Source organism: Peromyscus eremicus, chromosome 2 (genome assembly GCF_949786415.1).
Source record: "Peromyscus eremicus chromosome 2, PerEre_H2_v1, whole genome shotgun sequence".
NCBI classification, from domain to species: Eukaryota; Metazoa; Chordata; class Mammalia; order Rodentia; family Cricetidae; genus Peromyscus; species Peromyscus eremicus.
In genome coordinates, this window is record NC_081417.1 from 154,834,485 (window position 1) to 154,905,225 (window position 70,741).

Here is a 70,741-nt window from a genome sequence, read left to right on the forward strand (position 1 = left end):
TGCTGGGATTAAAGGCATGAGCCACCACTGCCCAGCCTGAAAAAAAAATTTCTTAATACATAAAAAAAGAGTCCCCTGATATATTTGTTCCCCACCACTGCTGTGTCCGGTTTCCCCAACTTCAAACCCAATATCACCTATTTCCCAGCTACTCAACCCCTTTTTGGACCCCAAACAACCTTTTACACATGAACAATTACAGGTGTGCTGGTGCCTGTTACAAATGTCTGAGCATAGAGCTCATCTGCCGGGTTAACCTATGTGTCCACCACTGCTAGGTTCACAGTGGTCAGACCATCAAGGACCCACTAATCTGTAAAGAAAAGAATGTGGTTGCTATGTTCTGGAGGACACTCTCCATCCTTCCTTACCTGAGCCACTTTTTAAGGCAGCCTGTTAAAAAGTAGATATTATATACAGAGAGATTCTGGAGACAAGGGAATCTGGAGATCTGAGAAAGTAACATGCTTATCCATTCCCGCTCTGCAGAAGCAGCAGATCTGAAGGGCTTCCAAATTACCGCTAGCATAAGGGTGTGAAGATTTCTCATCTGCTCCAGGTAAGGACAAAGATCTATGATGATTTCCAGTGACCATCGACTCAGCTGCAGCTCCAGGATACAGTCTAGATTTATCCTTTTGAAGACCTCTACAGCAGCGAAGACAGGTGATTCCAAAATCTTCAGCTTTCTACAGCATACATGAATGGAATCTTTTCGCTGCTGGGCCCACTGTAACAAGTGCCAGTCACATTGATTGTACCTGGCCTTCATGAGTTCAAGATCAGTTACTACCTTAAAACATTTCTTCACCCCAGAGTTAGGACAGATCTCCACTGGTTGCTCCTGCCTCTTGGCTTGTGGTAAGCAGTCACCTTCATGGGTTTCTGCTTTAATTCTCCAGAAGTCATGGTCCTCATCCGTCAAATCAAGCACTCTGAGTTTTGACCTCCTGTTGGTAAAACAGGTAGAATTCCCAGAAGATAAGACAAGATACATCTTACAGTCTTCTTGTCCACATCTCATATCAGCTTCCCTTCTAAATCTTTGCTTTCTCAAGATCAAGCCTCAAACTCGGTGAAAATGGTCTTTGCCAGCAAGGCATCTATCTCATTTCTCTCCATTCTGTTCCCATTAACCCCAGCCTCATTCCACTTTTAACTGTGGAGCTGGCAGGGAGAGGCCTATTCCTCAGTGGCTATGTCTACTCTTGTGCCCTCCACATTTGCCATTAATTGCCCCGATGCCTGAGACCTGGCCCAAACCTCTGCAGTTCTCTATGCTGATGCTCTAAGAAGCCTCTGATCTACCTTTGGCCAAGTTCTCCGTGTCCCCAGTTGTTCCTTCTCTGCACCCCCACAGCCTTCCTCCATCCTACCTGGGTCCTGATTACCTGGGATGAACCTTGTCTGTAATCAGCACATCTAGTCCTTCAAGCAGAGCTTTCAAAGTCTCCAGGTCAGAGTCCTTTATCAGGGCTCTTACAGAAAGGTCTGGGAATGGCCAGGCAGACACCATGGCCCTCAGGATGTTTATACGTTTGTCGTTGAAGGCGTCCTCAAACATCTCCTGGAACAGCCCCACAGGCAGGCCCTCCAGAATAGAAATGGTCAAGTCCTCCTCCCTCAGCAGCCTCTGTCTTGCCAGCTGCTTGAGTGTGGGTGGGGCCTGGTCTCCCATCAAGACTGGTTTTCAGGGATAATAATACTGAGGAAACATGAAAGCAAAGACATCATTCAGAAAACTTAGGAATCCTTTCCTCTTCCCACACAAGGACCTCTCTGTGGTGATGGTGGACATCTCAATTCTCACATTTTGATCACCTTGTGAGGGTTTTAAAGCCAGACCTATCCTGTCTGCAGTGGGAAGCCTCTCAAAAGCATGCTCTTTCCCAAACACCCCATCCTATTCCAACCACAGTTCAGGTGAATACATTTCCACTAAGGGCTCTCCAGGAAGCCTGAAGGCTCAGCCCATGTGGTCAGTTCTCCAGGACCTCAAAGAAAGCAAAGGAAACATCCCATTTCCAACCTTGATATCTCCGTTCACCTGGCTGACCCAGCCTGGAACAATTGAGGGAATCTGTGAGATGGACATCATTAGTTATTGACTTCACTTGTTGGTTATCACTGGTCCTGATGTTTCAGGAGGGTTGCAAGATTGTATTCTCTGTGCTACAGAGCTGAACAGAGTAAGAAAAAACAGCCCGGCAGTGGTGGCCCACGTCTTTAATCCCAGCACTTGGGAGACAGAGCCAGGTAGATCTCTATGAGATGGAGCCCAGCCTACTCTCCATTGCAAGTTTTAGGACAGGCTCCAGAGCTACAGAGAAACCCTGTCTTGAAAAACCAAAAAAACAAAAAAACAAAACAAAACAAAAAAACAAAAAAAAAAAGAAAGAAAGAAAAAACACTAAAAAGTAAAAAGTCGGTCAATAAACCTTCAGTAGCTACTGCCTAGGTCTGTAATGTTTGTAAAGCCTCTGGAAAGGACTCTGGGATGCAAATGAAAATTTACATGTCACAGTCAAGAAACTCACTAGTCCAGTGTCATGGTTACTTACTCCTAGAGTTCTAGAACATCCTACTTGAGGTCTCCCAAAACTAATAGAACATTAAAAAAAAAAAAAGATATTTCCAATTAAGTATAAAATTACGGTTCACATTTTTAATTTGAACACTGAGACCAGGGAAGCAGGCTGCTTCCTGAAAAGTTCAGAACATCCTAGTCTCCATGATGGGACCATGTATCAACCAGCAGAGAAAAAGGACTTCTTGCTATTGTGCCTGTTGTTACAGGACCTCAGCCTGGGCAGTCCTAGAACACACTCTGTATCCCAGGCTGGCCTCAGACTCAGAGTTCTGCCTGTCTCTGCCTCCCAAGTGCTGGGATTAAAGGTATACACAACCATTTCTGGTTTAAATTGACCTAAACATCAGCACAAGCTGGGCCTTAGCGGCACGTGCTTTTAATCTCATCACTTGGAGACAACTTCTATGAGTTCAAGTCAGCCTGTTCTACAGACAGATTCTGTGTCATGTCAAAACACTAAAAAAAAAAAAAAAAAAAAAAAGAAAAAGAAAAAAGAAAAAAAAGAGAAGAAAAAAAAAGAAAAGAAAGAAAGAAAGAAAGACAAAGAAAAAGACCATCACAGTGAAATCATCTGAATGATTCATATGTAACTACCCCCAGAATTTCCTGGAGTTCAGGTTCACCCTGATATTCACAGTGGAACTGTCTCTAAACAGGGACACTACAAACAGACTCAAATAATGACTTTGACATAAACAAAACTTGCTGGCTCTGATGATTATCAAGCAGAATCTCCGAGAACTTGAGGCCATGCAGAGTTATATAGGAAGTTCTTGTCATAAAACAAAAAAAATGAGCAACTAAAAGAGATAGAAATGATACATTGAGGTGAACCTAAGGCTAGACTCTGGGTGAGACGGGGTGACTTGATTGAGGTAAGGGACTTACTTACCTGGTCTGAACACTGGTAACCGACGTCCAGATCCCAGCCCCGGGAGACGGTGACTCCAAGAGGCTCCAGGCTCCAAGACTGAGTGTATCTGATGGTTCTGACCCTTATATGCTTTGGACACACCTCCCAGATGAAATCTGAAGCCTGATGAGTGACTGAGGCTCCACCCACTTCTTTTGGAATTCTGACATTGTCTGTGTGGAGGAGATCAGTTCTTCACCCATGAAAAAACTTAGACTAACTAAGGCAAAAGTTACTCACCAATTCATTGACCCAACTAAGGCACAGTGACTTGTTATGGATTGATGGACTTAGTTTCTGAATCTTTTGAAATGGGGTTTCACAGTGTACTACCTAGATTTAGCTGGAACTCAGTATGGTGCCTAGACTGGACTCCAACACTCAGCAACCATTCTGTATCATATTGCCCTGTGATATGTGTGGGAGCCCATTTTCAGGTTCCTCGTGGCTTTACCCAGCAGGTCCTCATAGAGAGGATGATTAGGACCACGGACCTGAGTGCAGGTGTCTGAGATGGTCTGCACTTGGCTGTGCTGGGGGGAGGTCTTTTGCTCCACCCCTTGGTGTCTCTATAAATACCCTGGGGCAGAGCCAGTCGGGCTATTGGAAAAGGTTCCAGGCCCTCTCCAGGCTATCCTTTATTTTCTATCTGTTTATCTCCACAATCTAAATCTTTCTATCTAATATTTCCTGCTGCTCACATTCAAGAAAACACTGGGGAACTGTGGGATTGGTGGGTAAACGCCCCACATAATGGCACCATGAACAGGGACTAAAGAAAAAAGAAAAAAAAGGGGGGACTAAAGACTAATGAACAGGACTAAAGACAAAGTAATAGGGACTAAAGAAAAAGGAAAATAACAGTTTTATTACAGAGTTTTTGGCGAAAGTGTGAGTCACCCCTGCCAGTGGAAAGTGGCACGCCAGTGATAATTACTGAAGGGGCAGGGGTTTTATCCTCGAGAGAAAAGGAAAACGGACTGGAAGGATGTCCGATGCTGCAGCGCAAAATTCTCTTCTGTCAAAATTTTCTATCTTCTATCCCTTTCTCTATTTCTATCTGAAAACTAAGTATAAGATATAGTGTAGTAATATAGTGTAGGAAAAACTTAGAAGTGTAAGATCATGTAGAAAAAAATAAATAAGGCAACTAGATAGAAAAACTCTTCAATTTTCTAACTTTGGGGGCTGTGAACGCAAACTAGGGAAAAAAATCTTTTGAGCTTTACAGGTAGTAAAACTCTTCTTTGAGCTTATGGGGAAGAAAAAGTTTCCTATGGAAGCTTTTGACATGGGGACAGCTGAAATGCTAAGTCCAAGCAGCAGGAGAAAGTGATTTCTCCCTGAGGCAAAAATGGGGCTGTAAAAAGCCAAAGTTTAAAGTTTAGAAGTTTTGGGAAAAGTTGGTCTTTCTCTCTTGGGGAAAAAAAATCTTTCTCTTAAACTACAAAGCTTTCTAGCAAGCGCAAGGCCCTGGGTTCGGTCCTCAGCTCTTGAGAAACAAAAAACAAACAAAACCCTAAAGCTTTTCTTGGAAAATTTGGGAAAAAAACTCTCTAAAAAGCCTTAATCTTTCTTTCTCAAACCAAAAGCTCTTAAACTTAAAAACTAAAGCCTTTCAGAACTCTCTCAGGAAGACAAAAATTAGAATCACCTGAAGATATTAGTATGGGAATCACCTGTGATTAGTTCAAAGGGACAACAACAAACCTCTTAAGAGGGCAAAACCTCTCTCAGTTCTGTTTCAAGCTTTAAAAATCCTCCCTGCAATGCAGGAGGCAGGGACAAGTTCCTAAAAACCTCTTCTAAGCTCTATTTCTTCAAGCTAGTAAAAGGCAGTGGGTCAAAGTCCCCTGAGGGAAAAGCTTGGGAGAGTGAGGGTAAAGAGCTACAGAGAGCCCAAAGGGGCAGGAAACTTTACTGGGAAAAGCAAAAAAAGCTAAGCTTTTCAGTTACAGCTGAGCTGAGGCATCAAGGGTTTTGTTTCTGAGTGAGCCCTTTCAGAATGAAAAGGTGCTTAATCATCCTAAAGCAAAGGTCCCCTGAAGCAATGTAAACTCTGTTAGCACTGTATCCTCACTTCTGACCAACAACCCAGAGGCAATTGGCCAGCCTCTGAGTTGGAGTGCATTTCAGGGATACTAGGGTTCCTGCAGTTGTAAACTTCCTGGAGCATAGAGCTGAGGCAGGAAGGTGCAGGACCCAGGGGAAGATTGCTAATGAACAAAGCAAGCTAAAGCCGGTGGGAACGGCACAGTTGTCTGCTTTCCTACAAGTCCCGGGTTGGTAGGTCCACAGCTGCAAAAAAGAAATCTGAGAAAAGCTTTCCTATCAGAGTAAGGACCTAACCTTTCTGGGAAAACAGTAAAGCTGAACTGTGTCTGAAGCAGTTGTGCTGCTGAGTCAGAAGGCTGTCTGGGGAAAGAGCCCATCAGGGCAGAACAGAACTATCCAGGAGCAAAGCTTTGTTTTCTATCAGAGAAAGCATCTCTTTGAGAAAAGCTTTGTTTCAACTGACTCCTTGTGAGATGAGGGAGTGTAGCCCTGAGGGGTGATTGCCTCTGGCATAAGCTCTGTCCTTGAGCACCCAGACAAACACAACCCACTGGGGGACTGGGCCAGGTGAAGGCCTGATGAGACAAAACACCTGTCCTAATGGGAGTTTAGAGATGGCAAAAACCTCCCCTGTTAGAAAAGCAGAAGTTTGATTTATGAACACAAACTCCACAGACCCTGAAAACAGAAACGGACAAAAACCCCTACCTTCGGTAACAGGAAAAGCCGCCACTTTAGTGTCAAAAACTGTTTCTGGGGCAGAGGGGATAAACTGAGACCAAACTGGGAAATGTCAGAAAAAGACTCTCTGAAGAAATGGAGATGGGACAGATTCCTCCCCAGAAAATGCATGACCTGACAGCTGCTAGAGTATGAGGCAGATTGGGGTGGGGAGCCCCTACCTCCAAAGGCAGCTAGCAGAGGTACAGAGCTGCAGACAGATACCTGAAGCTCTGCATCTGGGGGGAAGGAACAAACAAAATGAGAATAAAATCAGTGGGAGAAAATCTCTCTGAAGGAGCTATGGAAAAGCGATTGTAAATGTCTTTGTTTTTCACTGACTGGCTGAGGCAAACACAAGCCCGGAGGAAAGTTGCTATGAGGAATGCCAGCCTCAATGCCAGCTAAGGAGGCAGGTTCGGTTCTGATCCGGGGCCAGTGTCTAATGAAGGAGAGACACCTGTTAAAGCCAGATGAGGAGAGAATAGAAATCTCTCAATGTCCCATAATTGAAAACTTAAAACTCATGGTTCAAATCTCTTGTTGCAAAAGGAAAAACTTCTAAAGCAAGTCCAGTAAAAGAGAACTGGAGGTTGACTCCCAGACCCAAAAAGAACTGTAGGAAATGGAGTCCATAAACTAGCTCCTTAGAGTGAGCTGATAAAGAGAAATGAATTCTGGGAAATGTAGTATTTCAGCTAAAGATGGCAATACTGTCCAAAAACTTTATAGCTCAGAATGAAGTTTCTTAAAGCAATGCTAGAAAGTTTAATCTTACCTCTTGAGAACTCAGATCAGACAAAAAGCTACCTATAAGAGCAAACAAGCCACTTTAAAATCCTTAAGAAAGCAAGAGAAAGCAGTTTATACACTGAATGTTGTCTTAGATATGAAGAAACTTAAAAGTTCTTTACCTCTTGAATAAACAGTCTGCAATGAGTGATTCCTTTGCAAATCTAATTAAGGGGATAAGAAACAGGCGTTAAAAAAATGACTGCTTTATAGACTGGAAACAAGCTTCAGAAAAGCTGTCTTAAAAAAAATAGTTGCTTCAGCCGGGCGGTGGTGGCGCACGCCTTTAATCCCAGCACTCGGGAGGCAGAGGCAGGCGGATCTCTGTGAGTTTGAGGCCAGCCTGGACTACCAAGTGAGTTCCAGGAAAGGTGCAAAGCTACACAGAGAAACCCTGTCTCGAAAAAAAAAACAACCAAAACAAAAAACAAAAAAAAAAAAGTTGCTTCACCTGAAAGTTCCTTATAAGAAATCAATACTAAAATATCACAGCTGCTAATATCAGGAGTTAAAGCTAATGAAGTGAAAATACTAAATCCTGAAAATGCTTTTTCTCAGAGTAAGCTAATGAAGGATATGTTTCATGAAAGAACATCTATGTTCTTTGAATAGTAACAGTTGTGGTGGAAATATTGGAACTAACAACAATCAAGTCAAAATGTTTCAACCAGTTCAAGACACTATTCCACAAAAGAAAGCTGCCTCTGTTGGGGGATCTAGTTTGTCCTGGGCAGGCTCTCGGGTGTGGGCTGGTCTTTGAAGCCCATTTCTGAGGTCCAGGTGTGTGTGTGTGTGTGTGTGTGTGTGTGTGTGTGTGTGTGTGTGTGTGTTTGTGTCGGGGTTACTCCGGTTCAGCGTCCGCAGACATGGCGTCCTCTACAGCGCCCGGGAAACAGAGGATTCCCAAAGTGGCCAAGGTGAAAAACAAAGCGCCAGCTGAGGTACAGCTAACTGCAGAGCAGCTCTTAAGAGAGGCTAAAGAGAGAGAACTCGAGCTCCTTCCACCCCCGCCTCAGCAGAGGATCACAGATGAAGAGGAGCTCAATGATTACAAACTTGGGAAGAGGAAGACTTTTGAAGACAACATAAGAAAAAATAGGACTGTGATCAGTAATTGGATCAAATACGCTCAGTGGGAAGAAAGTGTAAAGGAAATCCAAAGGGCTCGGTCCATATACGAGCGTGCCTTGGATGTAGACTATCGGAATGTTACACTCTGGCTGAAATATGCCGAGATGGAAATGAAGAACCGCCAGGTCAACCACGCCCGAAATATCTGGGACGGAGCCCTGACAGCTCTGCCCCGAGTCAGTCAGTTCTGGTACAAGTCCGCGTACATGGAGGAGATGTTGGGCAATGTTGCCGGTGCCCGTCAAGTGTTTGAGCGCTGGATGGAATGGCGGCCTGAGGAGCAGGCCTGGCACTCCTACATCAACTTCGAGCTGAGACACAAAGAGGTGGAGCGGGCCCGAACCCTTTACGAACGCTTTGTGCTCGTGCACCCTGCTGTGAAGAACTGGGTCAAGTATGCCCGATTCGAAGAGAAGCATGCTCATTTTGCCCATGCGCGGAAAGTCTACAAGAGAGCAGTGGAGTTCTTTGGAGAGGAGCATATGGACGCACACCTGTACGCGGCCTTTGCTAAATTTGAGGAAAATCAGAAAGAATTGGAAAGGGTACGAGTTATCTACAAATATTCCCTGGATAGAATTTCAAAACAAGGGGCGCAAGAACTCTTGAAAAACTATACCATCTTTGAGAAGAAGTTTGGTGACCGTCGGGCTGTGGAAGATATCATCGTGAGCAAACGGAGATGCCAATATGAAGAAGAAGTGAAGGCTAATCCGTACAATTACGATGCCTGGTTTGATTACTTGCACCTGGAGGAAAGTGAGGCGGAGGCCGACACAGTGCGGGAAGTCTATGAGAGGGCCATTGCCAACGTGCCGCCCATCCAGGAGAAGAGGCATTGGAAGCGCTACATCTATCTCTGGATCAACTATGCGTTCTACGAAGAGCTGGAAGCCAAGGATCCTGAGAGGACAAGGCAGGTCTATCAAGCGTCTTTGGCACTAATTCCTCACAAAAAGTTCACATTTGCCAAAATGTGGTTATATTATGCCCAGTTTGAAATACGACACAAAAATCTGACACTGGCCAGAAGAGCTTTGGGGACTTCCATAGGTAAATGTCCAAAGAACAAGTTATTCAAAGGGTATATAGAACTGGAACTACAGCTTCGAGAATTTGACAGATGCCCCAAGCCTTATGAGAAGTTCTTGGAATTTGGACCTGAAAAATGTACCTCATGGATTAAGTTTGCAGAATTAGAGACAATCTCTCTATAAAACTTACTGAGGTGAGCTCCTTTGTCTCTCTCTAGGGCTTGGAGAGTCCCTTAGAAACACTCAATGCTATCAGACTCAGATATGAGTTATCTGTCTCATGCCTGTCCATCAGCTTAAAAACATACTGTTCAGCTATGATTTCTCATTTTCATGTCTGGGGAGACCCTAATGCTGGATATATTCCTTTCCGCACCTTCTATGGCATTACAATTTCCCACAGGTTTCAATAAAATAGTTTTGCCTGAAAGCATGGTTGTATCCTTTATATATACTGTGTGAGTTCACTGACAATCTATTCCTTTTAGAGACAGATACTATCACTTAGCCCTGACCATTCTAAAATTCATTATGTAGACAAGGACAACCTTGAACACATGGAGATCTGCTACTGTGCCTGCTGAGTGCTGGGACTGACAGTGTCCAGTGGACATGGCTGGCAGAAGAGCTCCTACCTAGCACATCTGGATCCCTGGATGTTGTCCTCAGCACAGTGAAACAGGAATCCCTGCAAAGAATGGAAAGAAAGGTCCCAAATCAAAAGCCAATCTGGTTTCTGGGGGTTTCAATAAGAACAGAGACTGCAAGAACTGATTGGTGAAACTGCAAGAACTGATCGGTGGAAAGTGCATCAGATTGTCCTGTTGTCTGTGGGTTCCAGTAATTCTCCAGCCTCAGACTTCTGAACAGCGGCTACAGTCTTCTGGGAAATACCTGGCTAAACTATTATGTCCAGAACAACTAAGATCTACACCATGTGACCCCATCTGAAAAGACAAACAAAACAAAACAGTCGACAATTATTGAGTGCTGGAGAATTGTCAATGGTTAGGAGCACTGACTATTCTTCCTGAGGATCTCCTTCCAATTAATAGTCACGTGGCAGATGACTACTGTTTGTAACTCCAGCTCTGCTGGCTTTGAGAGGTATTTATGCAGGCAAAACACATATAAAACAAATCAAAAATAAAAATAACAGTTTTTAAAGTAAACCAGTATCAACAGAAAAAGGTTCTGTTTTCTTTTCTTTTTTTTTTTTTTATTTGAATAATCATCAATAAGTTTCTTTTCCTTTTTTCCTTTTTTTTTCCCCCCAGCTTTTTGAGACAGGCTTTCTCTGTGCAACAGTCCTGGCTGTCCTGGAACTCACTCAGTAGACCACGCTGGCCTTGAACTCACTGAGATTCTCCTGCCTCTTCCTCCCAATGCTAGGATTAAAGGTGTGCACCACCACCATCAGGCAAAGATTTTTATTTATTGTGCATACAGTATTCTGCCTGCATGTATGCCTGCATGCCAGAAGAGGGCACCAGATCTTATTACAGGTGATTGTGAGCCACCATGTGGGTGCTGGGAATTGAACTTGTCCTCTGGAAGAGCAGCTACTGTTCTTAACCTCTGAGCCATCTCTCCAGCCCAAGTTATTTTTTCAGTTTAGTCAAGAACATAATTATCTAAAATTTTCAATATGGCAATTATCAAAACCACTTGAAGACCATTCATGAACCCTGATTGCACTCAACTCTTAGTCCTCCCATGGATACCCCTCCCACATGTCCTGCTCCCCCAAATGTACATTTTGCATTGTCCATATATTCACTGTGGTTTGGTCAAATTCCTACTGGCCAGTCCCCTCAGGGAGGGTGAGTCTTTCTCTACCTGCATCAACACTAGAAACCATGAACCGAGGAGACACTGCCCTAGCCAGTTCTCACCCACCATTGCCACCATCTGCACTGCAGTGCTGTGGGCAGGCAAGCCATTGGGCCAGCTTGGTGGCACCCATGCTGTCACCTGTTTCACACTGTCACTGTGCTGTGCGCTGGCAAGCTGTGGAGACAGTTCTCCCATGATGTGCAGGGCCAGCTCATTGCATTCACAGCGTTTTCAGCATCACTGTGGATTGGTGACTGGGGGAGGGGCAGCCTCCAGTCACCACCGGGGTATGCAAAAAAAAAAAAAAATCCACAAAGGTGGCGAGGGCTAGACTTTTTCTATCTGATGGAAAAATAAAAAGCACACTCTTTCTGATGGTAACTTTCTCCTTTTACTTCCTCTAAAAAACCCTGTCTGAAAATCTTTCTTGCTCCGCACAGCTACATCTCTTTACATACAGCTCTATATCTCTCTTTACATACATACATCTCTCTCCAGTACACCCATATATACAGTTACATCTCTTTTTTATATAGCTCTGTATCTCTCTTCTATACATATTTCTTCTCTCAACTCTGTTACATTCCTTCATACATTACTGCATCATTCATTCATTCTCTCACCTTATTCTCATGCTTCTTATTCTGTTATCCCTCATACTTTTCTCACATTTCTTCTTCTTCATCTCTTACACTTCTCTCACATTTCTGCTTCTTCATCCTCACATTTTTCTCTCTACCCATCCAGCTACATCCCTTACTCAGCACACACTCCTACACACACTCACACACTCATGCCAGCTCTTTTTCACATCTGCTCTGCATGGCTCTGCCCAGCTTCCCCCCAAAGACATACTCTTCACAAATATGACTTACATTTTCAGGGTCACAAGCCATTTCTTGAATAAACAATCAGAGACAGAGCCAAAGTGATACACGTAAGGAATCCCACGGCTTCTCTTAGGCTAGGGAGGTCACATTGACTGGCCAGTGAGTAACGCTTGGCCAAGCATGTAGCCTGAGTGGTTAGTGTTCTCAGATAGGAAATGCCATTGAAATTCAGAACTAGCAGTAAAAAATTAGTTGGCTGAACCTTGAGCCTAGGAGTATGTGCAGTCAATTACTGTAGGGGGTTGTGTCTCAATGTAAACAGCCTGACCTTGATGTAGCAATAAACACCTGGGAACATGTCTTGTGTATTTTCTGCAGGGGCAGCTTAGCCCTTTTGAATTTGTTCTGAAGTCTAAAATTAGCTGACTTTGAGACTGGGAATACTGTTACTTTCCTGTGTCAGTTAAGAAAAATATTCTGATATTATTTCTATTCATCAGAATTATACAGCTTAAACAGAAATCATCTTCTTGACTGTCCACAGCTATAACTGTACCCAAAGATGGAATATTTTCTTGAGATAAATTCACAAGCAGCGGGAAAACATCCATAGCAGTTTTAGGAAAGAAATGTAGTGGCACCTGGAAAAAATTACAGACAGACACATCCAGTCATTAACAGTCAGTAACTCCACTGCCTTGCCAGGTAGGGCTCCCCATCAGATGGGTCTGGTGGGTTGACGTGTTAAATATTAGTTGTCACCTGCCGTATACTCCCATGGCTCTCAGCAATTGTGGGGCTGGCACCAAGGGGGGCAGTTCTCCTGTGGCCAAGCCATTGCTAGTGCCTCCATATGCTGATAGGCAAGGGGAAAGGGCCAGATCTCCTGAAGATGTCTAGGCCAGTTCTCCCTCAAATATGGGGCAGCTCTCCTGTACCTAAGACTTTGTTGACACTGCTGTTTTGCTGCCACCAAGAGGTGGAGACAGCTCTCCTGTGAGGGACTGGCTTGTGCTCTCTCCCCAACACCACCATCAGTGTCCCACATGCATTGGCAGCATGGTGCAGGTCAGCTCTCCCAGAAATGTGGATATTAACATGACTTGAGGTGGCCGCCCAGATCACATGGGGTTTGATAATAACACAGGGCCGTAGACATCAACTCAGCCCCTGGCAGTATCAATACTATTGACCCACTTATGGCCCTCAGTGGCTGCATGGGCCACAAGCCTTTACATGGGCTCACTTCAACTTGGTGCCCTGTGGCATCTAAGCCTGAGCACATCACCTAGGAATCATTCAATGGCACAGACTGTATCCATTCATGTGAGTTTAAGGCTTTATCATCATCTAGGGCAGAAGCATGGAACACCAATATTAACAGGGCCTCTCAGGCCATGGTGGTCCTTCAAGGGAGTACAATCCAGAAACTGAAACTTTCCTCATCGCCAGCCTCTGTTATTGCCAGAGCAGGGACTTTCTGTGAAGGCAGCAGGTTTGGAGGTGTTCTCTGTATCTACATAAGCTCTAGGCCATTGTATTCCATCCCACTGACCCTACCGGCAATGACAGCATGTTGATCTTAACCCTCTCTCTTACTGGTCCCTGCCATCAAGGCTCCAGTTCTACCTCTTTCCATAGCATGTGTACTGCTCCATTTTGCTATCTTACCCACCTCTCCATCACATATTTGTTCTATTTTAATTAAAAATTGCATTTATTTACATCCTGACCACAATTACCCTTCCCTCCTCTCCTCCCATTCCCTCCCCCCTTCCCTCCACCCCTCAAATCCACTCCTCCTCTGACCAGGCCTCCAATGGCTATCAACAAAGCATGGAATATCAAGTTGAGGTAGGACTGTAGCATCAATCTTAAAAGGTCTTACTAATAAAATCAAACCCAGAGTCAGGTATTGGGGTGAATACTGGAAGATCAGAGAGAGAGAATACAAACAACAGCTGACCTCACCTCACCAACTTCTCAGCTGATCCTGTATCCTTGAAGTGGGAGCCTCTAAATTCTCACCCGAATGAATCTCAGCTGAACTTCTGCTGAAAGCCTAAAAGCTTAACCAGGCTCTAGTTCCTGGTCCTCATGCCTTACATACCTTTCTGCTTTCTGCCATCACTACCTGGGATTAAAGGCGTATGTCACCATGCCTGTCTGTTTCCAGTGTGGCTTTGAACTCAGAGATCTGGATGGATCTTTGCCTTTGGAATGCTAGGTTAAAGGTGTGTGTGTGCCACCATTTTCTGGCATCTATATCTAGTGGCTGTTCTGTTCTTTTACCCTAGATTAGTTTATTAGAGTTCACGATATATTGGGTAACACAATACCACCAGTAGGACTGAGCTGCTCCCCTTATATTAAACCTGGGCAAGGCAACCTAGTATGAAGAACAGGTTCCTAAAGGCCAGACAGAGCATTAGGGCCATCCCCTGCTTCCACTTGTAGGAGTCCCCCAAGGTGACCAAGCTACACAACTGTGACACATATGTAGAGGGGCTAGGGTGGTCCCATATTGGGGGCGGTGTGGATGGATGGGGAGAGGGCTGAAAGAAATGACTGGAAAGAGGGAGCATTTCAGATTCGGGTAGAAACCTGGTGCAGGGGACACTCCCAGGAATCTACAAAGATGGCCCCAGACAAGACTCTTAGCAAAGGTAGATAGATGCACGGCGTGAAATGGCCATCTCCTTTATTTAGTAATTTAGCACAGGGCTTTTGTTGTTTTTTTTCTTTTTAATTAGTATATTTTATTTACTAGTGTGTGTGTGTGTGTGTGTGTGTGTGTGTGTGTGTGTGTGTGAGAGAGAGAGAGAGAGAGAGAGAGACAGACAGACAGACAGACAGACAGACAGATAGAAAGAGACAGAGGCACAGAGAGAGTGGGGTATCTCACCTACCAGGGCAGAGATGCTCTACATTAACAACATCATGGAATTCCAGACTGGATGTGAAGATACTCTCTGTATTGAGTCCCAGCTCTCACTCTTGTGAATTGATTAGGGGAGATAAAGTTTCATTGTTTAGATTAGGCTAGACTCAAAATTATGGCAATCTTCTCCACCCTCCTCAATTCTGAGACACATGCTTGTGTCATCACCCTTTCATGTATTTTTACATTTATTTACTTATTGTTTAAGTATTTCTATTTTAGGGGATGGTTTTGTTGAGGGTGGCCAGAAGACATGGTAATTGTAGGAACAGTGTCTATGGGAATGCAGTTGCTTCAGCCTCATCAATTTGACATCTCACTCCTCTAATATTAAAAGAAGCTAGGTTAGGTGGGCTGCTTGCACAGCCCTGGAATCCTAGCACTAGGGATGTGAGGAAAACCAATTTCTTGTTCAAGGATAAACTGGGATACATGAAGCAACCCTGTCTCTATGAAAAAAAAAAAATGAAAGTAGTTGATTGAGTTGAGTGCTGCTAAAGTGGTAGAGCACTTGTCTAGCACAACCAAGGACAAGAAACAAATCTATTGGTGAAATTATTAAGGCCACTCCAAGGAGTTAAAAGGGAGATTTACTTAGTGGCGTGACTTACCAATGAAGGAATAGGTAGGTTGCAGGTTCTGGGAAAGACACAGCTCAGTCTGGAGGTGTTCTGTGGAGCACTCTCCTCGGTTCACCTCTAGCATCCAGGGTCCAGTAAACAAGAGAGAGCAGCGCAACCAGATCTTGGGTCTTCAGGGCCCTCTCTTGGCCCTGCCTTGTAGGTGTGATAGTTACTGAAGCCTCAATGGGGCTTGGAACTTCCAGACCAAAGATGGAATGGCTACCCACTACACAAATCCTAGTACCAAACAATCTCAGTCAAAAACAAAGATATTCATCAATCCATATCATTTTTGTTTGTTTTTGTTGTCTTAACATGCTCTCAAAGCAATCTAGCCTGAAATACAGTGTATAGGATAATCTGATGGGATCCTCCCGCATCTATTTCTAAAGGGCTGAAAGCACACGGTCTTCTAACAAGCCTGACATCCATGCAGCATTTGAAAGGCAAGTGTGTTATGGGAATTCTGGTACCGGTCCTCTAGTCAATTGAAAGGAGCATTTGGGTCCAAGAGGTTGAGTTTTCTTTGGGATTGGACATGACCCAAATGTAAGGTAGGGCCGAGGGATGCATGGTCTTTTTGGAATGAGGAAGGAGAGTGGAGCAGCAGGTGACTTGATTAGCATTTCCCATTCTGTCTTGTGATAACTGTACATGGATTTTGCTTGTTAATAAACGTAAAGTAATCTGACTCCCAGCGTTAGGGGCTTGCTAGAACACATGAGAGTATGCCAAGCTGGGCAGGGCTGTTCAGTGAAGGAATGCTCTTGCCTTCCCAGTGCAAACACCCCTGCTTTGCATTTCTGCCTTCCTAGGCACAGACTCTCAGAAGGCTGCTGCCCTCCCAGATTGATTCTGCTTGATGCACATGTGCTGCTGTCCCAGGTGGCCCACAGGTGTTGAGGCAGGTTTTGCTCCCACTGCCTTGTACATTTGCGCTGTGTGCCACTACCCTCCCACGTTCAGCTCAGGCGAGCTCTAGAGTTAAATCTAGTGCAGTTTACAGCTTCCCTCTCAAACAAACTTTGTTCAGAGGGAGCAAGTTCTGGAGCAGAGTTTGCTCTGGATCAGGCATGAGGAGCCTGAGCTGCCTTGGTGCTGCACCTGCTCCTCCTGCTGGTCAAACCCGTCACTACATCTGAATACCTTCACACAACCCAGCCATCCAAGCACCAGATTCCCCTGATGGTCAAACATCATCATGATTTTCTGAGGATCAGAACTCTGGTAACTCACCTGGGAACTTTTAAAGGATAACTAGCCTACTGATGTGTGTGTGTGTGTGTGTGTGTGTGTGTGTGTGTGTGTGTGTGTGTGTGTGACAGAGAGAGAGAGAGAGAGAGAGAGAAAGAGACAGAGAGAGACAGAGACAGAGAGAGAGAAAGAGACAGAGAGAGAGACAGAGAGAGAGAAAGAGACAGAGAGAGTGACAGAGAGAGAGACAGAGAGAGAGAGAGAGAGAGAGAGAGAGAGAGAGAGAGAGAGAGAGAGGATAATAAGGGGAAAGGACAATCTTAAACTTAAAACCTTTTCCTGGTCAATGATTGGGAATATCACAATGCAGGGAATGAGGACCCTGCTCACTGCTACTATGGAAGAGATGCTAGAAAAACTGAGGAAATAAACAACTTAGCTGGGATCCTTCAGTTTCTGTCATTATTGTTATCAGTCTCACAACTCAAATTTTATCCTGAAAAATGGTTTGATAATGGTGCCAAATATGAGAGATTGACAGAAAAGATACGGGCCTCCAGTAGGATGGTCTTCCTGTACATTGTGAATATGTGTTGCTACTACTGGCTAATAAAGAAGCTGTTTTGGCCTATGGCAACACAGGTTATAGCCAGCAGAAAATCCAAGAGAGACACAGGGAGAAGAAACACAGAGTGGGTGAGATGCTGTGAGTTTCCAGGGGAGCTAGATGTAATAAAACACAAGAAAGGCAATGAGACACTCGTCCATAAATAGATTAATAAAATTGGGTAAATTTAAGATGTAATAGCTAGCTAGCAGTAAGCCTGAGCCATAGACCAAATAGTTTGTAATTAATATTAAGTCTATGAGTGATTATTTTATAAAAACAACTGCTACCTGGGCAGGACCAGGCAGGACTGAGAAACTTCAGTCTACACGGGCCTTAGAAAAGGCAATTACTGATGTTATGCAAGCCTTACAAATAGTTACAAAGGAGAATAATACAGTTTTGACTAACAAGATAAAGGCTTTAGAAACATTTACTGATGAAGAGAACAAGAAGGTGATTGATAATATGCAAACCTTAGAAAAACTTAACATTCAAGTCTTAGAAAGGGCTACTACTGATAATATGCAAGCCTTAAAAATGGTTACTAAGGAGAACAATACAATCTTGACTGACAAGAAAAAATCTTTAGAAATATTTACTGTTGAAGAGAGTAAAAGGGTGATTGATAATATGTAAACATTAGGAAAGCTTACTATTGAAAATATCCGCGCTTAGAAAAAGCCACTACTGATAAATTACAAGCCTTAGAAGTAATTATTAAAACCGATAATAAAAGCATTCAGACACAGACAGAAGAATTCAGAAGAGACCCAACCTCACCATTAACTGATGGAATTAGAGAGGAGTTGCCCAAGGTTATTAAAAAAACAACCTTGATTTATCCAATTACCATTCAAGAAAGACTACCAGATGATAGCTATCTCCAAGGTTATACATAAGTTAAATGGGATCCTATAGAAATGATAGATTTAAGGAGATTTAAGGAAGCAATGGTTTCCTATGGTACACATTCCTCTTATGTGAGGCAGATGTTGAATACATGGTCCACTCAGAACAACATTACTCCAAAAGACTGGAAAAATATAGTTATAGCCATATTACAGTTGAACAGTTGGTTGTGAGAAGAAGCTAAGGCCCTCAGACAGCAAGGTAGGGTTAAAGATCATAAGATTTCCCAAGATAAAATCTTTGGTGAGGGCTCTTATGATGATGTGGATAGTCAAGCTACATTTGGTGACAACACCTTGTCCTTATGCCATACAGCAGCCTTAAATGCTTGTTACAAAATTCAAGAATCAGGAAAGAGGACTGAGCCATTTACTAAAGTTATACAAAACTCAAGAAAAGCCTTCACTGAATTTTTGCAAAGATTGATTTCAGTTGTAAATCAAATGGTATCAGATCCAGAAGTTAGACAAATATTAATTGAATCTCTGGCTTTTGAGAATGAAGGGTAATTGGGTCTTTAAAGATAAGATCAGCATCCATAAAGGAATAGATTCCCCCACATAGTCAATATTGAATCGCATAATCATGATGATGCTTGGATAGTAGAGGTGATTTCTCAAGGGTTAAGGAAAGATCAAAATATCAAATGTTTTTATTTGTGATAAACAAGGCCATCTAAAAAGGAATTGCACAGAGGCATTCCTAGAAATAATGTTTCTTATAGAGATAACCTGAACAGAAGGCCCCGACCTTCTGGAGTATGCAGAAGATGTGGAAAAGGCCAAAATTGGACCAATGAATGTAGATCAACAAGAGACAGGCAAGGAAACACTTTACCATTGGGAAATGCCTTGGGGGCCTTTCCCAGACCCCAATGTCAAATTTGGTTCACTCATTCCCTGTCTCCATGGGGGAAAATCCTTGCCAGAGCAAATAAAGGACCTAATGCCTATTGTAAAATACCATACTGCTCTGGATGATAGAACAGCTTTAGAAGATAGAACAAGGCCAGGCAGTGGTGGTACATGCCTTTAATCCCAGCACTCAGGAGGCAGAGGCAGGCGGATCTCTGTGAGTTCAAGGCCAGCCTGGTTTCCAAAGCGAGTTCCAGGAAAGACGCAAAGCTACACAGAGAAACTCTGTCTCGAAAAACCAAATAAATAAATAAATAAATAAATAAATAGATAGATAGATAGATAGATAGATAGATAGATAGATAGATAGATAAACCAAAATTTTTTGGAGTGAATATTTTGTGAATTTCATAAACTGAATATTTTGGGCAAACTTGTATAAATAATCAAAGACCAAAGCTAAAAGTATGAATAAATGACATTGTAATTGAAGATTTTGTAGACACAGGGGCAGATATAACAGTTACACCAGAATCTTGTCATCCAAATTGGCTTCTTTAGGAGGCAAATGTTTAGCTTTTAGGGATTTGAACTTTATCTCAAGTAAAACAAAGCACAATATGGCTAATATGTATAGGGCCAGAAGGACAGAGTGGAAAATTAAAGCCATATGTGGTCAATATAGCAATGAATTCATGGGGACATTATTTGTTACAGCAATGAAAAACCTAGATCGACACTCCTCCAATCTCAGAAACAAACCATAAACCAACATATATTTCTGGGACAAATACTGAAAGGTATTATAAAGAACAGTTAATGACCATTCAGGTTGTACAAAAACAGGGCACAACAGCTGTTGATCTTTCAAAGGTACCAACAGCCCTACCTTTAAATGGTTCACTGACAAACCTGTCTGGGTAGAACAACGGCCTTTGACATTGGAAAAATTACAGGCCTTAGAACAGCTGGTACAGGAGCAAATAAATGCACAACATATTGAAGCATCACTCAATCCTTGGAATTCTCTTGTATTTGATATTAAAAAAAATCTGGAAAATGGAGAATATTGACAGATTTGAGAGTCATAAATAAAGTAATGCAGCTGATGGGCTCTCTACATCCTGGAATCTCCCTGCCTTCTCTATTACCTAAAGGATGGTCTATTATAGTTACTGATTTATAAGATTGTTTCTTCATTATACCTTTACAGGAAAAGTATAGAGAAAAATTTGCCTTCACGGTGCCTACTTATAATAATTCCCAGCTTGTTAAGAGATATCAATAGTTCTCCCACAAAGAATCTTAAACTGCTCCACCCTGTGCCTCAATCTATACCAGTATATGGACAATATCTTTCTAGCTAATTCAAATGTAGATACTTTAGAGAAAATGTTTGAAGAAGCAAAGAAAATTTTGCCTTCTTAGGGATTACAAATTGCTTCTGAAAAAATACAAAGATGAGATTCTATTAATTACCTAGGATATAAAACAGGTTTACAAAAAAATTCAACTCCAAAAGGTATAAATCAGGAGAGTTCAATTGCACACTCTTACTGACTTTCAAACATTTCTGGGAGATATTAACTGGCTACAGCCCACAATTAGAATACCAACTCAAGAACTGAGTAATTTGTTTCAAATCCTTCCAGGTGACAAGCACTAAAATAGTGTAAGAAAATTACCAACTGAATCTGAGAGAGAATTGGCTTTGGTAGAAAAAAATTACAGGATGCACGTGTGGATCATTTCAATCCAGAGGGTGGTCTTGAACTCCTGATCTTCCTGCTTCCTCCTCCCCAGTGCTGAGATTAAAGATGTATGCTACAACTGCCTGGCCTCTATAGATAATCTAGTGGTAGGCTCTGCCCTCTGATTTTGAGGCAAACCTTGTTTGTTAGAGCATACACCCACACACCTTTAATCCTGGCATCTGGGAGACAGAGGCAGGCTCCTTGACTACATAAAAAGTTTCAGAACACCAAAAGCCACATGGTCAGACCCTGTTTCAAAAACAGATTGGGATTTAGGAGGGGAAGGTGGCTCACACTTATTCCAATAGGAGACAGAAATGGTATTGCCAATTCTTCTGGGAAAACAAACAAAAACATCAAAACAAACAATAAGCTAAGCATGGTGTCCACCCTTTTCATTTCAGTGCTCTAGAGAGTGAAGTAGGCTGATCTCTTTGTGTTCAAGGCCAGCCTTGTCTGCATAGTGACTTCCAGGCCAGTCATTTCTACACAGTGAGAGCCTGTCTTCATAAATTGTTTTTTAGCTGGATAGATGGCTCAGGTGTTCAGAGCACAGACTGCTCTTTCAGAGGACCTCAGTTTAATTCTCACCATCAATATCAGGTAGCACACAACCATCTCAACCTCCAGATCCAGAGTGATCCAACTCCTTGGGCCTTTGTGTCACCTTCTTCCCTGTGAACATTTCAAAACACAGACAACAACAAACACATAATTAAAAATTAAAAAAACACAATCATTTGAAAAGTGGGATAAGTCGGAGGTGTAGGTCAGTGGTAGAGTTCATGCTTAGCATTCATGAGGCCCCAGGTTCAATTCCCGGCACCTCCAGTGCTTTCAAGCTCCTGTAGGTTACCAGCTTTCTTTTCTCCCCACGACTTTACTATTGCTCGACAGTGGTGGCTCACGCCTTTAATCCCAGAACTCAGGAGGCAGAGGCAGGTGGATCTCTGTGAGTTTGAGGCCTGCCTGGGCTACAGAGTGAGTTCCAGGAAATGCACAAAGCTACACAGAGAAACCCTGTCTCAAAAAACCAAAAAAACAAAAACAAAAAAAGTGGGATAAATGAGCCTATTCCCACATAAATTTAATGAATAAATAAATGAATATATGTGTACTAAAATTAAATAAAGATGATTTCTAAGAGGTATTTTATTTATATACAGAAGACTGGGACAATCTTGTGATTAAAGGCCCAACCATACTTTAATGTTTCTAAGGTGGATTCCTTTTATGTACTGCTAGGGTTTGGTCAACCATTTGCATGCCTGGTGCTTGTGGAGGCCAAAAGAGGGTGCTGCACTCCCACACCTGGAAAGGCAGAGAAATTTGAGCCAGCATTTGAGTCCTAGAAATTGAACACCTGTCATCTGGAAGAGCATCCAGTGCTCTTAGCTGCAGAGCCATATCTCCATTCCCTCATTTACAAAAGTTTAAATCCCCTATTTTCTATGATGATGCATGCATGGTAAAGGTAAGTACTTTCACACTGAACTATACCCCAGGCCTTTTCAGAATTCCTTCAGCAATTCGTTTGTATATTCATCCACACATTCATGTTGTTTGAGACTACATTTCATTCTCTAGTGGAGGCTACACTGGGATTCTTGGAGTAGACAGGCAAATACATGGGAACCTGCCTGCCTGCATCAGCCGACTGAGATTTCAGTTACAGGCACAAGCCTAAAATAGTTTTGTTGTTGTTGTTGTTGTTGTTGTTGTTGTTTTGTCTTTATGAGCAGGGAATAGACATGTATCCAGAGCTAGCCTTTAACTCACACACTGAGCCATGCTGCCTTCCAACAAGAGATACTCCATCCTAAACATCTTAGTGTATCGCTAAACCAGGCTCACAACCAAGGTTTGAAACCTTTGCCTTGGCTGAGAAAAGCAGGGATGGATATGGATGTGTTTCCTTAGCTGTATGTCATCCCTGTGGATTGCCTGTGAGTAGACTCGGTGGTGTCTGCATGGGGTGACAGATCTCCAGGAGTTTAAGCAGTGGCCCTAGCCTCTAGGATTCTGAGATTCTCCATCGCCTTCTCTGAAATTTATTTTTGGTTCCTTGCCTGCTTGATTTTGTGTGTATACTTTTGTTATAAAAGAGGCTATTCAAGTTTCCCTGGCTAGCAGTCAATGCACAGTGTAGCTGAAGGTGACCTTGAACTTTAGGATCCTCCTGTCTTGCCCTCCCAAAGGCAGGAATTGCAGGAATGACTCATTTGTATCAAAATGTTTAAGAATCTTTGGACTCCACACACCCTTTCCTAAAAGTGGCTTTCAGTCCTGACCAGATTCCCGAATCCCCACCCAGATCCTCCTCCAGATGTCCTAGATAGGCTGGGACTGATGGCATCAAATGTGTCATCCAGAGATGGAAGGAATTAGAGATTGGGTGAAGCTCATCCATTTCCTACCCCACAAGCATTGACTGCAAGTTGCTCATACGTGGCCACAGTATCACAATTTGGAAGGGGAAAGACCTGACCAGCCTACACAAAACCATGTTTCACAGATAGTAATAACTTATTTTATCTTTTAGACTGGAGAGCACGATTCAGAAGCTACAGTCAGCTGAGGAAGAGGCTCAGTGTCTCAGATCCAGGGCCTTCAGCCCAAGCTGGACCTGGAAGACATGAAACGGGGTGGAGGAGGACATGATTCCCTCTGAAGGGGATGTCCTCATGGCCATGTTCCTACTTGAGTCACTCTATTATCCTGAAGAACCTTGGTAGCACATGAAGATGGGGCCAGGTTAGAGTTTGGCATGAAGACCCTGGTTGGTGTCATTGTCTCTCTGGCAGTGAATTACCACCCCCACCACCAACCCCGAAGGCCTAAGGTTATACTTGATGCACATGAGATCCACTGGTGATTTAGGAATTTAGCAGAGTCACTGTATCTGGGGTAGAGTGAACAGCTGTTTTCTAGAAGTACACTGACCTTGAAGAATCCTTGAAGAAAACAGTGATTGTTTTGCTGAAGGGGCATTGCAGCCATCCCATGACTTTGGTCACAAGGCATATGGGGCACACCTGAAGCTCTTATTTTATTATGCATTGCAAATGATACGTAATAAAGGACTAGAGTCATGGGGGCATGTGATGCTTTCCTTTAGTAAGACATGCAAATTAGATTAGGGTCCTTGGTATAAGGAAATACTTTGTGTAACAATCAATAAAAATGCCTTTGTATGGCTGTTCTGGGTTCAGTCCATCAGAGAAGCTGGACTTTTCTGCTGCCACAGAGGCCTTAAAATTTCTTCTTGGAGTGCCTTCTTTCTTAAGCTGAACTGTGCTACTTGGTGTACCCTGACACACTGGACTTCCTGAGAACATGCTGGGCTGGGGGAGCAGACTTTCATAGGTAGAATATAGAACTACTTGGGCAGTGTCAAAATATGTCAATAGCAGAGTGCATGCCTGTCTGTGATGTTAGGTCTCTGAGGGCTTTTGTGTTGTAAATAATGTGTAGCACTTTCTAGCAAGTATCCATTGTAAGGGGATCCTGTCTGAGACTGCTATGCTGGCAGTCTAGTATGTTCAGGTTTCCCTAGATTTAATTTTTCAATTAAAATTTAAATACTGGCATAGGTTTGTCTATGGCTGGGTATAGCACCTGAGTACAGGTGCCCAAGGAGGCCAGAATATGTAGAAACCCTGGAGCTGAAGATACAAATATTTGTGAACTCACCTAACTTGGCTTCTGGAAACTAAACTCAGTCCCCAACACTCTAGGCTTCTTCTTCTTCTTCTATCTACATATTTTAAATATGAGTTTTATTTTGTATGTGTTCACACCAAGCTCATGCAGTGCCTGTAAAGGTCATTCTTAACAGGTGTCTGGTCCCTTGGAACTGGAGTTACAGAGGGTTGTGAGTCACCACATGGTTACTTGGACCCTAATCTAGGTCCCAGAAAGGAACAAGTGCTTTTGACTTCTCAGCTGTCTATCCAGACCTCTTCTGTTGACATTTCTTCTTTTGTTCAGAATATAATAGGCAGTCCTGAAAACGTAACATACAAGTGACACTATACAGATATGGTAGGACACATTAAGGAATATTTATATAATATATGTACATATATGCATGTAATAACAATTCATGAAAAAGATCATGCTTTTGAACAGCAATGAGAAATATATGGCAAAGTTTTTAAGGAAGAAAGGTGTAATTATATTAGAATTTAAAAAGAATATAAATATATATAATTGGTGAAAGACCTTCACAGTTACATTTGATTGAATTCAGCATCCATTCACAATATTGAATCATGGGATCATTAAGTATGTTCATTTTGTGTGCTTATACATGACAGAACATACTTGCCATTACCTGCTTGTGAAGGTCCGAGGTCAATGTTGGGAATCAAAGTCAACCCAGGCATATACATACATATACACGTGTGTGTGTGTGTGTGTGTGTGTGTGTGTGTGTGTGTGTGTGTGTGTTTTGGGGAGGGGGATGTTCCAGACAGGGTTTCTCTGTGTAGTTTTGGTGCCTTTCCTGGAACTCACTCTGTAGTCCAGGCTGGCCTCGAACTCAGAGATCCACCTGCCTCTGCCTCCCAGTGCTGGGATTAAAGGGGTGAGCCACCACTGCCCTGCCACTATATATTGTTTACATTTATTTGTTTGTTTGTTTGTTTAGTATGCATTTATTTCTATTTTGGGGGAGGCATGGGGCATACATGTTGAGTGGAAGAAAAACCAGGGCAGTCTTCCTCTCTCTCAATCATGGGGGTTCCTGTAACTGAACTGAGGTAGTTAGGCTAATGCCAAGCACCATTGCCAAATGTGCCCTTTGGTAGCTGCCCAGCCCCCTTGTTAAATGAAAAAAAAAATTTTTTTTGTTTTGTTGTTTTTTTTTTAATTTTGAGCCTGAGTCTCACTGTGAAGCTCTGGATTGTCTGGAATTCCCTGGGTGGATTTGGCTGACCTCAAGACACAGGAATCCTTCTACTTCTGCCTCCTGAGTGTTGGGATTAAAGGTGTGGCCCAGCACACCCTGCTCCCCACCCAGTCTCCATTTCCTCTTCTCCAAGCAGGTTGCAGCCAGATCCTTTATCTACCACCCTTACCCCCGGGGAACTAAGGGCAGCTTCTCCCTCAAAGCCTTTCTTGTTCCTTTTGGTTTGTTTTTACTTAAGTTTAGAAAAAATCATTTCCATTAGCCCAGGCTGTGATAAAGCTTGCTGTGTAGCTGAAGATGACTTATAATCTTGTTTTGGACTCTCAACAATCCTCCTGCCTCACCTTTCCTGCAGCTGGCTGGATTTTGTTTCTACGTTCTCCATATTGCTCTGTGTATGAGTCATGCCATGGTTTATCTGTGCCTGATACTAGACAAAAAGTAAGAAAAGAAGCTGAAATTCTTATGGTCATGACTGCGAGTGTGTTCTGGAGTTCCTTCTCTAGCCTCACACTCCAGTCTTCTCAGAGCTGCCACAGTAGGTGACTGAAAGAGAAACCAGTTCTGCCTGGAACTCCAGAACACACTCACAGTCATGACCATAAGAATTTCAGCTTCTTTTCTTACTTTTTGTCTAGTATCAGGCACAGATAAACCATGGCATGACTCATACACAGAGCAATATGGAGAACGTAGAAACAAAATCCAGCCAGCTGCAGGAAAGGTGAGGCAGGAGGATTGTTGAGAGTCCAAAACAAGATTATCTAGAAACTAAGAGTCCATCACAGCAGTAAAGTGTAAGCTAAGTGCAATAATAAGCAAATAAAGGAATGACTTTTTTTTTTTTTTGGTTTTTCGAGACAGGGTTTCTCTGTATAGCTTTGCGCCTTTCCTGGAACTCACTTGGTAGCCCAGGCTGGCCTCGAACTCACAGAGATCCGCCTTGCTCTGCCTCCCGAGTGCTGGGATTAAAGGCGTGCGCCACCACTGCCCGGCTAGGAATGACTTTTAAAAAGTAAATGAACTCAGCGTTGTGAAGTGAATTCATGCACGGACTCCTGATATTCACCCTAGGCTCAGAATTCTCTTTGTTTCTTCCTTCCCCCATGGAGCCCAATGTGTATTGAGCAGGAAGTTCCTGTAAGATAATATAGGTGGAGCAAAATCATCCAATCAGATGGCAGCTTTGGTTGGTGGTGCCGCTGCTAAACGTTGAGAGGACAAAGTTTTGTGGAAGTGCCGTTGGAGTCAGTGAAGACACTCAGAGCTCTGGAGCTTGTCACCCATGTCCAGGCCAGGTAAGTCCTTTACCTCCATCAGGACACTCCAACTTGTTGAGAGACATTTTAGACACAAGACAGTGCAGGGCATACAGAAATCACTCTCTTCACATGGACAGAAGACATTGGGCTTCCAAACCCAGGGCTGCTCTCTTCTCCAATGGCCTCTGTGTTCCTTTGGTTTAATTTTGGGTGTTGAGACAGGGCCTCACTGTGCTGCACAGACTCTCCTAGACCTGGATAGGTAGTTGCACTGGGTTGGGAATCAATATCCTCCTGCCTCAGCCTCCTGAGCGCTGGAATGACCTGCATGCTCCACCATTTTCTGATTCTTATCAACTACTTACCTCGTGTTGGTTAATTTTGAGACAAGGCCTCATTCTGTAAACCATGAACCTTTGAATCCCTGGCAGGTCCTCTGCTTCAGCCCCCAACATCTGGGATTCCTGTTGGGAGGTTCTCAGTGCCTTGATATAAGCTTTGCTTGGTGCACATTGAAAATTTGTTTCTTTGCTTTTGGAAATAGTCTGGTTCTCTAGTCCTCTTTAGACTCAAACCTGCAGGAATTCACTGGCCTGATCCTCCTGAGTGTGGAGATCGAAACTAACTGTATTATAAAATTCCTCTAGTGTTTGGTGACAGGATAACAATATAGAATATGTTGACCTAGAGATTATATGTAACACAGGATGACCTTGAACTATCTTCCAGCCTCCACTTCCCAATTATGGTATAATATGTGCTTATAGCTGGTGGCTGTGGCACATGCCTTTAATCCTAGCACACGGAAGGCAGAGGCAGGTGAATTCTGAGAGTTCAAGGCTGGCCTGGTCTACAGAGCGAGTTCCTGGACAGCCAGGGCCATACAAAGAAAGCCTGTGTTGAAAACACTAAAACAAAGAACAAAATAGGTGTTCATTTTAGAACTTTTATTCTTTTTTCTTTTTTTTGGTTTTTCGAGACAGGGTTTCTCTGTGCAGCTTTGCGCCTTTCCTGGAACTCACTTGGTAGCCCAGGCTGGCCTCGGAACTCACAGAGATCCGCCTGGCTCTGCCTCCCAAGTGCTGGGATTAAAGGCATGCGCCACCACCGCCTGGCTTCATTTTAGAACTTTTTTTGTTTTTGTTTTTGTTTTTTTTTTGTTTTGTTTTTTTTCCGAGACAGGGTTTCTCTGTGTAGCTTTGCGCCTCTCCTGGAACTCACTTGGTAGCCCAGGCTGGTCTCGAACTCACAGAGATCCGCCTGGCTCTGCCTCCCGAGTGCTGGGATTAAAGGCGTGCGCCACCACCGCCCGGCCATTTTAGAACTTTTATTTGGGATGGAATCTCATTAGGTCATGAACTCAATGTAATTCAGTCTGACTTTGAAGGAGCACTCTTCCTCTTTGTACCTCACAAGAGGTGGAATGGAGGTCACAGACCTGTTACTTCATATCTAGCTCATAAAATCAACCAATATTTTCTAAAATTGAAATAAATTCCTTCAGGAGGCAGGCTGGGATTTTTTGTTTGTGTGTTAGTCTTGATTTAGTTAAGCCTTTTGTTTGATTTTCGAGACAGAGTTTCTCTGTGTTGCACTGGCTGTCCTTGAACTCATTCTGTAGAACTCAGAACATTCTGGCCTTGAACTCACAGGGATTTACCTAGGTTTGACTCCTGAGTGCTGGGATTAAAGGTGTGTACCACAACCACCCAGAGATTTAGTTGGTTTTAATGAGATAACTGATAGACTGTAATTTACATTTTAGGTTGTTCAGTTCTTTGAGGGTTTTCGAGACAAGGTTTCACCAGCCCAGGCTGGTCTTGTACTCCTGATAGCTCTGCCCGTGTTTCTCTGCTATGCTGGTTTCAGTTATGGTCTCACTGTTATTGAATGTGTTCGTAATCCCAGGAATTAGACTTCACAGGTGGCAGTTTTGTGATTTCATTGAAAAGAAATTGTTTTGTGTTTGGAGACAGGATTCTCTGTGTAACCCTGGCTGTCCTAGAACTCACTCTGTAACCCAGGCTGCTCTGCCTCTCAAGTCCTAGGATTAAAGGCATATGCCATCACCACCCAGCTAATTGAAATAATTTTTGTCAGTGTCTTTAAAAAAAGCCTGGGGATGGATTTTTCAGAGGGGCCACAGGACACAGTGATGTTTTTGGACAGTGCTTATTGGATGCAGTTGCTTCAGCCTGGTCAATTGGACAAGTTCATTCCTCAGACTGACGTAAACAGAAGCCAAGTAGACTGCTTGCACAATGCTGTGATCCTAGCACTGGAGATGTGAGAGGAAACCATTCCCTATTCTAGGATAGCCTGGAGTGACCTGGTCTCTATAAAATTTAAGGAAATGATTAAGTTGAATGCAGCTCAGTGGTAAAGCACTTCTCTACCACAGGCCACGGCCTGGATCAAACCTCAGTATCAAACAACCTCAGTCAAAAACAAAGGAACTCATCAATCCATATCATTCTTGCTTATTTGGGTTGTTTTTTAAACCTCTAATACTGGCCTAACCTCAAACTTAAAGTATGGACTGGACTGTATGGAATCCTCCTGCATCTGTCTCTACAGTAATGAAATTTTAGTTTCTTTTTTGGTTTTTCGAGACAGGGTTTCTCTGTGTAGCTTTGCGCCTTTCCTGGGACTCACTTGGTAGCCCAGGCTGGCCTCGAACTCAAAGAGATCCGCCTGGCTCTGCCTCCCAAGTGCTGGGATTAAAGGCGTGCGCCACCACCGCCCGGCCTGAAATTTTAGTTTCTTGCCAACCAGACTGACATCATGCAGTGTTTGAAAAGCAATGTTTGATTCAGAACATGCTGAGCAATTAGGTCACATCAGATTGGCTAGTGTACAATGTTAGGATCTTAGTGTGAGTTGAGTCCAGCCTGGATTACATAGCCAGCTGTGGGCTACACAGTGAGACCCTGTCTCAACAAAAACAAATAAGTTACTAGAAGGACATGATACCCCACTAGCCCCCTAGCACATACCCAGGGAACTCTATACTCCAAAGTTGTCTGACATAGCTAGATTCCCTAACCAGGCTCTGAATCTTTGAAAATTAAAAGCAATGATCCCATTTCACAGATTCTTCTCAGTTTTTGCCAGGCAGGATCAATTTGTTGAAAGCCTAATATGGGTAGGTTGTACATATAATCCTTCCATTGTCTCTGAAAAGGGGCTAGTATCCTTTCTGCCATAAGAAACGGAGCTTAGATTTTTTCTTCCCGGTTTCCCCCTTCCAAAGGGGTATGGGACTCAGAGTAGCAAAGGTTGGAACTGGATGGGACACTGGTGAATGTGAATGATCGTGAGAGGCTCCACATGCTACCAGGGTAGCAGCATTTGCCTCTGAGACTGCCAAAGAGTGCTGTAGTGAGTAAACCCAAGTCTCCATCAAGGCCAGAGTGGTGACAGATGCTCACTGTGAGGGGGAGAAATCTTCATAAGACAGACTGAAAATATATTTTCTCCTAAATTCTTCCCCAGGATCATCTCCCTTAACATCCATCAGAATGAGCCTCCAGGCCCGACCCACACTCCTGCAACTGGCAGGGCAAAGCTTAGTGATCAATGAGACCTTGGACATCTCTACTCTGCAGGACCAGCCAATGGAGTTCTTTCCCATACTGCTGAAGGAGGCCAACACTCAGAGAAAAACAGAGATGATTAAGGCCCTGGTGGCAGACTGGCCCTACCTTTGCCTTTCTGTTGGGTTGCTGATGAAGAACCCCGACTTGGAGATCTACCAGACTATGTTGGATGGAGTAGGCACATGGCTGAAAAGAGAGTCTCCCCCCGGGTAAGCAATAACCATATAATGCCAAATGCTACACACTGGCTTATATGGAAGGAACATCTGGGATCAGGGAGTATGGGGTCAAAGGTGGATCAGAGACTTTGGCTGGTATACTGGAGGGCTGCAGGGGCCTTGACAGCTCTAGAGTCCTTGTAGCAAATAGCAATTAAGTATGAGATAGCTCTTGGTGCAGATGTAGCCACAGGAGAATGACCCTGTACCCCTGTCTCCACCAGGTAATAAAAATAGGTTTACTCTGGGCAGCGGTGGCACATGCCTTTAATCCCAGCACTCAAGGAGTGCTGATTCCTGTGAGTTCGAGGATAGCCTGGTCTACAGAGCAAGATCCAGGACTGGTACCAAAACTACACAGAAAAACCCTGTGTCAGAAAAAAAAACCAAAAAACCAGGCAGTGGTGGTGCAAGCCTTTAATCCCAGCACTAAGGAGGCAGAGCCAGGTGGATGTCTGAGTTCGAGGCCAGCCTAGGCTACAGAGTGATTTCTAGGACAGGCTCCAAAGCTACAAAGAGAAACCCTGTCTCGAAAAACAAAACAAAAACAAACAAACGAAAGAAACAACAACAACAAAAAAACAATACTAGATGACGGAAGTCCAGAGCAACTGAATGCAGGGAAACAGGACAGGTCTCCAATATACATCTCAGGCAAAAAGCTCATGCTTGACAAGCTTGAGGTTCTGTATTGGAGACCCAGAACTGAAAAGCAGGAATATGAAGAAGACAGAGATAAGCAGGGGAAAACTCCATCAGAGATGGAGAAAAAGTTTTAGGTCTCAACTTACCTTCTGACACTTCTCTTTTATCTACAGAGGGCAGAAGCTTCTAGTGGTTGACTTGAGGAATGTGCACCATGATGTCCGGGGTGTGTGGTCTGGAAGAGATGGTGGAAACCACTCAACAGAATCTTTGCCTGAGAAGCTATTAATGAAGAGACTTCTTCCTCAACGAACACTGAGGAGGCAGTGTGTGAAGGTTGTCATTGATCTTCACCTAACTGCAGATGAATACCAAAAGCAGTTGTTGAAATGGGCAGAAAATATAGAGGGTTCCCTGAAATTGTGCTGTGTGAGGCTGAGGATTGGTACAGAAAAAGGCAGCACTGTCAGGAATGTCTTCAAAATTTTACAGCTGAAGTTCATCAACGAGTTGGAACTGAATACCGTGGGTAATCTCTCCACATTGGCCAGTTTTGTACCTTTCATCAGGAAGATGAGAAATCTTGAAAAAATCCTGCTAGTACGTGTCTTCCAAGACCACACCCACGCTCCTGCAACTGGCAGTACCACTGACAGAGATGAGAAGTATGTCCGCAAGATCATTTCTCAGTTCTCCAAACTCAACTGTCTCAAGCATGTCACCATAGATGATGTCTATTTCCTCAATGACCACATGAAACAGTTGCTTAGGTAAGAAAGGATGGAGAGCAGTTCCTGCTACCAGAGCAAACCTTTCTTTTATACATTAGAGAGTAGTGGGCACCTGGTATCTGCAGACCTCTGTGCATTTCACAAGGAACATGTAAGGATGAGCTTATTCCATGTTAACTGATTCAAGGGCCCACATGACCACTCATAAAGCTGAGCGATGAAGTGGGGTAGTTTGTATGGACAGAGCTGACAGGGTAGAAGGCCAGGATTGTGGGTTAGATTTGGGAGGGTGGGTTGCCATTTCCTCCATAGCAATCCTATCTGATCTAATGTGGAGGAACAGGAAAAGAAGAGGGCCCTGCGTAGGGAGGACTCAGACCTGCACAGTGAGCTCTGTGTTTTGATTGGGGAGAATACATCCCAGTCTAGTTCCCAAACAGTGTAAGGCTCTATTGAGAGCAGGAGTGGGCTAAGTGGACAGGACATGGAAAAGCTGAGACGAGAGTCAGAGTCAGGGCTGAAGAGTGAACAGGTGCAGACACTGTGACAGGGAGTCAATGATTCTTCAGGAGGCAACCTGACATGGCCATATGGGTCCTATCTTTCTCCTTCCTGTGGACCCTCTAGCCTAATAGTCTCCATAGCAACTCTGGGTCTCTACTTGTTACTGAAGAATAGGAAAGGTAGCTGTGGAATGAGCCAGTCTGCACCATGAAGATGACTCCCTAGGGTGAGAGTGGTGTGATTTGAAAAAGAAGACTAATGGGTTGTACTGGATGCTCATGGCCATCCTGTGGTCACACTGACCCTGGCTATGTGGTCCCCTCTACCTCTAGGACAACCCACCACTGTGTTTGAAAATAACCCCTTGGTCTCTCCCTAGGTGCCTGAAGACCCCGTTGGAGTCCCTGTCCATCTCTTTATGCAATTTCTCACAGTCGGACTTGGAGTCCTTTGCCCAGTGGGGTCACTGTCAGCTTAAACATCTGTACCTGAGAGGTGTCAATTTAAGTGATCTGAATTTCATGCCTCTCAAAGTTTTCTTACAGAGTGTTGCAGACACTCTGCTGACCCTGGAATTAGAAGACTGTAGGATGAAGGACCCTGACCTCAGGGTCCTTCTCCCTGCCCTGAGCCAATGCTCCCTGCTGACCAGCATCAATCTTTATGACAATGAAATTTCCATCAATGCGCTGAAAGACCTTCTGTACCACACTGCCGACCTAAGCCAGCTGAACAAGGAGCTGTACCCTGCTCCTAAAGAGGTCTATGATCACTCTGGTTATATCAAGGTAGTGGAATTTTCCCAATGTTGTGCTGAGCTGAAAAGCACATTTGCCAATGTAAGGCAGCTCAGGTCAGTCTGCTTCGGTAGCAATCCCTGTTTGGACTGTTGTGAGCGTTATTTCTATAAACTGGAGACAACACTTTGTGATTGCTCACTGTAAATTCCTTCTGGGTACTAAGAAATGAAGGCACAGGGACAGGCCTCTCATGCACGGAACCCTAGAACACATGGTTTTGGACACTGCTCAGTGTGGTGGAAATGAAATTGCATGCAGTAGGGACAGAGCACGGGGCCTGACATTGATGAGCACAGTGAGGTTAAGTGTCTTGTGGAATCAGAAAAAGTTGTTCTACATTTCAAACTGTAGCTCCTGTCAGGACTGGCTTTTTCTTTTTTTCTTTTTTCTTTTTCTTTCTTTCTTTTTTTTTTTTTCTTTCTTGAGGTAGGGTTTCTCTGTGAAACAGTCTCGGCTGTCCTGGAACTCACTCTGTAGACCAGGCTGGCCTCGAACTCACAAAGATTGGCCTGGTTCTGCCTCCCAAGTGCTGGGATTAGAGGCATGTGCCACCACCGCCTGGCAGAACTGGCTCTTCAGGGCCTTTCTCCTGCATACAAAGTAATGGTCAGATGCTGAGAACCTGATATTCTGTCTGTGATGTGCCTCTCTGCTTCTCCATTAATCTGGTCCTCGAGATCATGGTCAGGGCAGTCCTTTGACTGTACACAGGAATGGGAAGATACTGTCTTGTCTCAGCTCTTGTTGGCTAAGACTTCTCAACATCCAAGTGACCTGAAGCTAATCTGACATTGTCTTCCCACTTGTGCATCGCAGTGAGTTATATGTAAAGTTTTCAAAGCAGCAATGTATGCAAAGCCAAGGGGAGAGGAAGGGAGTTTGGGGAATGGGCAGCAGATGGCGATCCAGGGTACTGAGGCTGGGATGCACTGTGGGGACATCAAAGATGACTGAAGCAGAACAAAAGACAACAAACAACAACAGAATGGGGGATAACCATAGTTCTCCATTCTCTTTCTGTCTTTTCAGTGTAGCCCAGACTGGCCTTAAACTCCTCATCCTCTTCCCTCCTCTTACAGATTAATGGGGTTTCTATCAGAAAGCACCAAACCCAGCTTGTTGGGCACCTGACTGTGGGACACTATACTTCAGGGCTCCCCATTCTGGTTGGCCTCCTGCACATTAACACCTCCAGGAGACAGACAAAGGTCCTGTTATTATACAGCACTCGGAGTCCCTGGCGAGTGGAGCCAAGGAGACCCATGGCGGGTGAGAGACGGAGATGCCAGGCAGACAGTGCACAGTGAAGAGTTTTATTTGGTGGGGGAAGAGACGGGAGAGGGAAAGAGAGAAAGATAGGGAGGGAGAGAGCTCCAGCTGGAGAGGCGCCTACCTCTGACTAGGGAGAGAGGGGAGAAGCTGGAGTTTTCTCTTAAAAGTAGGCTTTAAGTCAGAACACGCACAGGGCAGGTCTCCCTGGGGCAGGCCAGATTGCCAACACAGGTCCCTGTCCTGTCCTAAAGGGTTGCTGGACCCTAGGAACCGCATAGTAAGTGTCCAGTGGCAAATTGTCTTTATTTTGTTAATGAGTCTCTGAGCCTAATTGTGTTTCCTTGTGTCTGTATAATCAGGTAGGAGTAAAGAAGTTTGTGTCTGGCTGTGGATCTCTGCATCGGTTCCCTCAGTCATTGGATGGGGTTTCTAGCACAACAATTAGGGTGTTTGCCCATCCTATCACCAGAGTAGGTCAGTTCGGGCTGTCTCTTGACCATTGCCAGTAGTCTATTGTGGAGGTATCTTTGTGGATTTCTGGGGACCTCTCTAGCACTTTGCTTCTTCCTAGTCTCATGTGGTCTTCATTTATCATGGTCTCTTATTCCTTGTTCTCCCTCTCTGTTCTTGATCCAGCTGGGATCTCCCGCTCCCCTAAGCTCTCTTTCCCTTGACCCTCGCCCTTCATTACCCTCACTCATGTCCAGGTTGTTCATGTAGATCTCATCCATTTCTCTGTCATTGGGCGATCCCTGTGTCTTTCTTGGGGTCCTATTTTTTAGGTAGCCTTCAGGCCCCAGGTGGAACTCCAGGAGTCCATTTGGCGAGAAAGAGGAGGGTTTATATGAGCGAGAATTGTTGAGACCAAGGTTGGATAAAGCACAGGAACAAATAGCCAAACGAATGGAAACACATGAACTATGAATAAGTGAGACAGTTGATTAGCTTGATCTGTTTGGGAGGGATCCAGGCAGTGGGACCGGGTCCTGTGCTCAGTGCATGAGTTGGCAGTTTGAAACCTGGGGCTTATACAGGGACACTTGGCTCAGCCTGGGAGGAGGGGACTGGACCTGCCTGGACCGAATCTACAAGGTTGAACTCAATCCTCAGGGGAGTCTTTGCCCTGGAGAAGATGGAAATGGGGGGTGGGCTGGGGGAAGGCTGGGGGGGGTGGAGAACAAGGGAATACGTGGCTGATAATGTAAAATTAAATTATAAAATAAAAAAAAAGTTTGTGTGACAACTTTTGTTTTTTCATCATTGGTCGGTTAATTAAAATGTGGGTAGTCAAGATTGCTCAATGGGTAAAGGGTACCTGGGGCCAACCTTGACAATCTGAGTTTGATCTAGGACACCCATTTAATAGAAGGGGAGGGCTGATTCTCAACATTGACCTCGGACCTTCACAAGCAGGTAATGGCAAGTATGTTCTGTCATGTATAAGCACACAAAATGAACATACTTAATGATCCCATGATTCAATATTGTGAATGGATGCTGAATTCAATCAAATGTAACTGTGAAGGTCCTTCACCAATTATATATATTTATATTCTTTTTAAATTCTAATATAATTACACCTTTCTTCCTTAAAAACTTTGCCATATATCCCTCATTGCTGTTCAAAAGCATGATCTTTTTCATGAATTGGTATTACATGCATATATGTTACATATATTATATAAATATTCCTTAATGTGTCCTACCATATCTGTATAGTGTCACTTGTATGTTACGTTTTCAGGACTGCCTATTATATTCTGAACAAAAGAAGAAATGTCAACAGAAGAGGTCTGGATAGACAGCTGAGAAGTCAACAGCACTTGTTCCTTTCTGGGACCTAGATTAGGGTCCAAGTAACCATGTGGTGACTCACAACCCTCTGTAACTCCAGTTCCAAGGGACCAGACACCTGTTAAGAATGACCTTTACAGGCACTGCATGAGCTTGGTGTGAACACATACAAAATAAAACTCATATTTAAAATATGTAGATAGAAGAAGAAGAAGAAGAAGAAGAAGAAGAAGAAGAAGAAGAAGAAGAAGAAGAAGAAGAAGCCTAGAGTGTTGGGGACTGAGTTTAGTTTCCAGAAGCCAAGTTAGGTGAGTTCACAAATATTTGTATCTCCAGCTCCAGGGTTTCTACATATTCTGGCCTCCTTGGGCACCTGTACTCAGGTGCTATACCCAGCCATAGACAAACCTATGCCAGTATTTAAATTTTAATTGAAAAATTAAATCTAGGGAAACCTGAACATACTAGACTGCCAGCATAGCAGTCTCAGACAGGATCCCCTTACAATGGATACTTGCTAGAAAGTGCTACACATTATTTACAACACAAAAGCCCTCAGAGACCTAACATCACAGACAGGCATGCACTCTGCTATTGACATATTTTGACACTGCCCAAGTAGTTCTATATTCTACCTATGAAAGTCTGCTCCCCCAGCCCAGCATGTTCTCAGGAAGTCCAGTGTGTCAGGGTACACCAAGTAGCACAGTTCAGCTTAAGAAAGAAGGCACTCCAAGAAGAAATTTTAAGGCCTCTGTGGCAGCAGAAAAGTCCAGCTTCTCTGATGGACTGAACCCAGAACAGCCATACAAAGGCATTTTTATTGATTGTTACACAAAGTATTTCCTTATACCAAGGACCCTAATCTAATTTGCACGCCTTACTAAGGGAAAGCATCACATGCCCCCATGACTCTAGTCCTTTATTATGTATCATTTGCAATGCATAATAAAATAAGAGCTTCAGGTGTGCCCCATATGCCTTGTGACCAAAGTCATGGGATGGCTGCAATGCCCCTTCAGCAAAACAATCACTGTTTTCTTCAAGGATTCTTCAAGGTCAGTGTACTTCTAGAAAACAGCTGTTCACTCTACCCCAGATACAGTGACTCTGCTAAATTCCTAAATCACCAGTGGATCTCATGTGCATCAAGTATAACCTTAGGCCTTCGGGGTTGGTGGTGGGGGTGGTAATTCACTGCCAGAGAGACAATGACACCAACCAGGGTCTTCATGCCAAACTCTAACCTGGCCCCATCTTCATGTGCTACCGAGGTTCTTCAGGATAATAGAGTGACTCAAGTAGGAACATGGCCATGAGGACATCCCCTTCAGAGGGAATCATGTCCTCCTCCACCCCGTTTCATGTCTTCCAGGTCCAGCTTGGGCTGAAGGCCCTGGATCTGAGACACTGAGCCTCTTCCTCAGCTGATTGTAGCTTCTGAATCGTGCTCTCCAGTCTAAAAGATAAAATAAATTATTACTATCTGTGAAACATGGTTTTATGTAAGCTGGTCAGGTCTTTCCCCTTCCAAATTGTGATACTGTGGCCACGTATGAGCAACTTGCAGTCAATGCTTGTGGGGTAGGAAATGGATGAGCTTCACCCGATCTCTAATTCCTTCCATCTCTGGATGACACATTTGATGCCATCAGTCCCAGCCTATCTAGGACATCTGGAGGAGGATCTGGGTGGGGATTCGGGAATCTGGTCAGGACTGAAAGCCACTTTTAGGAAAGGGTGTGTGGAGTCCAAAGATTCTTAAACATTTTGATACAAATGAGTCATTCCTGCAATTCCTGCCTTTGGGAGGGCAAGACAGGAGGATCCTAAAGTTCAAGGTCACCTTCAGCTACACTGTGCATTGACTGCTAGCCAGGGAAACTTGAATAGCCTCTTTTATAACAAAAGTATACACACAAAATCAAGCAGGCAAGGAACCAAAAATAAATTTCAGAGAAGGCGATGGAGAATCTCAGAATCCTAGAGGCTAGGGCCACTGCTTAAACTCCTGGAGATCTGTCACCCCATGCAGACACCACCGAGTCTACTCACAGGCAATCCACAGGGATGACATACAGCTAAGGAAACACATCCATATCCATCCCTGCTTTTCTCAGCCAAGGCAAAGGTTTCAAACCTTGGTTGTGAGCCTGGTTTAGTGATACACTAAGATGTTTAGGATGGAGTATCTCTTGTTGGAAGGCAGCATGGCTCAGTGTGTGAGTTAAAGGCTAGCTCTGGATACATGTCTATTCCCTGCTCATAAAGACAAAACAACAACAACAACAACAACAACAACAACAACAAAACTATTTTAGGCTTGTGCCTGTAACTGAAATCTCAGTCGGCTGATGCAGGCAGGCAGGTTCCCATGTATTTGCCTGTCTACTCCAAGAATCCCAGTGTAGCCTCCACTAGAGAATGAAATGTAGTCTCAAACAACATGAATGTGTGGATGAATATACAAACGAATTGCTGAAGGAATTCTGAAAAGGCCTGGGGTATAGTTCAGTGTGAAAGTACTTACCTTTACCATGCATGCATCATCATAGAAAATAGGGGATTTAAACTTTTGTAAATGAGGGAATGGAGATATGGCTCTGCAGCTAAGAGCACTGGATGCTCTTCCAGATGACAGGTGTTCAATTTCTAGGACTCAAATGCTGGCTCAAATTTCTCTGCCTTTCCAGGTGTGGGAGTGCAGCACCCTCTTTTGGCCTCCACAAGCACCAGGCATGCAAATGGTTGACCAAACCCTAGCAGTACATAAAAGGAATCCACCTTAGAAACATTAAAGTATGGTTGGGCCTTTAATCACAAGATTGTCCCAGTCTTCTGTATATAAATAAAATACCTCTTAGAAATCATCTTTATTTAATTTTAGTACACATATAATAATTTATTTATTCATTAAATTTATGTGGGAATAGGCTCATTTATCCCACTTTTTTTGTTTTTGTTTTTTTGGTTTTTTGAGACAGGGTTTCTCTGTGTAGCTTTGTGCATTTCCTGGAACTCACTCTGTAGCCCAGGCAGGCCTCAAACTCACAGAGATCCACCTGCCTCTGCCTCCTGAGTTCTGGGATTAAAGGCGTGAGCCACCACTGTCGAGCAATAGTAAAGTCGTGGGGAGAAAAGAAAGCTGGTAACCTACAGGAGCTTGAAAGCACTGGAGGTGCCGGGAATTGAACCTGGGTCCTCATGAATGCTAAGCATGAACTCTACCACTGACCTACACCCCCGACTTATCCCACTTTTCAAATGATTGTTTTTTTAATTTTTAATTATGTGTTTGTTGTTGTCTGTGTTTTGAAATGTTCACAGGGAAGAAGGTGACACAAAGGCCCAAGGAGTTGGATCACTCTGGATCTGGAGGTTGAGATGGTTGTGTGCTACCTGATATTGACGGTGAGAATTAAACTGAGGTCCTCTGAAAGAGCAGTCTGTGCTCTGAACACCTGAGCCATCTATCCGGCTAAAAAACAATTTATGAAGACAGGCTCTCACTGTGTAGAAATGACTGGCCTGGAAGTCACTATGCAGACAAGGCTGGCCTTGAACACAAAGAGATCAGCCTACTTCACTCTCTAGAGCACTGAAATGAAAAGGGTGGACACCATGCTTAGCTTATTGTTTGTTTTGATGTTTTTGTTTGTTTTCCCAGAAGAATTGGCAATACCATTTCTGTCTCCTATTGGAATAAGTGTGAGCCACCTTCCCCTCCTAAATCCCAATCTGTTTTTGAAACAGGGTCTGACCATGTGGCTTTTGGTGTTCTGAAACTTTTTATGTAGTCAAGGAGCCTGCCTCTGTCTCCCAGATGCCAGGATTAAAGGTGTGTGGGTATATGCTCTAACAAGCAAAGTTTGCCTCAAAATCAGAGGGCAGAGCCAACCACTAGATTAACTAGAGGCCAGGCAGTTGTAGCATACATCATTAATCTCAGCACTGGGGAGGAGGAAGCAGGAAGATCAGGAGTTCAAGACCACCCTCTGGATTGAAATGATCCACACGTGCATCCTGTAATTTTTTTCTACCAAAGCCAGTTCTCTCTCAGATTCAGTTGGTAATTTTCTTACACTATTTTAGTGCTTGTCACCTGGAAGGATTTGAAACAAATTACTCAGTTCTTGAGTTGGTATTCTAATTGTGGGCTGTAGCCAGTTAATATCTCCCAGAAATGTTTGAAAGTCAGTAAGAGTGTGCAATTGAACTCTCCTGATTTATACCTTTTGGAGTTGAATTTTTTTGTAAACCTGTTTTATATCCTAGGTAATTAATAGAATCTCATCTTTGTATTTTTTCAGAAGCAATTTGTAATCCCTAAGAAGGCAAAATTTTCTTTGCTTCTTCAAACATTTTCTCTAAAGTATCTACATTTGAATTAGCTAGAAAGATATTGTCCATATACTGGTATAGATTGAGGCACAGGGTGGAGCAGTTTAAGATTCTTTGTGGGAGAACTATTGATATCTCTTAACAAGCTGGGAATTATTATAAGTAGGCACCGTGAAGGCAAATTTTTCTCTATACTTTTCCTGTAAAGGTATAATGAAGAAACAATCTTATAAATCAGTAACTATAATAGACCATCCTTTAGGTAATAGAGAAGGCAGGGAGATTCCAGGATGTAGAGAGCCCATCAGCTGCATTACTTTATTTATGACTCTCAAATCTGTCAATATTCTCCATTTTCCAGATTTTTTTTAATATCAAATACAAGAGAATTCCAAGGATTGAGTGATGCTTCAATATGTTGTGCATTTATTTGCTCCTGTACCAGCTGTTCTAAGGCCTGTAATTTTTCCAATGTCAAAGGCCGTTGTTCTACCCAGACAGGTTTGTCAGTGAACCATTTAAAGGTAGGGCTGTTGGTACCTTTGAAAGATCAACAGCTGTTGTGCCCTGTTTTTGTACAACCTGAATGGTCATTAACTGTTCTTTATAATACCTTTCAGTATTTGTCCCAGAAATATATGTTGGTTTATGGTTTGTTTCTGAGATTGGAGGAGTGTCGATCTAGGTTTTTCATTGCTGTAACAAATAATGTCCCCATGAATTCATTGCTATATTGGCCACATATGGCTTTAATTTTCCACTCTGTCCTTCTGGCCCTATACATATTAGCCATATTGTGCTTTGTTTTACTTGAGATAAAGTTCAAATCCCTAAAAGCTAAACATTTGCCTCCTAAAGAAGCCAATTTGGATGACAAGATTCTGGTGTAACTGTTATATCTGCCCCTGTGTCTACAAAATCTTCAATTACAATGTCATTTATTCATACTTTTAGCTTTGGTCTTTGATTATTTATACAAGTTTGCCCAAAATATTCAGTTTATGAAATTCACAAAATATTCACTCCAAAAAATTTTGGTTTATCTATCTATCTATCTATCTATCTATCTATCTATCTATCTATCTATTTATTTATTTATTTATTTATTTATTTATTTGGTTTTTCGAGACAGAGTTTCTCTGTGTAGCTTTGCGTCTTTCCTGGAACTCGCTTTGGAAACCAGGCTGGCCTTGAACTCACAGAGATCCGCCTGCCTCTGCCTCCTGAGTGCTGGGATTAAAGGCATGTACCACCACTGCCTGGCCTTGTTCTATCTTCTAAAGCTGTTCTATCATCCAGAGCAGTATGGTATTTTACAATAGGCATTAGGTCCTTTATTTGCTCTGGCAAGGATTTTCCCCCATGGAGACAGGGAATGAGTGAACCAAATTTGACATTGGGGTCTGGGAAAGGCCCCCAAGGCATTTCCCAATGGTAAAGTGTTTCCTTGCCTGTCTCTTGTTGATCTACATTCATTGGTCCAATTTTGGCCTTTTCCACATCTTCTGCATACTCCAGAAGGTCGGGGCCTTCTGTTCAGGTTATCTCTATAAGAAACATTATTTCTAGGAATGCCTCTGTGCAATTCCTTTTTAGATGGCCTTGTTTATCACAAATAAAAACATTTGATATTTTGATCTTTCCTTAACCCTTGAGAAATCACCTCTACTATCCAAGCATCATCATGATTATGCGATTCAATATTGACTATGTGGGGGAATCTATTCCTTTATGGATGCTGATCTTATCTTTAAAGACCCAATTACCCTTCATTCTCAAAAGCCAGAGATTCAATTAATATTTGTCTAACTTCTGGATCTGATACCATTTGATTTACAACTGAAATCAATCTTTGCAAAAATTCAGTGAAGGCTTTTCTTGAGTTTTGTATAACTTTAGTAAATGGCTCAGTCCTCTTTCCTGATTCTTGAATTTTGTAACAAGCATTTAAGGCTGCTGTATGGCATAAGGACAAGGTGTTGTCACCAAATGTAGCTTGACTATCCACATCATCATAAGAGCCCTCACCAAAGATTTTATCTTGGGAAATCTTATGATCTTTAACCCTACCTTGCTGTCTGAGGGCCTTAGCTTCTTCTCACAACCAACTGTTCAACTGTAATATGGCTATAACTATACTTTTCCAGTCTTTTGGAGTAATGTTGTTCTGAGTGGACCATGTATTCAACATCTGCCTCACATAAGAGGAATGTGTACCATAGGAAACCATTGCTTCCTTAAATCTCCTTAAATCTATCATTTCTATAGGATCCCATTTAACTTATGTATAACCTTGGAGATAGCTATCATCTGGTAGTCTTTCTTGAATGGTAATTGGATAAATCAAGGTTGTTTTTTTAATAACCTTGGGCAACTCCTCTCTAATTCCATCAGTTAATGGTGAGGTTGGGTCTCTTCTGAATTCTTCTGTCTGTGTCTGAATGCTTTTATTATCGGTTTTAATAATTACTTCTAAGGCTTGTAATTTATCAGTAGTGGCTTTTTCTAAGGCTTGGATATTTTCAATAGTAAGCTTTCCTAATGTTTACATATTATCAATCACCCTTTTACTCTCTTCAACAGTAAATATTTCTAAAGATTTTTTCTTGTCAGTCAAGATTGTATTGTTCTCCTTAGTAACCATTTTTAAGGCTTGCATATTATCAGTAGTAGCCCTTTCTAAGACTTGAATGTTAAGTTTTTCTAAGGTTTGCATATTATCAATCACCTTCTTGTTCTCTTCATCAGTAAATGTTTCTAAAGCCTTTATCTTGTTAGTCAAAACTGTATTATTCTCCTTTGTAACTATTTGTAAGGCTTGCATAACATCAGTAATTGCCTTTTCTAAGGCCTGTGTAGACTGAAGTTTCTCAGTCCTGCCTGGTCCTACCCAGGTAGCAGTTGTTTTTATAAAATAATCACTCATAGACTTCATATTAATTACAAACTATTTGGTCTATGGCTCAGGCTTACTGCTAGCTAGCTATTACATCTTAAATTTACCCAATTTTATTAATCTATTTATAGATGAGTGTCTCATTGCCTTTCTTGTGTTTTATTACATCTTGCTCCCCTGGAAACTCACAGCATCTCACCCACTCTGTGTTTCTTCTCCCTGTATCTCTCTTGGATTTTCTGCTGGCTATAACCTGTGTTGCCATAGGCCAAAACAGCTTCTTTATTAGCCAGTAGTAGCAACACATATTCACAATGTACAGGAAGACCATCCTACAGGAGGCCGGTATCTTTTCCGTCAATCTCTCATATTTGGCACCATTATCAAACCATTTTTCAGGATAAAATTTGAATTGTGAGACTGATAACAATTATGACTGAAACTGAAGGATCCCAGCTAAGTTGTTTATTTCCTCAGTTTTTCTAGCATCTCTCCCATAGAAGCAGTGAGCAGGGTCCTCATTCCCTGCACTGCGATATTCCCAATCATTGACCAGGAAAAGGTTTTAAGTTTAAGATTGTCCTTTCCCCTTATTATTCTGTCTCTCTCTCTCTCTCTCTCTCTCTCTCTCTCTCTCTCTCTCTCTCGCTCTCTCGCTCTCTCGCTCTCTCGCTCTCTCGCTCTCTCGCTCTCTCGCTCTCTCGCTCTCTCGCTCTCTCGCTCTCTCGCTCTCTCTCGCTCTCTCGCTCTCTCGCTCTCTCGCTCTCTCTCATCAATAGCCTAGTTATCCTAAATGTTCCCAGGTGAGTTACCAGAGTTCTGATCCTCAGAAAATCATGTTTGAACATCAGGAGAATCTGGTGTTTGGATGGCTGGGTTGTGTGAAGGTATTCAGATGTAGTGACGGGTTTGACCAGCAGGAGGAGCAGGTGCAGCACCAAGGCAGCTCAGGCTCCTCATGCCTGATCCAGAGCAAACTCTGCTCCAGAACTTGCTCCCTCTGAACAAAGTTTGTTTGAGAGGGAAGCTGTAAGCTGCACTCGATTTAACTCTAGAGCTCGCCTGAGCTGAACTTGGGAGGGTAGTGGCACACAGCACAAATGTACAAGGCAGTGGGAGCAAAACCTGCCTCAACACCTGTGGGCCACCTGGGGCAGCAGCACATGTGCATCAAGCAGAATCAATCTGGGAGGGCAGCAGCCTTCTGAGAGTCTGTGCCTAGGAAGGCAGAAATGCAAAGCAGGGGTGTTTGCACTGGGAAGGCAAGAGCATTCCTTCACTGAACAGCCCTGCCCAGCTTGGCATACTCTCATGTGTTCTAGCAAGCCCCTAACGCTGGGAGTCAGATTACTTTACGTTTATTAACAAGCAAAATCCATGTACAGTTATCACAAGACAGAATGGGAAATGCTAATCAAGTCACCTGCTGCTCCACTCTCCTTCCTCATTCCAAAAAGACCATGCATCCCTCGGCCCTACCTTACATTTGGGTCATGTCCAATCCCAAAGAAAACTCAACCTCTTGGACCCAAATGCTCCTTTCAATTGACTAGAGGACCGGTACCAGAATTCCCATAACACACTTGCCTTTCAAATGCTGCATGGATGTCAGGCTTGTTAGAAGACCGTGTGCTTTCAGCCCTTTAGAAATAGATGCGGGAGGATCCCATCAGATTATCCTATACACTGTATTTCAGGCTAGATTGCTTTGAGAGCATGTTAAGACAACAAAAACAAGCAAAAATGATATGGATTGATGAATATCTTTGTTTTTGACTGAGATTGTTTGGTACTAGGATTTGTGTAGTGGGTAGCCATTCCATCTTTGGTCTGGAAGTTCCAAGCCCCATTGAGGCTTCAGTAACTATCACACCTACAAGGCAGGGCCAAGAGAGGGCCCTGAAGACCCAAGATCTGGTTGCGCTGCTCTCTCTTGTTTACTGGACCCTGGATGCTAGAGGTGAACCGAGGAGAGTGCTCCACAGAACACCTCCAGACTGAGCTGTGTCTTTCCCAGAACCTGCAACCTACCTATTCCTTCATTGGTAAGTCACGCCACTAAGTAAATCTCCCTTTTAACTCCTCGGAGTGGCCTTAATAATTTCACCAATAGATTTGTTTCTTGTCCTTGGTTGTGCTAGACAAGTGCTCTACCACTTTAGCAGCACTTAACTCAATCACCTACTTTCATTTTTTTTTCATAGAGACAGGGTTGCTTCATGTATCCCAGTTTATCCTTGAACAAGAAATTGGTTTTCCTCACATCCCTAGTGCTAGGATTCCAGGGCTGTGCAAGCAGCCCACCTAACCTAGCTTCTTTTAATATTAGAGGAGTGAGATGTCAAATTGATGAGGCTGAAGCAACTGCATTCCCATAGACACTGTTCCTACAATTACCATGTCTTCTGGCCACCCTCAACAAAACCATCCCCTAAAATAGAAATACTTAAACAATAAGTAAATAAATGTAAAAATACATGAAAGGGTGATGACACAAGCATGTGTCTCAGAATTGAGGAGAGTGGAGAAGATTGCCATAATTTTGAGTCTAGCCTAATCTAAACAATGAAACTTTATCTCCCCTAATCAATTCACAAGAGTGAGAGCTGGGACTCAATACAGAGAGTATCTTCATATCCAGTCTGGAATTCCATGATGTTGTTAATGTAGAGCATCTCTGCCCTGGTAGGTGAGATCCTCAACTACCCTACACCCACTCTCTCTGTGCCTCTGTCTCTTTCTATCTGTCTGTCTGTCTGTCTGTCTCTCTCTCTCTCTCTCTCTCTCTCTCACACACACACACACACACACACTAGTAAATAAAATATACTAATTAAAAAGAAAAAAAAACAACAAAAGCCCTGTGCTAAATTACTAAATAAAGGAGATGGCCATTTCACGCCGTGCATCTATCTACCTTTGCTAAGAGTCTTGTCTGGGGCCATCTTTGTAGATTCCTGGGAGTGTCCCCTGCACCAAGTTTCTACCCGAATCTGAAATGCTCCCTCTTTCCAGTCATTTCTTTCAGCCCTCTCCCCATCCATCCACACCGCCCCCAATATGGGACCACCCTAGCCCCTCTACATATGTGTTACAGTTGTGTAGCTTGGTCACCTTGGGGGACTCCTACAAGTGGAAGCAGGGGATGGCCCTAATGCTCTGTCTGGCCTTTAGGAACCTGTTCTTCATACTAGGTTGCCTTGCCCAGGTTTAATATAAGGGGAGCAGCTCAGTCCTACTGGTGGTATTGTGTTACCCAATATATCGTGAACTCTAATAAACTAATCTAGGGTAAAAGAACAGAACAGCCACTAGATATAGATGCCAGAAAATGGTGGCACACACACACCTTTAACCTAGCATTCCAAAGGCAAAGATCCATCCAGATCTCTGAGTTCAAAGCCACACTGGAAACAGACAGGCATGGTGACATACGCCTTTAATCCCAGGTAGTGATGGCAGAAAGCAGAAAGGTATGTAAGGCATGAGGACCAGGAACTAGAGCCTGGTTAAGCTTTTAGGCTTTCAGCAGAAGTTCAGCTGAGATTCATTCAGGTGAGAATTTAGAGGCTCCCACTTCAAGGATACAGGATCAGCTGAGAAGTTGGTGAGGTGAGGTCAGCTGTTGTTTGTATTCTGTCTCTCTGATCTTCCAGTATTTACCCCAATACCTGACTCTGGGTTTGATTTTATTAATAAGACCTTTTAAGATTGATGCTACAGTCCTACCTCAACTTGATATTCCATGCTTTGTTGATAGCCATTGGAGGCCTGGTCCTTTTGAACAGAAACAGAGGAGGAGTGGATTTGAGGGGTGGAGGGAAGGGGGGGAGGGAATGGGAGGAGAGGAGGGAAGGGTAATTGTGGTCAGGATGTAATTAAATGCAATTTTTAATTAAAATAGAACAAATATGTGATGGAGAGGTGGGTAAGATAGCAAAATGGAGCAGTACACATGCTATGGAGAGAGGTAGAACTGGAGCCTTGATGGCAGTGACCAGTAAGAGAGAGGGTTAAGATCAACATGCTAGCCGGGCGGTGGTGGCGCACGCCTTTAATCCCAGCACTTGGGAGGCAGAGCCAGGCGGATCTCTGTGAGTTCGAGGCCAGCCTGGCCTACCAAGTGAGTTCCAGGAAAAGGCGCAAAGCTACACAGAGAAACCCTGTCTCGAAAAAAAAAACAAAAAAAAAACAACAACAAAAAAAAAGATCAACATGCTGTCATTGCCCGGTAGGGTCAGTGGGATGGAATACAATGGTCTAGAGCTTATGTAGATACAGAGAACACCTCCAAACCTGCTGCCTTCACAGAAAGTCCCTGCTCTGGCAATAACAGAGGCTGGAGATGAGGAAAGTTTCAGTTTCTGGATTGTACTCCCTTGAAGGACCACCATGGCCTGAGAGGCCCTGTTAATATTGGTGTTCCACGCTTCTGCCCTAGATGATGATAAAGCCTTAAACTCACATGAATGGATACAGTCTGTGCCATTGAATGATTTCCTAGGTGATGTGCTCAGGCTTAGATGCCACAGGGCACCAAGTTGAAGTGAGCCCATGTCAAGGCTTGTGGCCCATGCAGCCACTGAGGGCCATAAGTGGGTCAATAGTATTGATACTGCCAGGGGCTGAGTTGATGTCTACGGCCCTGTGTTATTATCAAACCCCATGTGATCTGGGCGGCCACCTCAAGTCATGTTAATATCCACATTTCTGGGAGAGCTGACCTGCACCATGCTGCCAATGCATGTGGGACACTGATGGTGGTGTTGGGGAGAGAGCACAAGCCAGTCCCTCACAGGAGAGCTGTCTCCACCTCTTGGTGGCAGCAAAACAGCAGTGTCAACAAAGTCTTAGGTACAGGAGAGCTGCCCCATATTTGAGGGAGAACTGGCCTAGACATCTTCAGGAGATCTGGCCCTTTCCCCTTGCCTATCAGCATATGGAGGCACTAGCAATGGCTTGGCCACAGGAGAACTGCCCCCCTTGGTGCCAGCCCCACAATTGCTGAGAGCCATGGGAGTATACAGCAGGTGACAACTAATATTTAACACGTCAACCCACCAGACCCATCTGATGGGGAGCCCTACCTGGCAAGGCAGTGGAGTTACTGACTGTTAATGACTGGATGTGTCTGTCTGTAATTTTTTCCAGGTGCCACTACATTTCTTTCCTAAAACTGCTATGGATGTTTTCCCGCTGCTTGTGAATTTATCTCAAGAAAATATTCCATCTTTGGGCACAGTTATAACTGTGGACAGTCAAGAAGATGATTTCTGTTTAAGCTGTATAATTCTGATGAATAGAAATAATATCAGAATATTTTTCTTAACTGACACAGGAAAGTAACAGTATTCCCAGTCTCAAAGTCAGCTAATTTTAGACTTCAGAACAAATTCAAAAGGGCTAAGCTGCCCCTGCAGAAAATACACAAGACATGTTCCCAGGTGTTTATTGCTACATCAAGGTCAGGCTGTTTACATTGAGACACAACCCCCTACAGTAATTGACTGCACATACTCCTAGGCTCAAGGTTCAGCCAACTAATTTTTTACTGCTAGTTCTGAATTTCAATGGCATTTCCTATCTGAGAACACTAACCACTCAGGCTACATGCTTGGCCAAGCGTTACTCACTGGCCAGTCAATGTGACCTCCCTAGCCTAAGAGAAGCCGTGGGATTCCTTACGTGTATCACTTTGGCTCTGTCTCTGATTGTTTATTCAAGAAATGGCTTGTGACCCTGAAAATGTAAGTCATATTTGTGCAGAGTATGTCTTTGAGGGGAAGCTGGGCAGAGCCATGCAGAGCAGATGTGAAAAAGAGCTGGCATGAGTGTGTGAGTGTGTGTAGGAGTGTGTGCTGAGTAAGGGATGTAGCTGGATGGGTAGAGAGAAAAATGTGAGGATGAAGAAGCAGAAATGTGAGAGAAGTGTAAGAGATGAAGAAGAAGAAATGTGAGAAAAGTATGAGGGATAACAGAATAAGAAGCATGAGAATAAGGTGAGAGAATGAATGAATGATGCAGTAATGTATGAAGGAATGTAACAGAGTTGAGAGAAGAAATATGTATAGAAGAGAGATACAGAGCTATGTAAAAAAGAGATGTAACTGTATATATGGGTGTACTGGAGAGAGATGTATGTATGTAAAGAGAGATATAGAGCTGTATGTAAAGAGATGTAGCTGTGCGGAGCAAGAAAGATTTTCAGACAGGGTTTTTTAGATGAAGTAAAAGGAGAAAGTTACCATCAGAAAGAGTGTGCTTTTTATTTTTCCATCAGATAGAAAAAGTCTAGCCCTCGCCACCTTTGTGGATTTTTTTTTTTTTTTGCATACCCCGGTGGTGACTGGAGGCTGCCCCTCCCCCAGTCACCAATCCACAGTGATGCTGAAAACGCTGTGAATGCAATGAGCTGGCCCTGCACATCATGGGAGAACTGTCTCCACAGCTTGCCAGCGCACAGCACAGTGACAGTGTGAAACAGGTGACAGCATGGGTGCCACCAAGCTGGCCCAATGGCTTGCCTGCCCACAGCACTGCAGTGCAGATGGTGGCAATGGTGGGTGAGAACTGGCTAGGGCAGTGTCTCCTCGGTTCATGGTTTCTAGTGTTGATGCAGGTAGAGAAAGACTCACCCTCCCTGAGGGGACTGGCCAGTAGGAATTTGACCAAACCACAGTGAATATATGGACAATGCAAAATGTACATTTGGGGGAGCAGGACATGTGGGAGGGGTATCCATGGGAGGACTAAGAGTTGAGTGCAATCAGGGTTCATGAATGGTCTTCAAGTGGTTTTGATAATTGCCATATTGAAATTTTTAGATAATTATGTTCTTGACTAAACTGAAAAAATAACTTGGGCTGGAGAGATGGCTCAGAGGTTAAGAACAGTAGCTGCTCTTCCAGAGGACAAGTTCAATTCCCAGCACCCACATGGTGGCTCACAATCACCTGTAATAAGATCTGGTGCCCTCTTCTGGCATGCAGGCATACATGCAGGCAGAATACTGTATGCACAATAAATAAAAATCTTTGCCTGATGGTGGTGGTGCACACCTTTAATCCTAGCATTGGGAGGCAGAGGCAGGAGAATCTCAGTGAGTTCAAGGCCAGCGTGGTCTACTGAGTGAGTTCCAGGACAGCCAGGACTGTTGCACAGAGAAACCCTGTCTCAAAAAGCTGGGGGGGAAAAAAAGGAAAGAAGGAAAAGAAACTTATTGATGATTATTCAAATTAAAAAAAAAAAAGAAGCCGGGCGGTGGTGGCGCACGCCTTTAATCCCAGCACTCGGGAGGCAGAGCCAGGCGGATCTCTGTGAGTTCGAGGCCAGCCTGGGCTACCAAGTGAGTTCCAGGAAAGGCGCAAAGCTACACAGAGAAACCCTGTCTCGAAAAACCAAAAAAAAAAAAAAAAAAAAAAGAAAGAAAACAGAACCTTTTTCTGTTGATACTGGTTTACTTTAAAAACTGTTATTTTTATTTTTGATTTGTTTTATATGTGTTTTGCCTGCATAAATACCTCTCAAAGCCAGCAGAGCTGGAGTTACAAACAGTAGTCATCTGCCACGTGACTATTAATTGGAAGGAGATCCTCAGGAAGAATAGTCAGTGCTCCTAACCATTGACAATTCTCCAGCACTCAATAATTGTCGACTGTTTTGTTTTGTTTGTCTTTTCAGATGGGATCACATGGTGTAGATCTTAGTTGTTCTGGACATAATAGTTTAGCCAGGTATTTCCCAGAAGACTGTAGCCGCTGTTCAGAAGTCTGAGGCTGGAGAATTACTGGAACCCACAGACAACAGGACAATCTGATGCACTTTCTACCGATCAGTTCTTGCAGTTTCACCAATCAGTTCTTGCAGTCTCTGTTCTTATTGAAAACCCCAGAAACCAGATTGGTTTTTGATTTGGGACCTTTCTTTCCATTCTTTGCAGGGATTCCTGTTTCACTGTGCTGAGGACAACATCCAGGGATACAGATGTGCTAGGTAGGAGCTCTTCTGCCAGCCATGTCCACTGGACACTGTCAGTCCCAGCACTCAGCAGGCACAGTAGCAGATCTCCATGTGTTCAAGGTTGTCCTTGTCTACATAATGAATTTTAGAATGGTCAGGGCTAAATGATAGTATCTATCTCTAAAAGGAATAGATTGTCAGTGAACTCACACAGTGTATATAAAGGATACAACCATGCTTTCAGGCAAAACTATTTTACTGAAACCTATGGGAAATTGTAATGCCATAGAAGGTGTGGAAAGGAATATATCCAGCATTAGGGTCTCCCCAGACATGAAAATGAGAAATCATAGCTGAACAGTATGTTTTTAAGCTGATGGACAGGCACTGAGACAGATAACTCATATCTGAGTCTGATAGCATTGAGTGTTTCTAAGGGACTCTCCAAGCCCTAGAGAGAGACAAAGGAGCTCACCTCAGTAAGTTTTATAGAGAGATTGTCTCTAATTCTGCAAACTTAATCCATGAGGTACATTTTTCAGGTCCAAATTCCAAGAACTTCTCATAAGGCTTGGGGCATCTGTCAAATTCTCGAAGCTGTAGTTCCAGTTCTATATATCCTTTGAATAACTTGTTCTTTGGACATTTACCTATGGAAGTCCCCAAAGCTGTTCTGGCCAGTGTCAGATTTTTGTGTCGTATTTCAAACTGGGCATAATATAACCACATTTTGGCAAATGTGAACTTTTTGTGAGGAATTAGTGCCAAAGACGCTTGATAGACCTGCCTTGTCCTCTCAGGATCCTTGGTTTCCAGCTCTTCGTAGAACGCGTAGTTGATCCAGAGATAGATGTAGCGCTTCCAATGCCTCTTCTCCTGGATGGGCGGCACGTTGGCAATGGCCCTCTCATAGACTTCCCGCACTGTGTCGGCCTCCGCCTCACTTTCCTCCAGGTGCAAGTATGCAAACCAGGCATCATAATTGTACGGATTAGCCTTCACTTCTTCTTCATATTGGCATCTCCGTTTGCTCACGATGATATCTTCCACAGCCCGACGGTCACCAAACTTCTCAAAGATGGTATAGTTTTTCAAGAGTTCTTGCGCCCCTTGTTTTGAAATTCTATCCAGGGAATATTTGTAGATAACTCGTACCCTTTCCAATTCTTTCTGATTTTCCTCAAATTTAGCAAAGGCCGCGTACAGGTGTGCGTCCATATGCTCCTCTCCAAAGAACTCCACTGCTCTCTCGTAGACTTTCCGAGCATGGGCAAAATGAGCATGCTTCTCTTCGAATCGGGCATACTTGACCCAGTTCTTCACAGCAGGGTGCACGAGCACAAAGCGTTCGTAAAGGGTTCGGGCCCGCTCCACCTCTTTGTGTCTCAGCTCGAAGTTGATGTAGGAGTGCCAGGCCTGCTCCTCAGGCCGCCATTCCATCCAGCGCTCAAACACTTGACGGGCACCGGCAACATTGCCCAACATCTCCTCCATGTACGCGGACTTGTACCAGAACTGACTGACTCGGGGCAGAGTTGTCAGGGCTCGGTCCCAGATATTTCGGGCGTGGTTGACCTGGCGGTTCTTCATTTCCATCTCGGCATATTTCAGCCAGAGTGTAACATTCCGATAGTCTACATCCAAGGCACGCTCGTATATGGACCGAGCCCTTTGGATTTCCTTTACACTTTCTTCCCACTGAGCGTATTTGATCCAATTACTGATCACAGTCCTATTTTTTCTGATCTTATCTTCAAAAGTCTTCCTCTTCCCAAGTTTGTAATCATTGAGCTCCTCTTCATCTGTGATCCTCTGCTGAGGCGGGGGTGGAAGGAGCTCGAGTTCTCTCTCTTTAGCCTCTCTTAAGAGCTGCTCTGCAGTTAGCTGTACCTCAGCTGGCGCTTTGTTTTTCTCCTTGGCCACTTTGGGAATCCTCTGTTTCCCGGGCGCTGTAGAGGACGCCATGTCTGCGGACGCTGAACCGGAGTAACCCGGACACAAACACACACACACACACACACACACACACACACACAGACACACACACACACACTCACACAGACACACACACCTGGACCTCAGAAATGGGCTTCAAAGACCAGCCCACACCCGAGAGCCTGCCCAGGACAAACTAGATCCCCCAACAGAGGCAGCTTTCTTTTGTGGAATAGTGTCTTGAATTGGTTGAAACATTTTGACTTGATTGTTGTTAGTTCCAATATTTCCACCACAACTGTTACTATTCAAATAACATAGATGTTCTTTCATGAAACATATCCTTCATTAGCTTACTCTGAGAAAAAGCATTTTCAGGATTTAGTATTTTCACTTCATTAGCTTTAACTCCTGATATTAGCAGCTGTGATATTTTAGCATTGATTTCTTATAAGGAACTTTCAGGTGAAGCAACTTTTTTTTTTTTTGTTTTGTTTTTTGTTTTTTGTTTTTTCGAGACAGGGTTTCTCTGTGTAGCTTTGTGCCTTTCCTGGAACTCACTTGGTAGTCCAGGCTGGCCTCGAACTCACAGAGATCCACCTGGCTCTGCCTCCCGAGTGCTGGGATTAAAGGCGTGCGCCACCACCGCCCGGCTGAAGCAACTATTTTTTTTAAGACAGCTTTTCTGAAGTTTGTTTCCAGTCTATAAAGCAGTCATTTTTTTTTAACGCCTGTTTCTTATCCCCTTAATTAGATTTGCAAAGGAATCACTCATTGCAGACTGTTTATTCAAGAGGTAAAGAATTTTTAAGTTTCTTCATATCTAAGACAACATTCAGTGTATAAACTGCTTTCTCTTGCTTTCTTAAGGATTTTAAAGTGGCTTGTTTGCTCTTATAGGTAGCTTTTTGTCTGATCTGAGTTCTCAAGAGGTAAGATTAAACTTTCTATCATTGCTTTAAGAAACTTCATTCTGAGCTATAAAGTTTTTGGACAGTATTGCCATCTTTAGCTGAAATACTACATTTCCCAGAATTCATTTCTCTTTATCAGCTCACTCTAAGGAGCTAGTTTATGGACTCCATTTCCTACAGTTCTTTTTGGGTCTGGGAGTCAACCTCCAGTTCTCCTTTACTGGACTTGCTTTAGAAGTTTTTCCTTTTGCAACAAGAGATTTGAACCATGAGTTGTAAGTTTTCAATTATGGGACATTGAGAGATTTCTATTCTCTCCTCATCTGGCTTTAACAAGTGTCTCTCCTTCATTAGACACTGGCCCCGGATCAGAACCGAACCTGCCTCCTTAGCTGGCATTGAGGCTGGCATTCCTGATAGCAACTTTCCTCCGGGCTTGTGTTTGCCTCAGCCAGTCAGTGAAAAACAAAGACATTTATGATCGCTTTTCCATAGCTCCTTCAGAGAGATTTTCTCCCACTGATTTTATTCTCATTTTGTTTGTTCCTTCCCCCCAGATGCAGAGCTTCAGGTATCTGTCTGCAGCTCTGTACCTCTGCTAGCTGCCTTTGGAGGTAGGGGCTCCCCCCCCCCCAATCTGCCTCATACTCTAGCAGCTGTCAGGTCATGCATTTTCTGGGGAGGAATCTGTCCCTTCTCCATTTCTTCAGAGAGTCTTTTTCTGACATTTCCCAGTTTGGTCTCAGTTTATCCCCTCAGCCCCAGAAACAGTTTTTGACACTAAAGTGGTGGCTTTTCCTGTTACTGAAGGTAGGGGTTTTTTGTCCGTTTCTGTTTTCGGGGTCTGTGGAGTTTGTGTTCAAAATCAAGCTTCTGCTTTTCTAACAGGGGAGGTTTTTGCCATCTCTAAACTCCCATTAGGACAGGTGTTTTGTCTCATCAGGCCTTCACCTGGCCCAGTCCCCCAGTGGGTTGTGTTTGTCTGGGTGCTCAAGGACAGAGCTTATGCCAGAGGCAATCACCCCTCAGGGCTACACTCCCTCATCTCACAAGGAGTCAGTTGAAACAAAGCTTTTCTCAAAGAGATGCTTTCTCTGATAGAAAAGAAAGCTTTGCTCCTGGATAGTTCTGTTCTGCCCTGGCTGGGGCTCTTTCCCCAGACAGCGTTCTGACTCAGCAGCACAACTGCTTCAGACACAGTTCAGCTTTACTGTTTTCCCAGAAAGGTTAGGTTCTTACTCTGATAGGAAAGCTTTTCTCAGATTTCTTTTTTGCAGCTGTGGACCTACCAACCCGGGACTTGTAGGAAAGCAGACAACTGTGCCGTTCCCACCGGCTTTAGCTTGCTTTGTTCATTAGCAATCTTCCCCTGGGTCCTGCACCTTCCTGCCTCAGCTCTATGCTCCAGGAAGTTTACAACTGCAGGAACCCCTAGTATCCCTGAAATGCACTCCAACTCAGAGGCTGGCCATTCGCCTCTGGGTTGTTGGTCAAAAGTGAGGATACAGTGCTAACAGAGTTTACATTGCTTCAGGGGACCTTTGCTTTAGGATGATTAAGCACCTTTTCATTCTGAAAGGGCTCACTCAGAAACAAAACCCTTGATGCCTCAGCTCAGCTGTAACTGAAAAGCTTGGCTTTTTTTTTTGCTTTTCCCAGTAAAGTTTCCTGCCCCTTTGGGCTCTCTGTAGCTCTTTACCCCCACTCTCCCAAGCTTTTCCCTCAGGGGACTTTGACCCACTGCCTTTTACTAGCTTGAAGAAATAGAGCTTAGAAGAGGTTTTTAGGAACTTGTCCCTGCCTCCTGCATTGCAGGGAGGATTTTTAAAGCTTGAAACAGAACTGAGAGGTTTTGCCCTCTTAAGAGGTTTGTTGTTGTCCCTTTGAACTAATCACAGGTGATTCCCATACTAATATCTTCAGGTGATTCTAATTTTTGTCTTCCTGAGAGAGTTCTGAAAGGCTTTAGTTTTTAAGTTTAAGAGAGCTTTTAGTTTGAGAAAGAAAGATTAAGGCTTTTTAGAGAGATTTTTTTCCCAAAATTTCCAAGAAAAGCTTTAGGGTTTTTTTTGTTTGTTTTTTGTTTTTCAAGAGCTGAGGACCGAACCCAGGGCCTTGCGCTTGCTAGAAAGCTTTGTAGTTTAAGAGAAAGATTTTTTTTCCCAAGAGAGAAAGACCAACTTTTCCCAAAACTTCTAAACTTTAAACTTTGGCTTTTTACAGCCCCATTTTTGCCTCAGGGAGAAATCACTTTCTCCTGCTGCTTGGACTTAGCATTTCAGCTGTCCCCATGTCAAAAGCTTCCATAAGCTCAAAGAAGAGTTTTACTACCTGTAAAGCTCAAAAGATTTTTTTTCCTAGTTGGCGTTCACAGCCCCCAAAGTTAGAAAATTGAAGAGTTTTTCTATCTAGTTGCCTTATTTTTTTCTACACAATCTTACACTTCTAAGTTTTTCCTACACTATATTACTACACTATATCTTAAACTTAGTTTTCAGATAGAAATAGAGAAAGGGATAGAAGATAGAAAATTTTGACAGAAGAGAATTTTGCACTGCAGCATCGGACATCCTTCCAGTCCGTTTTCCTTTTCTCTCGAGGATAAAACCCCTGCCCCTTCAGTAATTATCACTGGCGTGCCACTTTCCACTGGCAGGGGTGACTCACACTTTCGCCAAAAACTCTGTAATAAAACTGTTATTTTCCTTTTTCTTTAGTCCCTATTACTTTGTCTTTAGTCCTGTTCATTTGTCTTTAGTCCCCCCTTTTTTTTCTTTTTTCTTTAGTCCCTGTTCATGGTGCCATTATGTGGGGCGTTTACCCACCAATCCCACAGTTCCCCAGTGTTTTCTTGAATGTGAGCAGCAGGAAATATTAGATAGAAAGATTTAGATTGTGGAGATAAACAGATAGAAAATAAAGGATAGCCTGGAGAGGGCCTGGAACCTTTTCCAATAGCCCGACTGGCTCTGCCCCAGGGTATTTATAGAGACACCAAGGGGTGGAGCAAAAGACCTCCCCCCAGCACAGCCAAGTGCAGACCATCTCAGACACCTGCACTCAGGTCCGTGGTCCTAATCATCCTCTCTATGAGGACCTGCTGGGTAAAGCCACGAGGAACCTGAAAACGGGCTCCCACACATATCACAGGGCAATATGATACAGAATGGTTGCTGAGTGTTGGAGTCCAGTCTAGGCACCATACTGAGTTCCAGCTAAACCTAGGTAGTACACTGTGAAACCCCATTTCAAAAGATTCAGAAACTAAGTCCATCAATCCATAACAAGTCACTGTGCCTTAGTTGGGTCAATGAATTGGTGAGTAACTTTTGCCTTAGTTAGTCTAAGTTTTTTCATGGGTGAAGAACTGATCTCCTCCACACAGACAATGTCAGAATTCCAAAAGAAGTGGGTGGAGCCTCAGTCACTCATCAGGCTTCAGATTTCATCTGGGAGGTGTGTCCAAAGCATATAAGGGTCAGAACCATCAGATACACTCAGTCTTGGAGCCTGGAGCCTCTTGGAGTCACCGTCTCCCGGGGCTGGGATCTGGACGTCGGTTACCAGTGTTCAGACCAGGTAAGTAAGTCCCTTACCTCTATCAAGTCACCCCGTCTCACCCAGAGTCTAGCCTTAGGTTCACCTCAATGTATCATTTCTATCTCTTTTAGTTGCTCATTTTTTTTGTTTTATGACAAGAACTTCCTATATAACTCTGCATGGCCTCAAGTTCTCGAAGATTCTGCTGGATAATCATCAGAGCCAGCAAGTTTTGTTTATGTCAAAGTCATTATTTGAGTCTGTTTGTAGTGTCCCTGTTTAGACACAGTTCCACTGTGAATATCAGGGTGAACCTGAACTCCAGGAAATTCTGGGGGGTAGTTACATATGAATCATTCAAATGATTTGACTGTGCTGGTCTTTTTCTTTGTCTTTCTTTCTTTCTTTTCTTTTTTTTTTTCTTTTTTTTTTTTGGTGTTTTGACATGACACAGAATCTGTCTGTAGAACAGGCTGACTTGAACTCATAGAAGTTGTCTCCAAGTGATGAGATTAAAAGCACGTGCCGCTAAGGCCCAGCTTGTGCTGATGTTTAGGTCAATTTAAACCAGAAATGGTTGTGTATACCTTTAATCCCAGCACTTGGGAGGCAGAGACAGGCAGAACTCTGAGTTTGAGGCCAGCCTGGGATACAGAGTGTGTTCTAGGACTGCCCAGGCTGAGGTCCTGTAACAACAGTCACAATAGCAAGAAGTCCTTTTTCTCTGCTGGTTGATAACATGGTCCCATCATGGAGACTAGGATGTTCTGAACTTTTCAGGAAGCAGCCTGCTTCCCTGGTCTCAGTGTTCAAATTAAAAATGTGAACCGTAATTTTATACTTAATTGGAAATATCATTTTTTTTATTTTTAATGTTCTATTAGTTTTGGGAGACCTCAAGTAGGATGTTCTAGAACTCTAGGAGTAAGTAACCATGACACTGGACTAGTGAGTTTCTTGACTGTGAAATGTAAATTTTCATTTGCATCCCAGAGTCCTTTCCAGATGCTTTACAAACATTACAGACCTAGGCAGTAGCTACTGAGGTTTATTGACCGACTTTTTACTTTTTAGTGTTTTTCCTTTCTTTCTTTCTTTCTTTTTGTTTTTGTTTTTTTTGGTTTTTTGGTTTTTTGGTTTTTCAAGACAGGGTTTCTCTGTAGCTCTGGAGCCTGTCCTAGAACTTGCAATGGAGAGTAGGCTGGGCTCCATCTCATAGAGATCTACCTGGCTCTGTCTCCCAAGTGCTGGGATTAAAGACGTGGGCCATCACTGCCGGGCTGTTTTTTCTTACTCTGTTCAACTCTGTAGCACAGAGAATACAATCTTGCAACCCTCCTGAAACATCAGGACCAGTGATAACTAACAAGTGAAGTCAATAACTAATGATGTCCATCTCACAGATTCCCTCAATTGTTCCAGGCTGGGTCAGCCAGGTGAACGGAGACAGGCAAGGTTGGAAATGAGATGTTTCCTTTGCTTTCTTTGAGGTCCTGGAGAACTGACCACATGGGCTGAGCCTTCAGGCTTCCTGGAGAGCCCTTGGTGGAAATGGATTCACCTGAACTGTGGTTGGAATAGGGTGGGGTGTTTGGGAAAGAGCATGCTTTTGAGAGGCTTCCCACTGCAGACAGGATAGGTCTGGCTTTAAAACCCTCACAAGGTGATCAAAATGTGAGAATTGAGATGTCCACCATCACCTCAGAGAGGTCCTTGTGTGGGAAGAGGAAAGGATTCCTAAGTTTTCTGAATGATGTCTTTGCTTTCATGTTTCCTCAGTATTATTATCCCTGAAAACCAGTCTTGATGGGAGACCAGGCCCCACCCACACTCAAGCAGCTGGCAAGACAGAGGCTGCTGAGGGAAGAGGACTTGACCATTTCTATTCTGGAGGGCCTGCCTGTGGGGCTGTTCCAGGAGATGTTTGAGGATGCCTTCAACGACAAACGTACAAACATCCTGAGGGCCATGGTGTCTGCCTGGCCATTCCCAGACCTTTCTGTAAGAGCCCTGATAAAGGACTCTGACATGGAGACTTTGAAAGCTCTGCTTGACGGACTAGATGTGCTGATTACAGACAAGGTTCATCCCAGGTAATCAGGACCCAGGTAGGATGGAGGAAGGCTGTGGGAGTGCAGAGAAGGAACAACTGGGGACACGGAGAACTTGGCCAAAGGTAGATCAGAGGCTTCTTATAGCATCAGCATAGAGAACTGCAGAGGTTTGGGCCAGGTCTCAGGCATCGGGGCAATTAATGGCAAATGTGGAGGGCACAAGAGTAGACACAGCCACTGAGGAATAGGCCTCTCCCTGCCAGCTCCACAGTTAAAAGTGGAATGAGGCTGGGGTTAATGGGAACAGAATGGAGAGAAATGAGATAGATGCCTTGCTGGCAAAGACCATTTTCACCGACCTTGAGGCTTGATCTTTAGAAAGCAAAGATTTAGAAGGGAAGCTGATATGAGATGTGGACAAGTAGACTGTAAGATGTATCTTGTCTTATCTTCTGGGAATTCTACCTGTTTTACCAACAGGAGGTCAAAACTCAGAGTGCTTGATTTGACGGGTGTGGACCATGCCTTCTGGAGAATTAAAGCAGAAACCCATGAAGATGACTGCTCACCACAAGCCAAGAGGCAGGAGCAACCAGTGGAGATCTGTCCTAACTCTGGGGTGAAGAAATGTTTTAAGGTAATAACTGATCTTGAACTCATGAAGGCCAGGTACAATCAATGTGACTGGGACTTGTTACATTGGGCCCAGCAGCGAAAAGACTCAATTCATGTATGCTGTAGAAAGCTGAAGATTTTGGAATCACCTGTCTTTGCTGCTGTACAGATCTTCAAAAGGATAAATCTAGACTGTATCCTGGAGATGCAGCTGAGTCGATGGTCACTTGAATTCATCGTAGAGCTTTGTCCTTACCTGGAGCAGATGAGAAATCTTCACACCCTTATGCTAGCGGTAATTTGGAAGCCCTTCAGATCTGCTGCTTCTGCAGAGCGGGAATGGATAAGCATGTTACTTTCTCAGATCTCCAGATTCCCTTGTCTCCAGAATCTCTCTGTATATAATATCTACTTTTTAACAGGCTGCCTTGAGGAGTGGCTCAGGTAAGGAAAGATGGAGAGTGTCCTCCAGAACATAGCAACCACATCCTTTTCTTTACAGATTAGTGGGTCCTTGATGGTCTGACCACTGTGAACCTAGCAGTGGTGGACACATAGGTTAACCCGGCAGATGAGCTCTATGCTCAGACATTTGTAACAGGCACCAGCACACCTGTAATTGCTCATGTGTAAAAGGTTGTTTGGGGTCCAAAAAGGGGTTGAGTAGCTGGGAAATAGGTGATATTGGGTTTGAAGTTGGGGAAACCGGACACAGCAGTGGTGGGGAACAAATATATCAGGGGACTCTTTTTTTATGTATTAAGAAATTTTTTTTTCAGGCTGGGCAGTGGTGGCTCACGCCTTTAATCCCAGCACTTGGGAGGCAGAGGCAGGAGGATCTCTGTGAGTTCGAGGCCAGCCTGGTCTCCAAAGCGAGTTCCAGGAGAGGCACAAAGCTATACAGAGAAACCCTGTCTCGAAAAAAACAAACAAAAAAATTTTTTTCATTCATTTTACACACCAATCAAAGATCCCCCTCTCTTCCCTCCTCTCCCCACACCAGCCCCCCTCCCAACCCACCCTCCACTCCTACCCACAAGAAGGCAAGGCCTCCCATGGGGAGGCACATCCAGTAGAAGCAATTCTAAGCCCTTCTCCTGCCTCAAGGCTGCACAAGGTGTTCCATTGTATGTAGAGGGCTATAAAAAGCCCACTCATGCTCCAGAGATGGATTCTGATCCTACCGCCAGGGTGCCCCCCAAGCAGATCAAGCTATGCAACTGTCTCACCATGCAGAGGGCCTAGTCCAGTCCCATGCAGGCTGTTGATCCACCTTTCATGATTTCCCACTGGTTTGGTTTGGTTGTCTCTGCATGATGTCCCCATCATGGTCCTGATGCACTTGCTCATAGACTCCCTCTTCTTTCTCTTTGACTGGACTCCTGGAGCTCTGCCTGGTGTTCGGCAGTGGATCTCTGCATCTGCCTCCATCAGTCATTGGAGAAAACTCTGTGATGACAGTTAGGGTATTCACCCATGTGATCACTGGGGAAAGCCAGTTTAGTTCCGGCACCCTCTCCACTATTTCTAGTAGTCCAAGCTGGGGTCATCCTTGGGGATTCTTGGCAACTTTCCTAGCACTGGGTTTCTCTCTATTCCCATGATATCTCCCTCTATCATGGTATTTCTTCATTGCTTTCCCCCTCCTTCCCTGTTCTAGCTCAACCATCCCATTCCCTTATGTTCTCATCCCCTATCCCCTACCCTCCATTGCCCACCCCTCATCCCCATTTTACTCATAGAAATATATATTTCCCCTTTTCAAGGCGATCCATGCATCCCTCTTTGGGTCTTCCTTGTTAGCTTCTCTGGAGTTGTGGGTTGGTGTCTAATCATCCTTTGCTTTACATCTAGTATCCACTTATGAGTGAGTATATACCATGTTTGTCCTTCCAAGTTTGGGGTACCTCACTCAGGATGATATTTTCTAGTTCCATCCATTTGCCCACAAATTTCAAGATGTCTATTGGTTAAAATATTTATTAAGACAACTCCACCTAGTTAAAAGGGAGGTTTATTTTTTGGGGTAACTTACAAGTGAAGGGATAGGTTACAGGTTCCGGGAAAGGTGAAGCACAGTCCAGCCGTGTTCTCTGGAGAACTCTGCTCGGTCTACCTCCAGCATCCAGGATCCAGGAACCAAGAGAGCCTGCACTTCCAGATCTCAGGTCTTTAGCTCTCCTGTCTCGGCCCTACCTTGTAGGCATGACAGTTACCAGAAGCATCAATTGGGGTAGTAATTCCTGGACAAAGCTGGAACAGCTACCCACTACAGATGTCATTGTTTCTCTCTGCTGAGTAGTACTCCATTGTGTATACATACCACATTTTCTTAATCCATTCTTCACTTGAGGGGCATCTAGGTTGTTTCCAGGTTCTGGTTATTACAAATAATGGTGATATGAACATAGGTGAGCATGTGTCCTTGTGGTATGTTTGAGCATTCCTAGGGTATATGCCCAAGAGCAGTATAGCTGGGTCTCCAGGTGGATTGATTCCCAATTTTCTGAGAAACTGCCATATTGATTTCCAAAGTGGCTGTACCAGTTTGCACTCCCACCAACAGTGGAGGAGTGTCCCCCTTGCTCCACATCCTCTCCGACATAAGCTGTGTGCAATGCTTTTGATCGTAGCCATTCTGACAGGTGTAAGATGGTATCTCAGAGTTGTTTTGATTTGCATCTACCTGATGATTAAGGATGCTGAGCAATTCCTTAAATGTCTTTTGGTCATTTGAAATTTTTTTGAGAATTTTCTGTTTAGCTCTATAGTCCTTTTGTTTGTTTGTTTGTTTTTGTTTTTGTTTTGTGTCAAGACAGGTTTCTCTGTGTAGTTTTGGTACCTGTCCTGGATCTCACTCTGTAGACCAGGATGGCCTCGAACTCACAAAGATCAACCTGGCTCTGCCTTTCAAGTGCTAGAATTAGAGGTGTGCACCACCACTACCCCTATATCCATTTTTTAATTGGATTGTTCCTTACTTTGATGTCTAGATTGAGTTCTTTATATATTTTGGAGATCAGTCCTCTGTCACCTGTGGGGTTAGTGAAGATCTTTTCCCATTCTGTAGGCTCTTTTTGTCTTATTGACCATGCCTTTTGCCCTACAAAAAAGTCTCAGTTTCAAGAGGTCCCCTTTATTAATTGTTGCTTTCAGTGTCTGTGCTACTGGTGTTATATTTAGGAAGTGGTCTCCTGTGCCAATGCATTCAAGAGTATTTCTACTTTTTCCTCTATCAAGTTCAGTGTAACTGGATTTATGTTAAGGTCTTTGATCCACTTGGACTTGAGTTTTGTGCATGGTGACAGATATGGATCTATTTGCCATCTTTTACCATGTTGACATCCAGTTATGCCAGCACCATTTGTTGAAGATACTTTCTTTTTTCCATTGTACAGTTTTGGCTTCTTTGTCAAACAAAAATCAGGTGATCAAATGTATGTGGATTAATGTCTGGGTCTTCAATTTGATTCCATTGGTCCATATGTCAGTTTTTATGCTAATACCAGGCTGGTTTTTATACTATAGGTCTATAGTCAGGGATGATGTTGCCTCCAGAGTAGCTTGGTTGTACAGGATTCTTTTAGCTATCCTAGGTTTTCTTTTTTCCAAATGAAATTGAGTTTTTCTTTTCCTGGACTGTGAAAAATTGTGTTGGAATTTTGATGGGGATTGCATTGAATCTGTAGATTGCTTTTGGTAAGATTGCCATTTTTACTTTGTTAATCCTACCTATCCATGAGCATGGGAGTTCTTTCCATTTTCTGATACCTTCTTCAATTTCTTTCTTCAGAGACTTAAAGCTCTTGTCATACAAGTCTTTCGTTTGCTTAGAGTTACACCAAGGTATTTTATATTATTTGTGGCTGTTGTAAAGGGTGATGGTTCTCTGATTTCTTCCTCAGCCCTTTTATCATTTGTATATAGTTGATTTTTTTTTTTTGAGTTGATCTTGTATCCTGCCACTTTACTGAAGGAGTTTATCAGCTGTATGAGTTCCCTGGTAGAATTTTTGGAGTCAGTTATATATACTATCATATTGTCTGCAAATAGTGAAATTTTGACTTCTTCCTTTCCAATTTGTATCCCCTTGATCTCCTTTTATTGTCTTATTTCTCTAGCTAGAACTTCAAGTACAATATTGAATAAATATGGGGAGAGTGGTCACCCTTGTACTGTTTCTGAATTTAGTGGAATCACTTTGAGGTTTCTCTCCATTTATTTTGATGTTGGCTGTTGACTTGCTGTAAATTGCCTTTATTATATTTAGGTATTTTCCCTTACTCCTGATCTCTCCATGACCTTTATTGTGAAGTGGTGTTGGATTTTGTCAAAGGCCTTTTCAGCGTCTAACGAAATGATAATGTGTTTTTTTTTTCTTTCAGTTTGTTTATATGGTGTATTACATTGACAGATTTTTGTATGTTGAACCATGCTTGCATCCCTGGGATGAAACCTACTTAGTCATTGTGGATTTTTTTGATGTGTCCTTGGAGTATGTTTGCCAGTATTTTATTGAATATTTTTGCATTAATGTTCATGAGGTAGATTGGTCTGTAATTCTTTCTTTGTTGCATCTTTGTGTGACTTGGGAATCAGTAACTGTAGCCTCATAAAAGGAGTTTGGTAATGTTCCTTCTGCTTCTATTGTGTGGAACAATTTGAAGAGTATTGGAATTAACTCTTCTTTGAAAATCTAGTAGAATTATTTGTTGAAATCTTGTGGTCCTGGACTTTTCTTGGTTGGACTTTTAGGTGACTGTATCTATTTCCTTAGGGGTTATAGGTCAATTTAAATAGTTTATCTGATCTTGATTTAACTTTGGTATGTGGTACCTATCCAGAAAAGTGTCCATTTCTTTCAGATTTTCCAATTTTGTGGAGTACAGGCTTTTGAAGTATGACCTGATGATTCTCTGGATCTCCTCATTGTCTGTTGTATATCTCCCTTTTCATTTCTGATTTTGTTAATTTGGATGCTTTCTCTCTGCCTTTGGTTAGGATGGATAAGGGCTTGTCTATCTTGTTGACTTTTTTCAAAGAACCAATTCTTGTTTCATTGATTCTTTATACTTTTCACTTTGTTTCTGTTTTATTGATTTCAGCTCTCAATTTGATTATTACCTGGTGTCTATTCCTCCTGGGTAAGTTTGTCTCTTTTTGTTCTAGAGCTTTCAGTTGTGCTGTTAAGTCATTAGTGTGAGATTTCTCCAACTTCTTTTTTTTTTTTTTTAAAGATTTAGCTATTTACTATATATACATATTCTCATTACAGATGGTTGAGAGCCACCATGTAGTTGCTTGGAATTGAACTCAGGACCTCTGGAAGAACAGTCAGTGCTCTTAACCACTGAGCAATCTCTCCAGCCCTTTCTCCAACTTCTTTATGTGGGCATTTAGTGTTATGTATTTTCCTCTTAGCACTGCTTTCATAGTGTCCCATAAGTTTGGCTTTGTAGTAAATTCATTTTGGTTGAACTCTAGGAAGTCTTTAATTTCTTTTGTTTATTTCTTCCTTGACCCATTGGTGCTTAAGTTGAGCATTATTCTGTTCCTATGAGATTGTAGGCTTTCTGTAATTTTGTTGTTGTTGAAATCTAACTGTAAGCCATGATGGTCTGATAGAATATAGGAGGTTTATTTTAGTTTTTGTATCTGTTGAGATTTGTTTTGTGAATGAATATGTGGACGATTTTATACAAGGTTTCATGGAGTGCTGAGAAGAAGGTATATTCTTTTGTGTTAGGATGGACTGTTCTGTAGATATCTATTAAGTCCATTTGAGTTATAACATCAGTTAGGTCAATCATTTCTCTCTTAAGTTTCCATCTGGCAGATCTGTCCAGTGATGAGAGTAGGGTGTTGAAGTTTCCCACTATTAATGTGTGGGGTTTGATGTGTGGTTTAACTTTAGTAATGTTTCTTTTACATATGTGGGTGCCCTTGTATTTGGGGCATAAATGTTCAGAATTGAAACTTCATCTTGGTGGATCTTTCCTGTGATGAGTATATATTGTCCTTCTTGTTCTCTTTTGATGTTTAGTTTGAAGTCTATTTTGTTGGATACTAGGATAGCTACACCAGCTTGTTTCTTAAGTCCATTTGATTGCAAAGACTTTTCTCAGCCTTTTACACTGAGGTAGTGTCTGGCTTTTGACTTGAAGTATGTTTCTTTTTCTTTTTCTTTTTTCTTTCTTTCTTTCTTTTTTTTTTTAGGTTTTTTTTGAGACAGGGTTTCTCTGTGTAGCTTTGGAGCCTGTCCTGGAAAACACTCTGTAGACCAGGCTGGCCTTGAACTCACAGAGATCCACCTGCCTCTGCCTCCTGAGTTCTGGGATTAAAGATGTACACCACCACCAATGGGCAAGGCATGTTTCTTGTATGCAGCAGAAAGATGGGTCCTACTTTGTATCCATTCTGTTAGCCTGTGTCTTTTTATAGGTGAATGAAGTCCATTGATAGTAGTGGATATTAATGACCAGTGATTGTTAATTCCTGTTATTTTTTGGTGGTAGTGTTGTGTTGATTTCTCTTCTTTGGGATTTACTACTGTGGGGTTATCTATTGCCTGTGTTTTTCGTGGGTGTATCTGACTTTGTTATGTTGGAATTTTCCTTCTGGTGCTTTTTGGAGTGCTGGATTTATGGATAGGTATTGTTTAAATCTGGTGTTGTCTTGGAATGTCTTGTTCACTCTATCTATGGTGGTTGAAAGTTTTGCCAGGTATATTAGTCTAGGCTGGCATCCATGGTCTCTTAGTGTCTGCATTACATCTATCCAGAACCTTCTGGCTTTCAAAGTCTCCATTGAGAAGTCGGGTGTTATTCTGATTGGTCAGCCTTTATAAGTGACTTGGCTTTTTCCTTTGCTGTTCTTACTATTCTTTTTTATTCTGTATTTTAGTGGTTTAATTATTATGTGAGAAGGGAACTTCTTGGGGCAGTCTAGTCTATTTGGTGGTCTATAAGTTTCTTGTATTTTCATAGATATTTCCTTCTTTAAGTTGGGAATGTTTTCTTCCATGATTTTGTTGAATATATTTTTCTGTGCCTTTGAGTGGGTATTCTTATTCTTCTTCTATTCCTATTATTCTTAGGTTTCACCGTTTCATGGTGTCCCAGATTTCCTGGACATTTTGTGTTGTGACTTTTTTGGCTTTGGTGTTTTCTTTGACTGACAAATTATTTCCTCTATTGTACCTCTACACCAGAGATTCTGTCTTCTATCTCTTGCATTCTGTTGGTTATGCTTGCATCTGTGCTTGCTGTTTGTTTACTGGGATTTTCTATTTCCTTCATTCCCTCTGTTTGTGTCTTCTTCATTGTTTCTATTTCAATTTTCAGATCTTGGACTCTTTCCTTCACATGTTTAATTGCTTTTGCACGGTTTTTTGGTCTTCTTTAAGGGATTTATTGATTTCTTCCAATTTTTTATTTGCCTTTCCCTCAATTTCTTTAAGGGAATTTTGCATTTTTTCTTTAAAGGCCTCTAGCATCTTCATGAAGCTATTTTTAAGGTCGCTTTCTTCTGCTTCTTCTACCTTGTGATGTTCAGGTCTTGCTGTTATAGGAGGCTAGGTTCTGGTGATGCTGTATTGCTCTTTATGTTGTTGTATGTATTTTTGCCCTGATGTCTACTCATCTCTTCCTCTATTAGGTGCAAGAGGTGCCTGTGTCAGAATGAGCTGCTATTGGTACACTCTGTGCTTGTTGTGTCTGTGTCTCAATCTTAGCTCTTGGTTTAATTGGAGCTGGCAGATTCTGTATATCAGGGAGCTACTCTTTTTTTTTTTTTTGTTTGTTTTTTTGAGACAGGGTTTCTCTGTGTAGCTTTGTGCCTTTCCTGAATCTCACTCTGTAGACCAGGCTGGCCTCGAACTCACAAAAATCTGCCTGCCTCTGCCTCGTGCTAGGATTAAAGGCGAGCGCCACCACCGCCCAGTTTAGGGAGCTACTCTTATTCCAATCCAAGCTAGCTGATTCTGTGGCTCAGGGAGTCCCTCTTGGTCTTATCAGGGCTCTAGGTGTAGTCAGAGCTGGTGGATTCTTTTTCTCATGAAGCCTCTCTTGGTCCAATGAGAGCTAGTACGATCCTGTGTCTCAGGAATCCACTCTTGGTCCAATGAGAACTGGTGGATTCCTTGTCTCAGGAAGTTACTGGGGTCTCGGGAAGATGGGTATTGGAGTAGGGTGTGGGTCTTGTAGATTGCAGGGTTTGATGGGGGTTTTTGGTGGGGAGAGCCTGGCCACGGGAGTTTTCACGGCTGGCCAGCAACTGGGGCAGAGGTGGATGGGGGTTCCTGGGGACTGGTTGTTTCCCAGGATTTGGGTCCTAGAGGCAGGACTCTCTGGGTGGGAGAAGAGTCACTCACCTCTTGATCCAGTGAGAGCTGGCAGATTGGTTTCCTTGTCTCAGGAAGTTACTGGTGTTGCAGTCAGATGGGTATTGGGGTAGGGTGTGGTCTTGTGGATTGCAGGGTCTGATGGGGGTTTGGTAGGAGGAGCCTGGCCTCAGGGGTTTTCCCTGCTGGCCAGCAACTGGGGCAGAGTTGGGTGGGGGTTCCTGGGGACTGGCTGTGTCCCAGGGCCCATATCAGGGGACTCTTAAAGACACTGCTAGGATGAAGCTGAATTAATCCATCATATAGACAGACTAAATTTGGGGAAAGCATCATCTGCCTAGCTTTCATTCCCACCAATCCTCTTCAATATTATTTGGCATAACTAATCCTTGATCTCTCCCTAGGTGCCTGAAGACCCCCTTGAAGACCCTGTCAATCACTGGCTGTAGGCTCTCCCAGTCAGATTTGGATTACCTGAGCCAGTGCCTGAACATCCGTGAACTCAAACATCTGAACCTGAGTGGTGTAGAGCTATCTGATTTATGCCCTAAGCTTCTTGGGGTTCTCCTTGAGAGAATCTCAAGTACCCTGCAAACCCTGGAATTGGAGGGCTCTGGGATGAGGGACTGTCATTTCAATGCTATCTTGCCTTCCCTGAGCCAATGCTCCCAGCTTACTGTGGTCAATTTTTGTTATAATAATATATCTCTGCTTGTCCTAAAGAACCTTCTACGTCACACAGCCAAGCTGAGCAAGCTGACCTATGAGAAGTATCCCGCACCTCTGGAATGCTATGATGAATTGGTAATACTTAAAGACAAATTTGAGCTACTTTGTCCTGAGCTGCTGGATATAATCAGGGCCAAAAGGCAACCCAAGGAAGTCTCCTTTTTTACAAGAATATGCTTGTTCTGTTTTCACTGCTGTTCCTATAACCTGGAGGTCAGACTTTGCCTTTGTCCATAAGTAGGATAAGGTTTCTTCTGGTACTAAAAATGGAAGCCTAGTGTTGGGAGTGTATGTATACTGTGTACATCCTTGATTGCCTATAATAAAATGTGCTGAGTTTTATGGGTTGCTAGTGTGTCTTCATCGGAGTGCACAGCCCACTTATTCCCACCATTTCAATACCTGTTTCTTTCCCCATTGCCATAACCAAGTCATGGCATCTGACAGACATGTCTCTCATCAAGGGGTTCTAGAGCATATGGCTTCACAGTGCTTAATATATTGGAAAGAAAATGGAGTGCAAAGGGTTCAAATCACAGGGACTCAGGTTGACATGAATAACAATGGGATGAAGGGACATGAGACTGGTAGAGTCAGAGAGAAAATGATATGCATTTCTAAGTGATGATTTGGCATCAGAGAAACAATTAATACTTGTAAATGTTGTTCTGGTAGCTTTTAAAGGTAGTGTGGGACTCCAGTAACCTGGAGGAGTATTGTCTGGTGTTCTTCACAGTTAGTGATTTTTCGGGATACAGTGCATTAAGAATACCAGGATTTTTTTTTTTTTTTTTTGGTTTTTTGAGACAGGGTTTCTCTGTGTAGCTTTGTGCCTTGGAACTCATTCTATAGTCCAGGCTGGCCCCGAACTCAAGAGATCCACCTGCCTCTGCC

At 43.2% G+C, this 70,741-nt stretch overlaps 5 protein-coding genes across 5 annotated transcripts in view; 3 read left to right on the forward strand and 2 right to left on the reverse strand.

Annotated features, from left to right (window-relative positions):
- Positions 1-1,678, reverse strand: part of LOC131904918 (oogenesin-3-like) — a 21,016-nt gene extending 19,338 nt beyond the window's left edge. Inside the window, exons 1-2 of the mRNA XM_059255910.1 lie at positions 1,392-1,678; positions 372-950 (exon numbers count right to left, since the gene is read on the reverse strand). Coding sequence (XP_059111893.1) covers positions 372-950; positions 1,392-1,678 — 866 coding nt within the window. The remainder of the gene's footprint in view (positions 1-371; positions 951-1,391) is intronic.
- A 6,255-nt stretch (positions 1,679-7,933) lies between these two features.
- On the forward strand, positions 7,934-9,418 carry LOC131904919 (crooked neck-like protein 1). The gene has a single exon (XM_059255911.1). It carries the CDS (start codon positions 7,937-7,939, stop codon positions 9,416-9,418), a length of 1,482 nt encoding a protein of 493 aa, XP_059111894.1. The 5' UTR covers positions 7,934-7,936.
- Positions 9,419-30,481: 21,063 nt separating this feature from the next.
- On the forward strand, positions 30,482-33,601 carry LOC131904920 (preferentially expressed antigen in melanoma-like protein 7). The gene is made up of 3 exons (XM_059255912.1): positions 30,482-30,768; positions 31,596-32,192; positions 33,037-33,601. The coding sequence occupies exons 1-3, from the start codon at positions 30,482-30,484 to the stop codon at positions 33,599-33,601; spliced, it is 1,449 nt and encodes a 482-aa protein (XP_059111895.1).
- An 18,604-nt stretch (positions 33,602-52,205) lies between these two features.
- Positions 52,206-53,687, reverse strand: LOC131904921 (crooked neck-like protein 1). Its single transcript, XM_059255913.1, has one exon. The coding sequence runs from the start codon at positions 53,682-53,684 to the stop codon at positions 52,206-52,208; it is 1,479 nt and encodes a 492-aa protein (XP_059111896.1). The 5' UTR covers positions 53,685-53,687.
- Positions 53,688-59,914: 6,227 nt separating this feature from the next.
- On the forward strand, positions 59,915-70,084 carry LOC131904922 (oogenesin-3-like). The gene is made up of 3 exons (XM_059255914.1): positions 59,915-60,201; positions 60,643-61,221; positions 69,523-70,084. Exons 1-3 carry the CDS (start codon positions 59,915-59,917, stop codon positions 70,082-70,084), a joined length of 1,428 nt encoding a protein of 475 aa, XP_059111897.1.
- Positions 70,085-70,741: the final 657 nt, after the last annotated feature.

Bases quoted from the DNA above. Each gene is read 5' to 3' on its own strand.
- LOC131904919 (XM_059255911.1), top strand. From the start codon at position 7,937: ATGGCGTCCTCTACAGCGCCCGGGAAACAGAGGATTCCCAAAGTGGCC.
- LOC131904920 (XM_059255912.1), top strand. From the start codon at position 30,482: ATGAGCCTCCAGGCCCGACCCACACTCCTGCAACTGGCAGGGCAAAGC. The intron at 30,769-31,595 runs GTAAGCAATAAC...TTTTATCTACAG, and splicing joins AAAAGAGAGTCTCCCCCCGG to AGGGCAGAAGCTTCTAGTGG. The intron at 32,193-33,036 runs GTAAGAAAGGAT...GTCTCTCCCTAG, and splicing joins CACATGAAACAGTTGCTTAG to GTGCCTGAAGACCCCGTTGG.
- LOC131904921 (XM_059255913.1), bottom strand. From the start codon at position 53,684: ATGGCGTCCTCTACAGCGCCCGGGAAACAGAGGATTCCCAAAGTGGCC.
- LOC131904922 (XM_059255914.1), top strand. From the start codon at position 59,915: ATGGGAGACCAGGCCCCACCCACACTCAAGCAGCTGGCAAGACAGAGG. The intron at 60,202-60,642 runs GTAATCAGGACC...TTTTACCAACAG, and splicing joins ACAGACAAGGTTCATCCCAG to GAGGTCAAAACTCAGAGTGC. The intron at 61,222-69,522 runs GTAAGGAAAGAT...ATCTCTCCCTAG, and splicing joins TGCCTTGAGGAGTGGCTCAG to GTGCCTGAAGACCCCCTTGA.